Genomic DNA, 72,089 nt, shown 5'->3' with positions numbered 1-72,089 from the left:
GTGGGAGCCAGGGAGGTAAGCACAGATTGTTATTAATTCCCTCCCTCCAGACAACCCCTTTTAGATTGATCAGTATGTAAATAACTGCATTCAGTGCTCCGAGGGCATTCCTTAACTCCTTAGTGCACCAGTTTCCCTGCTGACCTCTGTAGGACATCAACTAATGAATATTCATCCGCCTCTCTGAAAACAAGGCTGTGCTGATGGAAAAATAATTAAATTATGGCTTTTAGAAGGTAAGAAATGAAAAAAAAAAGTGAAAATAGAAATTGTTGTGGTCCTTAAGGGCTAAACAGCAGCTCAGACAAGATGGCTGTTCTTCTAATCATGTACAGAAAATAGAATTTAAAAAAATCTAGAGCCAGAAACTGAAAACAGATTAGTTTCCATTCAAAACTTTAATGCGTTCGAGGTAGCAGAGTGGATTTATGATATTTAGGTTGATTAGAATAAACTGCAGTGACTTCTAATACTGTTTGCAGTGAAATAGAACGATCATTAGTTGAGTGTTTTTCTGCTTTACATACAATTTTATGAACGAATGTTAATGGGAGCAAAAAGAAAGTTACATTATGAAAATATATGTCTAGCTTATGTCTGTAACAATATTTAAAATACTGTAAAGCTTAAAGAGAACACAACAGCTCCCCTGATACAGCGAATACTTTTATTTTCAATTAAATATCAGTTCTGAAAAACGTTTCCTTAGAAAAGGAAGGACACTGGGGGACAGCAGACACCAGTGCTGAAACCGGGGAGGTAAGTGCATGTTTTATTTATGTTTTTATACAAAGATAAAAAATACAGATATCATATGAAACAGAAAATAACATTTTGCCCTCTAAGCGACTTTGTACATAAGTTTCATATAACCCCAGCCCCCCCAGTCCTAACCCTTCCCCTACCCCAGAAGGATGTAAGTGCATATTAATTTTTTCACCCACCCCCTCCCTGGCAGTTTTGAAAGATATGTCCACTCCCAGAATTCTCCTTTAGGGTATGTTCACACTGATCAAAACAGGCGGTCTTCTGCCTGTCTCAGTGTCCCATAGCCCATCTATGGGAGAGTGCGTGCCCCTCTGTAGCTGCCGCTCTCCGCTCAAAGAAGTGACATGTCACTTCTATGAGTGGAGAGCGGCCGCAGTGGAGGAGCGTGCGCCCTCTCATTAACTCACAGCGTGATTCAGCGGCGGACAGATCCACTGCGGAATTCTGCCGTATTTGCTTAGTGTGAACATACCCTTAAGTGGTGATGCACAGCAATGTCACTTACCTCTTTGGGCCAGATAGTAAGCAGCAAAGCATAGCACATTGCTGCTTACTGTACAGGAGCAAGGACTTCCTAGAGTTTGTGCTCCTCTATCTAGTTTCTGTGGTACCCTTCATTAGGATTACATAGAAACTATGTACTGAAGTGGAGGCATATGCTGTATACCCCACTGCTCGGTGCACACTGCTGGCTGTGCACCTGGCTCATGAAGTGTAAAAGTGTGATGATGCACAACTCCTTTTGCCCAGTAAGTATCACTACTTGTTGTAGAGGAACAAGGGCTCCTGTTTCTGACAGATATCCCTGTTTCTCTATGTAGACCCCATGGCTCGCTATACTACAACACAAAGGAAACTATATAATGAGCCCTGTACATTGTACGCCTTTTCCATGGACCTGGTGCTCTGTGTCTGGACCAGTGATTGTTAACTCATCAGCAGACATACAATATTTGCCTTGCCGCTCAGTATGTATTAATTTATCTGATGCAAAAAAAAAAACTGATCCTGATGTAAATTTATTTTATTTTTGGTATAATTCTGAACAAATTTGATTTATTCCCAATCACTTTGCTTATCCTGGTCAGCAGTAATTGCTTACATTTATATGAAGAATAAAAAATTAGGGGATGATGGCAGAAATTGCTTGGATTCAGATTTTTAAATGCTTTTTCCCTGTGCTTGTGTCAAAGTTCTTAATAATTAAAAGAAAAAAAAACAAAAAAAAAACATAATCTCAAACTGACATTACAGAAGATGCAAAATCTTTCTTGTGACTCAGCCCTAGGATCTCCGCTGGTGCTGGCAAGTACATAAAATGTTAGTACTATCAATCAATGGAGCCAGTATGTCTACTGATGTTATGGTGTTTGTTTGATAACTATTAATATTGAAATTGAAGGCGAGAACGTAAATGTATTATCTTTCTTATTATCTTAATATTAGAGTGAAATTGTATGCTATTTCTGTATCATTTTTTTTATTGACGAACATATTCAGCAATGTATCCACAACCAGAAAATGGTGGCACTACTGGTATCAGCAATCCTCTGGCTCACAGTCTATAAATAGCAGCAAAAAACGGTGGTGCTTGTTTCTGAATATGCAGACACATAACGAGTAGTGTATACGAAGAAGGAAAGTGAAACTGCACTCACCAATTAAAATTGTCTTTATCTTTATTCAAACATCGTGGTAAAATCCATATAATTCGGACAAGGTGCAGACAGTGCGGCAGCAGACGCCACGGAGGTGAGGTGACAGGCTGTTTCACTCCCTTACGGCGCTTCTACGGAACATCCCATATTCAGCAATGTAGTATTCAGCAATGTAGTAAATGTGTCATATTGGAAAAATACTGGAGAACTAAGAGGAGCATCCAGTCTTGGTATGCATGCTGGAGAGGAGACTGCATTTTAACAGGTATTCCCATCTTACACATTTTACCCTCTCTATGGGAGTTTCCATAAATGTGGTTAAAGCGACTCTGTATCCACAATCTGCCCCCCCCCCACCCCAAAACCACTTGTACCTTCAGATAGCTGCTTTTAATCCAAGATCTGTCCTGGGGTCCGTTCGGCAAGTGATGCAGGGTTTGTCCTAAGAAACAACTTTTAAACTTGCAGCCCTGTGTCAAACTGCTGGGGCCTAGAGTATCTGTGCCCTAACCTTGCACCTCCCCTTCGTTCCTCCTTCCCACCCTCTTCATTATTAGGAATGCCACTGGCAGGATTTTTCCTATTCCTCCTTAACGATCCAGCCCATGTGCAGTGTTCACACAGCTGATGAATAGAAGAATACCTGCCTGGAGCATTTCTAATGATGAACAGGGTGGGGAGGAGGGACAGAGAGGTTGTGCCAGCCTAATGCACAGAATCTTTAGGGCACGCCAGTTTGACACAGGGCTGCAAGTTTAAAAGTTGTTTTTTAGGACAATAACTGCATCACCTCCTGAATGGACCCCAGAACAGATCTTGGATTAAAAGCAGCTATCTGAAGGTACAAGCGATTTGGGGTGGCCAGATTGTGGGTAAAGAGTCACTTTAATATGCTGGTCTCACCTTTGCGGCCCACACCTTCACAATTCATCTTCAGAATTGCAGTTATTGCTGGAAAGCTGGAAAAATGGCCACAGCCAAGCATGACTATAAAAGGGGGGTCTCTCTTCATTCAGTTCTATGGAAATCACAAAAATAGCTAAGCCGAGGGAACCAGTCACTTTGAATATTATGTGACAATGATCTCCAACTAACATGTTATAGGCCAAAAGAAGCCAAGCTTTAGTTGTCGATGTTCAGCCAGACTGTGAATCTAGTGTCCTGAGTTACCAGCATCAAGATCCTTATGATTCTGTTATTTTGACTAGAAGACCCACAGTTGGATCAACTCTTGTGCATGTAATATAGACCATAAAATGTATACAGTCATATGAGTGAGGTCTAATACAGATTTACTTACTACTCTATAATGTACTATTACTCATCTGGTCTGGTTCATGCACTGTATCTAGCACAGGAGCCTTGCTCTGACTGGTAGCCAGTGTTCTACAGCAACAACTGTGATCTTGGTCTATTAAACAACAACAGAATAGAACACAAAAATAACAGTTTTACTTTCATTGTTAAAAGGTAATAAAAAAGTTACTCAGAGACTTGGCAATTGTTGGCAATTGTGCCATTGAAAACTATAACTCACTCCAGAAGAAAAACCCTTCACAGGGCTGTACAGTTGTATAATAAAGAAACCTAGGTCTAAACTGGTGCTTTATGTGAAATTAAAGGAGAAGTATGGGCACAGATTTTTTCCCCCAAAACTGCTGAGGAGGAGAATGGGTGAACAAAACAACATGCATTTACCTCCCTTGCTTTAGTGCTGGAGTCCGCTGTCCTCCGCTCTGGTTCCAGATCCCCAGTTTTTTCCTCGTCTAGGGAGGGACTGTTCCAAGCCCGCTTAGCCGGTTAGCGGCTGTAGTGGGGTCCCACCTCTGCCGCTGACTGGATAAGTGGGCCTGACATGTCATGTCCCAGATCCCACTAAGACCTAGAAGTGGCTGGAGACCAGGGGACTAGAGGGGAGAACAGTGGTGGAGCCAGGGAGTTGTTTTGTTCACCAATCCTTCCTAGCAGTTGTGAAAAAAAAAACACTAAACATTTTTTCAAATGTACAAGTAGTTCTGAAAATGTCCTGTTTGACAGATATATACTTACTGATCCCAGAATATATCAACCCATTTTACATACTTCCCCCGTGTTCCTGGATTGATTTGCTACCTATCTGCTGCCTTTGGTTACAGCCCCATGCATGCTCAGTTCAGCTGCAATCTTCAGGAACTACTGGCAGTTAGTGTCCACTGAGCCTGCAAGCAAAGGGTATTGTGGGAAAGTGTGTTCACTGTTGCAACGTCACAGTTCAGAGAGGAAACCGAGAGTTGTTAAATCCATAGGGGAGAAAAACAGTACAGAGATGTAAGTTACTTTACTAAAAACGACATTTGTTCAGCCTTGCACGTCCCAGGGAGGTTATTACATTCCTAACTGTCACTCATGACAGCCGACATTGCCGACATTGTGATCCTACCTCCTGTACCATGCGGATGGTAAAGAGGACAATCCGGGAATGTGGCTAGGTAAGTCCCTGACAATATGACAGCTGTCTGGTTGCCTAGAAGATAAAATCATTGTTCCAAGCCCTAGGGCAATACAATAAACCAATATTAAGGATATCATGTAAAATGTATTTAATAAGTAAAAATGATAATGACATTATAACTACACTTTTCATTTTATTGGTTACATTTAAGTAACTGTACCCTCTAGCAAAACCAAGCTTAAGAAAATGATCTTACTGACTTTGACAAACTATGGATGGATTATGCTCATGGCAATTTACTATGAAGCAGGGTTGTCAATGTGATTAAAAAATTTTCTGGATTACATTTTCAAAAATTATGGGCGGCCAACATTTTCTACATGGGCATACAAATGAAGATTTCATTAAGATTTAAGATGTTTAAAATATCAGTAATGTATGCTTATAACTAAGAATACAAATGTACAAAAGTATCATTTACTGTAAACTGTAAATTTTACAATCACAATAACCTGTACAACTCCCCTCAAAAAGGTTTTTTTAAGTTCACTATATTTGCAAACTGTAGTTGGTTGGCAAAACTGAGCATAACATACAGCACAGGCAAAAAACATATATTGTATGCACTGCTCTGTACACTAAAATGCACTACACCAACACTCCAACGCTACACTTGTAATCCAACATCAAGTTAGTAGATGAGGAAGTGGGAGTATACAGAACCAAAAGGTCAGGAGCTTTACTGATGGACAGACGCACCAAGGGGAAAAGGGGACAGAGAGGGGTGTAAATTGTCCACAGCCAGAGGAGGAAGGAGACCACCCAGGGCCTACCCCCAGCAGCACAGTGCAACAGCAGCATCAAGAAGGACAAATGGATCCAACAGGTGATGGGGAAAAACATGTTTTATGTTATGAATACTGTAAAGTACTTTAAAACAAAAGAAGGCTTCCTGTATAGCCTCAACAATATGCATCTCAGTGAAAAGTTCACATACTTTTTCAAGAGCACCCAACAAGGCTTGAACAAATAGGCTATGTCTGAAATAAAATTCTTTATTGGTGCAGCCCTTCAGTACAGAGTCAGGTTCTGGTTCATTGTGTGAGATACCTGTACTAGCTCTCACAAGGTATATACAGAGATCCAGCTGGTAGGAAGTCAGACATCTTTTGGAAACATACCTGGAAAGGGATATGATCCCACGTGGAATGAGAATTAAAAAGATCCCCACCACAGTTTTCTCAGAGATCTTTGTGTGTGAATGGAACGCCCTACTGACCAGGTGCTCCTTTGATCTCATGCGATTGATCATCAAATACGAAAAAGAAAAGCATGTGAGCACACAAGCAGAGCTAGAGCAGATGAAAGATGCCCTGGTCAAGTACAATGCACTTACTGATTATGACACTATGCTCAATCAGGTCAATAAACGCATTGAGGAGTTGGAGAACATTATTGCAAGATTAAAGAAAAGCAAATACCAACGTGACTCCTTTGACTACAAACATGAGCAAGTGTATGAGTGGGGTAGATGGGACCGTGAAAATCCCAAACCAAGGCCAATCTTGAAAAAGAAAAAACACAGCAGGTTCCACCGCTTCTACCCGCTGTCAAGCACATGTGAGTTTCACCTCCACAGATCTGGACACGACTGACGACCAGACGGACACGGACTGCGTGGAAGCTACACCGGCCCCATCCTACTACAAAAAAAACAAAAAACCGCAAAGCAACAAAAAACGCTGCAGGAGGGGGGGGGGGGGGCGTAAGCACAAGAGCCGCAGTACAGAGGCAAGCCAAGAACCAGGGGGAGCATCCCAAGCAGAGACTGTGAGTGTCCTTAATCTTTCTAACACCGATCTCTCTCCAGACCAAATACAGGTACTTACGTTGGGTCTGAACTTTGCACCGGTTCAAGACTTTGATTTATTTTCTACTGTACTTGATGTCAATAAGTTTGTACGGGACTTAACAGTAAAAAAACACTTTTTTGGTGAACAAAATGTGGTGAAAAATCCTAATAAATATGTGGGCGCAAATGTATATGCTGTAAATGAATTTTGTAATTTGAAATTTAATGAACAATTAGCACTTGCTGATCTATTAGATTTAAATAGCAATGACGCCAGAGAACATATGTTGGGACGCCATACAAATTACCAAATGTCCAATCCCGCTTATTACCCTGTTCAGGATAGAACTCCTCCTATGGAGCTTTTCCAGGACAGGGTCATACACGAACTTAAATTACTTTTTGAGACCTCATCTGCATCTCGTCACAACAATCTCACCACCAGACAAAAAATTGCCATACAGGAATTAAAAATGATGGACCAATTAGTCATTAAAAAGTCTGATAAAGGTGGTGTGATTGTTGTCATGGATGCAGTGATGTACAAACAGCAGATGCTGACACTTGTTAATGATGCCTCTACATATTTACCCTTAGATGCAAATCCCCTAAAAAAATTTGAGTTTGAGTTACAAGAACTACTGCTAGAAGGAGCTGCACTGGGGGTACTAAATGATAGGGAAGTTGAATTTTTATGCCCGAAAGATCCGATCACCCCTGTTTTGTACGGCCTTCCCAAAACCCACAAAGGTCTCAACCCACCACCTATGAGACCCATTGTGTCAGGTAGGGGATCGCTGGGTGAGCGGCTGTCATCCTGGTTGGATGATGTCTTGCAGCCGCTGGTCCAGCGTACCCCTGGCTATCTCAAAGACACAGAGGCTGTATTATAGGCCTTTGCAGATTTTGAGTGGGATAGTGACCTCCATTGGCTTGGCATGGATGTGGTGTCATTGTACACCAGCATCCCACATGACCTTGCAATGGAGGCACTAGACCACCATCTTAAGAGACATAGTCCCTATGATGAAAATTTACAAATATTCATTAAATCGGTGGCATGGTATCTGATGACACATAATTATTTCCAGTGTTATGATGTGTATTATTTGCAGCTGGCTGGAGTTTCCATGGGGGCCAGGCATTCACCCTCCATGGCAAATTTAGCCATGGCTTATTGGGAAGAAAAATACATATACACACATGACAATCCGTTTGCAGAGTTCATAGTGTGGTATGGCAGGTACATAGATGACTTGCTGCTGGTCTGGAGTGGTCCTGTACCTGCCATACCACAATTCGTGGAGTATGCCAACTCTAATCCCTGGTCGCTTCAATTCACTCATGTACACCATGATCAACAAATTGTATTCATTGATCTCATATTGGAAGCAATTCCGAATGAAACTGTACTTACCAGAACTCATAGTAAGCCCATATCGGGGAACATTACTTTACATGCTCACAGCAGTCATCCGCCTCATACGATCAAATCAATCCCAGTGGGTGAAATGATACGTATGAGACGCAATTGCAGTACATATGAGGCATATGGCAAGGAATGTAACATCAGTCAGGATAGGCTTCGTCAACGGGGCTATCCTGGATGGATGCTACGCAGGGCCAGGGTGAGAGTAGATAAAAAGGACAGGCATGATATGATATCGGGAAAGAATAACGAATACAAAGAAAATAGGACAAGAAACATACCAACATTAGTAACAAGATACAGTCCGCAATTCAGGAGTGTAAAAAATGTCATTCAGAGAAATTTATACATCTTACAGGGAGATCCGGTGCTAGATGAAATTCTAAAAAATGGGTGCAACATAGTCTCTAGACGTGCAAGGACACTGGGTGATATTTTGTCTCCCTCAGTGCCAAGGACAAACATTCCCCCACAAACATGGCTTTCATGTAAAGGGTTCTACAGGTGCGGGAGATGCAGTGTATGCCGCCATGCCACACAAACCAAATATTACAGTGACAGTGAAAATAAGCAAAGGTTTGCTATTAAACAATTTTTGAACTGTGATAGTGATTTTGTGGTTTACGCTATACACTGCACAGATTGCAGTCTCATGTATATAGGATACACAACTAGGCGTCTCCGCACACGTATATTGGAGCATCTGTATGACGTGAACCATAGCACCACTAGGAACCTATCAGGGGCATCCAGACATTTCGTGGAAAAACATGGAGGCAAAACGGATTCCATGCGGTTCCATGCTATAGAAAAGGTCATACCATTACAGAGAGGAGGTGATAGGAGAAGTAAGTTACAACAGAGGGAGCCTTCCAGATCTTCCAGCTTGGAACTTGCTCCCTGAAGGGGTTAAATCTGAGACGCGAGCTGCTATTACATTATTAGATCCACGAATGGATGGCCTCATGTCACTTTTTTGCCAAAAGTGTTGTACAAGGATTGTGATTTGCAGCTTAACCATATGTATATAGTGTGAATAATAGACAAATGCTGATTTGGGGTCAGCTCACCTGCTACTTCCACTCACGGTGCACGGCAAAGCCCGGAGCCAGGGCAACACATGTGAAGGAAAAATTCCAGCACCAGTGTAGCGGATAAAAACGTCCTTCTTTATTTAGGCAAACTTCACATACAGGAAACAAACATGCGGTAGGTTGACTCGTTTCGGCGTATCTCACGCCTTGTTCACAACACAATATACCATATACTGTTTTCCCACAAGTTTATATGGGCGGTATCTAACATCACATGACACATAATTAAAAATCACGAACACATGAATTTAAAAACAAGCACAAAAGTTGTACAAAAAACAAACCAAGTGAATTGGGAAAACCTATGGTAAAACCATTCTTAAACATATATCAATGACATAAACAGAAATAATATATATTAGATTTTAATATGTCATAATAAGATCGTGTCTAGAGTTTAAACCACCAGGAAATCTACTCCCTAACCTAAAAATCCAAAATGACTCTCTGTTCAATAATTTTCTTTTAACCTCTTAAGGACATAGGACGTACCGGTACGTCCTATGTCCTCATTAGCACTTCAAAGCGGGGCCGCGCGGCGGCCCCGCTTTGAAGTGCCGCGATCCCGGGTGCCGCGTGTAGCCCGGGACCGCCGCTATTAGCGGGCACGGTCCGATCGCCGTGCCCGCTAATTAGCTAATCGGAGGCAGCTGTCAAAGTTGACAGCTGCCTCCGATTACCGGAGGCAACGTTTCCCTGGTGTCTAGTGGGGGAGATCGCTCCTCCGGGACCTTGTCCCGGAGGAGCGATCTCCGTTACTGATGCCGGCCGGGGACGCGTCCAAGATGGCGCCGTCCTCGGCTCGGCACTCGTTTGTTTCCGGCTGCAGCAGCCGAAAGCAAACGAGTGCCGATCTCATGGATCTCTGCAGCATATCTATGCTGCAGAGATCTCTATGAGAGATCAAAGTGTATATACTAGAAGTCCCCCAGGGGGGCTTCTAGTATATGTGTAAAAAAAAAAAAAAAACGTGTTGTTAATAGTAAAAAGCCCCCTCCCCTAATAAAAGTCTGAATCACCCCCCTTTTCCCAGGTTTTAAATAAAAGTAAACAAATAAATAAATAAATAAACATGTTTGGTATCGCCGCGTGCGTAATCGCCCGAACTATTAATTAATCACATTCCTGATCTCGTACGGTAAACGGCGTCAGCGCAAAAAAATCCCAAAGTGCAAAATTGCGCATTTTTGGTCGCATCAAATCCAGAAAAAATGTAATAAAAAGCGATCAAAAAGTCGTATATGCGCAATCAAGGTACCGATAGAAAGATCACATCATGGCGCAAAAAATGACACCTCGCTCAGCCCCATAGACCAAAGGATAAAAGCGCTATAAGCCTGGGAATGGAGCGATTTTAAGGAATGTATATTGGTTAACAACGGTTTGAATTTTTTACAGGCCATCAGATACAATATAAGTTATACATGTTATATATCGTTTTAATCGTAACGACTTGAGGAACATGCATAACAAGTCAGTTTTACCCCAGGGCGAATGGCGTAAAAACACATTTCCCCCAAATAAAAGAAATGCGTTTTTTTTTTTCAATTTCACCACACTTTGAATTTTTTTCTGGTTTCGCAGTGTACTTTATGCAAAAATTCAGCCTGTAATTGCAAAGTACAATTAGTGACGCAAGAAATAAGGGGTCATGTGGGTTTCTAGGTGGAAAAATGCAAGTGCTATGACCTTTTAAACACAAGGAGGAAAAACCGAAAACGTAAAAACGAAAATAGGCCATGTCCTTAAAGGGTTAAGGGAACCCCCTCTTTTGGATGGGTGAATTTTTTCTATACCCATAATTCTAAGATATTGTACATTACCCCCATGTGCCTCTCTGAAATGTTTAGTTAGGGATGACACATTTACCACCTCATTCCTACAATCTGAAATGTGTTTACGTATTCTAGCCTTGAGGCTGGTAGATGTGCATCCTACGTACTGCAGGTTGCACTGTGTGCACAAAGCCACATATACCACATATGTAGTGTTACAATTAATGTAGCTATGGATTTTAAAAACGTTCCCATTTGTACAAGACTTGACTTTTTTAAAATCCATAGCTACATTAATTGTAACACTACATATGTAGAAGTGTAGTCAAACGACTACAGGACCGAAGACCAAATCCACACCAGAAACGATGAGCGCAGGAGTATATACAGTTTGCACACGGTGGTGCAGCCAAAGGTTATCCAAAAGTAGATGGCGTAGTAAATCAAAGTTCATTTATTGCAACGCGTTTCGGCCCTATATTATCTAGCATGGGCCTTTATCAAGCATTGCTTGATAAAGGCCCATGCTAGATAATATAGGGCCGAAACGCGTTGCAATAAATGAACTTTGATTTACTACGCCATCTACTTTTGGATAACCTTTGGCTGCACCACCGTGTGCAAACTGTATATACTCCTGCGCTCATCGTTTCTGGTGTGGATTTGGTCTTCGGTCCTGTAGTCGTTTGACTACACTTCTGCATTTTCTTCTCCCACCGTCGGTGGTGATGTCCCCCAGTACAGCTGCGGAGTACAACCTTTTATGCTGCATTTAGAGTTGTGCCTAATATTCGCACAACCTACCCAGGTGAGTGGATCCCTGCTAGATCTTTCTTCCATCCACCTGGTCATCCTTTTCCTACACAAGGAAGCGCCCCCTGTCTCCCCTCTTCTCAACACTACATATGTGGTATATGTGGCTTTGTGCACACAGTGCAACCTGCAGTACGTAGGATGCACATCTACCAGCCTCAAGGCTAGAATACGTAAACACATTTCAGATTGTAGGAATGAGGTGGTAAATGTGTCATCCCTAACTAAACATTTCAGAGAGGCACATGGGGGTAATGTACAATATCTTAGAATTATGGGTATAGAAAAAATTCACCCATCCAAAAGAGGGGGTTCCCTTAAAAGAAAATTATTGAACAGAGAGTCATTTTGGATTTTTAGTTTAGGGAGTAGATTTCCTGGTGGTTTAAACTCTAGACACGATCTTATTATGACATATTAAAATCTAATATATATTATTTCTGTTTATGTCATTGATATATGTTTAAGAATGGTTTTACCATAGGTTTTCCCAATTCACTTGGTTTGTTTTTTGTACAACTTTTGTGCTTGTTTTTAAATTCATGTGTTCGTGATTTTTAATTATGTGTCATGTGATGTTAGATACCGCCCATATAAACTTGTGGGAAAACAGTATATGGTATATTGTGTTGTGAACAAGGCGTGAGATACGCCGAAACGCGTCAACCTACCGCATGTTTGTTTCCTGTATGTGAAGTTTGCCTAAATAAAGAAGGACGTTTTTATCCGCTACACTGGTGCTGGAATTTTTCCTTCATAGTGTGAATAATGACATATGAATACTGTTATATCCCAGTAGTATTGTTTTTAAACTGTTTGTGTTGATTCTAATTCACTTCACCCATATAACATGTGCAGTTAATCAAGTGCTGACATCAGCAAGGGGTGGGGCATAGGGTTTAAAAACCAGCTCCATAGAGGGATACAATTGTCATGATTAAGGATGCGATAGCATCAGAAACGCGTTGACATCTGTGTGTGAATACTAACTGATGTATCTGTGGTCTTATGGGTCCGAATAAAAATCACCTGCAACACGCTGGTCCTGTGTATCGTATTGAAGTCAGACATCTTACATGGCCAACCAGAACCCTACTCTATGCTAACAATAATAATGGAATAAGTCTAAGTAATTTATTGAGCTCCATTGGAAGAATAAACAGTAACCTATACAAATGCTGAAGCACTGACAGGTACTTTCCTAGGCTGTAAATTGGCTCCTGATCCTTGGACGACCCCGGAGGCTTGTGAAGTAAATTTGGGGCACTTTACTTTTTTAAGGTAGGGCTTGTAATGCAATGTATGCTTCTACAAATTTTAAGCAATATGGTAAAAGAAAGTACACCATTAGGGTATGCAGAATCCCCGCGGATAACTTCCAGAGGTTTCCGCCACTCACCCAACCCGATCATCCGGACTCCAGCATGAAGTTCCTCCTGTCCCAAAGGCTCTCTTCTTTGCTCTTCTTTCCACCATCCGTCCAAAGAATTGACATGCGGATTCCATAGTGTGCACCTACCCTTAGGCTTTCCGTATACAGCCATTACTATCTTCACATAATGCACAAAATATCTTCTTATTGGCGGCACAAGAGAAATTTCTTTTCCCTGAAGAAAAGTTAATTTTCATACTTTTTCCAGGGAGCATTGGCCTAAAGATCTCTGCGAGAAGGATCTAAGTCCTACTTATCTTGTTCTGTGACATGTGCGACAGACTTAAAAAAGAAGTATTAATAACTTTTAAAGATTCCAGTGAACCTATTGACTTGTGACAATTTTTAATTTATTTTCAAGCTTGTATTCTTTCATGTCCATATTCTCATTACAGAGCACATAAAATTATATTGACAGGCAGGGCAGGTTCAAGAGAAATTTACTGACAGGATGAACATCAAAAAAGTGCCCCCAACCTTCACTTACAGTAAAATTCACACATTTTGTGACTGTGTTTTTGCTGCTCTGCTATGTACAAAGACACAACAATAACACGTTTTGCGAAAGGAGCAGCAAAAATGTTGAAAAATGCCATGTGAATATAGCTTTATGCTTCTAATGCTAACCTGTTTGCTTCAATTTTCTTTTCTCTGCTACACCAGTATACCACCAGGTTAAATCAACACTTTTGTTGCACTTTTTATGCAGCTTTTGTATATTTTTTGACCGCATGGCACAGTACTGGTATGCATGAATGCCGTGGAAGTATCATGCACAGATCTTATGAATTAGTGTAGGGATTGTATGTGATATTTTCTGGGCATTGTTTACTTGCTTCCAAAACCACATTGTGCAGTGTACAGTCATCGTGCCTTGGACATGCAGCCCTCTTGCTGTTTTGTGTACCAGATGTTGAACACAGTAGATGGCAACCACATCACTTTGTATTGGAGTGCTATATATTGGGCTTTCCAAGCACCATCACCACATTCCACTTTGGCTCCAGGTTCAGCAGGTGCTATCCAGCCGTTTTGAAAATTCATTAGCCTGTAGGGGGGAATTTGATAACAAGTACAAATTTACCTCTTGTTGTGCCCTCAGTGAGCTGCGGGACCAGCCTTGGGACCCCAGCTATTCTCCAGGATCTATGGGGTGTACAAGCCTTGACCCAGCAGATGGACCGGCCGGGTCGTGACCATAGTTTTTTTTTGTAACTATGAGGGGCCTTCCATGAGGCTTTGAAAAATGTAGCAATTAAAGTAGGCAGTATACAATTGAAATTTTTACTTACTAGATATATCGGAAACAGGTCACTGATCTCAGGGAGACCAGGCAAAGATAACACTGTTGGCTTCCTGCTAAAGCGCTAAATACTGTGAAATTCTGTGTGCATCGCTCCCTGGGATATATGAATATGCAAAAAAGAGCCTGTGAAGACTCATTTAAGAGTCTCAAAACACAGGACTAGTCAGATATCTCTCCTGGAAGGACCCAGCCAAGGGGTGGCTCCTGTAGGGAGCCCACCAAAATCACTGTATTAAGTGGCTCTATAAGTCAATTGAATGACAAGGGAAAAAACAAGGCCTGGTATCCATCCACAGACAGCTGTTTCGGGGTGTTACTCCTCATCAGTGTGGAGCAGGATTCTGGCTAGGTGGGAGCAATGCCTAGTAGAGCTATAAGAGAAACAAATCACTGATCTCAGGGAGACCAGCCAAAGATAACACAAAGCACCCAATACAGTAAAATCTTAGGTACTTACTAGATAAGATTTCAATAATCCGATTCCACATCTTGTCTCAAGAGGTCTTGGACCCTTATAGACACAAAACAGAACAGTTGAACTTTTCTTTGACATTTTGGTTCTGAATAACAAAGACAACCTCTCAAAAGATCTTTCCGTAACCACTTGGACACAGTCATTTAAACATTTCACCCCCTGTATCATTATCCCAATGACAAGATCCTGATGGGAACTAAATCAGAAATAATAGACACGTCTGTGGATTTCTATAACAAAAGAGTATAATAAAGTCAGATGACTTTTTAGTGAATCCTAAATCTACCTTTTGCATAGCCTTTGGGTATTTGCAGGTGCTGTCTAGTACATAAAGCATTGTTATCAAAACTGCAAACTGGTATTGTGAATGAGTAGAGGCAGCATGTCCAGTGAAGCATGGCAATCACATTAAGCAAAATGAGAACATCTATTGGGTTGTGTAGAAAACATCGAAACATACAATCACCCTAAGCTACTGCAAATCATGCTCAAAAGGCATTGATGAACAGCTTTGTGCCAGCGGAAACACTTTGCCTTGATAAATGAGAGCTGGAGGACCATGCAATGACTAATATGGTGCACAAAGTAAATGCACAGTGCAACTAAGTTGTGTCCATCTTTTTGAGCTTCAGGCGTTTGGAAACTATTTCCTAGCAGTAAACAATATCAGAATGCATACCAAGGAAAACCTCAGCAGCAAATGAAACTTTCCAGGGAGAAAGGATACTAGTAATTATGCTTACAGCTTATCAGCCTTCTCCATATGTTGCCTCAGGGACTGAACAGGATTGAAAAAGCTAACATAAACTTCTAATGTATTCAATAAAAAGCTCCGAGCTACCAAGATGGCAAAATATTGGCAGATTTAATATTCCTGGGAGCCACGCTATATTATTATTTAAGCATATACGTTTTGCCTTAATGGCTACATTCAATTATTTCATGTAATTAAGATAAATGGCATGCAGTACTGTCTTGTGGTAGAAGATGTAATTTATGTTATTACCGTACTGTCATTATTAGAATGGATAACACTGGTTTGTATGTGTCAATTGACATTGCATAATAAAGTGGCTAAAGTTTTTTCCCTAAGGTCAGTTTAGGATGTCTATAATATAGTATATGTTTATAATCTCCGTATTTCTATACTACAAATCTTGTGCCCCCCCCCCCACCCAGGAATTTGGTTCTACAAAATCGTTCATAAATCTCAGTAGAACTCATAGATTGGTTTTATATGTACCATTTTGATGAGTATTTGAATATTTGGTCCTCATTTTGCAGCTCATGTTGGTCAGTATTTGGTCCTCATTTTGGTCAGTTTTTTTTAGACATAAACTGGAATAAAACTAATCCAGATTTTTGTATTTTATTGTGTTTTGGACCCACTCCTGGTGTTGGCTAAAATACTGACCAAAATGAGATATAAATATACTGACCAAAATGCTGCGTATGAATTTGGTCATATAATCATTCAAGTTTTGTTCAGTAAGGGGGTCCAGGTGTAGCAGGCATAATATGGACATTAAAATCCAACTACAGCGGTGCCTTGGATTACGAGCATAATTGGTTCCGGGAATGAGCTTGTAATCCAAATCCACTCTTAAACCAAAGCAAAACTTCCCATAAGAAATCACTGAAATGCAGACAATTGGTTCCACACCCCAAAAATAATGATTTTTTTAAAAAATCTGAATAACATGTAAAACTAATAAAACAAAGATTTAGAAATAGCTGAATGTCATATTATAAGTTACTGTACAGTAAAGCAATCAGCATGTGGAATATAATGTATAGTAAGTGCATAAGCCTGATAACACAGCAGCAATTTGTAGATACAGGATGGAACTGCAGATCCTCATAATGGCGAGGATGGGAAACACAAGGGCAGACAGAGACTGTAGGGAATATGAAGGAATGAGCAGGGCATATGTGGGCACACATGCATCTCTCTCTCTGTCTGGGGGGAAAGGGGGCTGGGTTACAGCTATGAAGACATTACCTCCACAGTCCTATCCCCTGATGCAAGCCCCAGCCTGAAGTGGATCTGCTATGATTTGGAAGGTGAGAGAGACTTCCTGTGTCAGAGTACAGGGCTGTAGACCCCACTATGCAGACCATACCCCTCCCCCACTCCCCCTCCCACCCAGTACAGGGAGCTCTTAAACCAAAGCAATGCTCTTAAACCAAGTCACAATTTTGAAAAACTGTGAGCTCTTCTTGCAAAACGCTCTTAATCCAAGTTACTCTTAAACCAAGGTACCACTGTACATTATAAAATTAACATTAACATTAAGACTAAGTTCACACAACGTGTGTTTTCGTAAAAGTACGGCTGTTGTTGCAATCAGTAACAACAGCCGTACTTTCTACGAAAACATACGTTGCCTTGCCTTTTATGGGATCCCAGCTGGAGCATATACACATCGTACACGCTCCGGCCGGGATCCCTCGCGGCACCGCAAAGAACTGACATGTCAGTTTTCTGCGGCCGCAAAAAACCCTGTCAGTGGTGAGTTCTGATGCGGGCGCGCGCTGATGTGCAGTACTGCAGTACCGGCCGGGATGATCTTTTCAGAGTTCGGCTGCTCTGTGACCCGGCCGGGTCACGGAACGGCCAGTCTCTTACGCCATGTGAACATAGCCTAAATTGGAAAAAAACATCTTGCGTTATGTCTATTTTAACATCTTGGTGAAAGAAGTAATTTAAGCTTTACAGAAGGGTTAAAAAATCTGTCATAACTTCTTTATTTTTTATGTGGCAGTAGGAGACATGTATTTTGTGAGACGAGTTGTAAGAACCATTTTTGGGAACATTTACTTACATTATTTTTTATACTCTTTTCCACACTTTTTCAAAAATGAATGGTAAAAAGGGAATCTGTCAGGATCTGTTTTCCATTGACTTACATTATAAAAAAACATTGAAACAGATTTTTTTTTATTAAAAACCTTTTAGTGCGCACAAGAACATAGCTGACCTTTTTTTTCTGAAAGTTAAAATTAAACATTTATAAACAGATCCATTGAACGGACAGCAAAAACGCTGTGTAAACCTAGCTTTAAATTAACATTTTATTTTTATTCTATGTATAGTTTTTTTTATATTTAAAGTGTCACTTTGTTATAACTTTCAAAATCTAAATCAACAGTAAATGTGAAATAAACCAAGTTTGCAATTCAAAAAATAATTCTAAAAATAAAAAAATAAAAAAACACCATTTGATAAGGACAACAAAACTATTATAATAAATGGTTTGTCTGTCTAAGTTCAATCTACGCCGAGATGCAACAGGTCCACACTAATTACCTGTTTTAACATCAAAGGGGAGATTTATCAAACATGATGTAAAGTGAAACTGGCTCAGTTGCCCCTAGCAACCAATCAGATTTCACCTTTAATTTTCCAAAATGTCTGTAAGGAATGAAAAGTGGAATCTGATTGGTTGCTAGGGGCAACTGAGACAGTTTCACTTTACACCATGTTTGATAAATCTCCCCCCAAATATCCAGACTGGCTAGACTGGTAGAATTTTGTTGACTAATGTTTCATGGCATGTTAGAAATAATAATACAAGAAAGTGGTTTAAAAGTTCTATGAAGAGGTCAATGCATTGCACAAACAACTAAAAGAATAATAAAAGCTAGTGAAGGCAGATAGAGATACAGTTGGAAACATAGTTCACGTGTAAAAAATTACAGGAACACTGACTATGACTATGGCAGATAGACGGAGCTACAACTAGCTTCCACCAGATTCCTCACAACACAGGTGGTCCCAAACCCCTTTGAGTGAATGCAGCTCCAGCAAGCTCTGAGGTTTCCATCTGCACAGTGCATACTAAAGGTCTTCAAGTCTGAATTTCAGTGTGTACATCTCTACTGACTAAAAAGCATGAGAGAAGTTGGCTTCAGTATGCTCAAAACTACATACCAAAAACACTGAAGTTTTGGGATTCTTTTCTGTGGAGCAATAAAATAAAACTGGAATTTTTTGAGCCTACAGATCAGATGTATGCATCAAGCTCGATGTCTCAATGTCTGACTGTCACCCTGATCCATTCCTGTCTTGACTACTGTAACTCCCTACTAATTGATCTTCCTTTCTCTAAGCTCTCCCCTCTCCAGTCTATCCTGAACGCAGCAGCCAGGCTCATCTTCCTCTCCAGCCGTTATACTGATGTCTCCCCCCTGTGCCAGTCACTGCACTGGCTACCGACTAAATATAGAACACAGTTGAAACTCCTCACCCTCACCCATAAAGCTCTCCACAACTCTGCCCCTCCATACATCTCCTCCCTCATCTCCACCTACCATCCTTCCCGTGCTCTGTGTTCTGCTAATGACCTTACACTAACCTCTTCTAATCAGAACCTCTCATTTCCGCCTCCAAGACTTCTCTCGTTCTCTGGAACTCTCTACCCAAAGAGCTCAGACTAATTTCCAACACCCCCCATTTCAAGCGTGCCCTGAAGACTCATTTCTTCGGGTGCGCTTATAACCTATACTAATCCCGTCTCCCTCTGCTATCTATTCCGCATCCTCTCTATAATCTCTTTGGTGGCATCTACTTTGTACTTGCTACCTGAACCCAGAAAATGGCGTGTGACTGGCTCGCCTAATCACCTATAGGCACTTTGTGATCCTATGCACAAATTCATAGTAAAGTGAGAAAATACCTCTTTGCCTTTCCCAACAAATTTTTTTAAGTGCTGTATTACAGATTTAAAACACTGATCTATTATGTTGACCTATACAGGGGCCCAAATGAAGATATTAAAATGTCACTGTCGTTTAATTTTTTTTGCAGAAATCAATAGTACAAGCGATTTTAAGAAACTTTGTTATTGGGTTTATTAGCCGAAAAATGCATTTTTATCACGACAAAGCAGTTTGAAGCTCTCCCCCCTGTCTTCATCATTGTGTATGGAGAGGGGAGGGGTGGAGGGAGATGAGACACCAAAACAGGGCAACAAAGAGTTAACTTACAGCTACATCACCAGCTATCTCCTCTGACAGTTAGCACTGACCTCTCTGACCTCATGGAGCTCCCGGCTGTGTAATCCTTGGTTCTCTGCTCTCTGCTGCCGAGTCATCTTCTTCCTCCCTCCTTCCCCTTCCCTCTTTATACAACAGGCAGGGTTTTGTCTGATGCAACATGTCACAATTTCCTTATATTTTGCAGTGAATAGAAAAGAGGAGGGAGGGGGGGGGGATCCTGGAAAAAGGCTTTTTGAATGAAGATAATGGCATATTTGCCTAATAAACCCAATTACACAGTTTCTTAAAATCACCTGCAATATTGATTTCTGCAAAAAATACCCCCAAAAAACGACAGTGACTCTTTAAGGTAAATTAGCTTGTGGCGATTCTGTACTGGAGTCCATGAGAAGCGTTTTCACTTTAAATATCCAGTTTCATACGGTGTCATGCATAAATCCCCCAACTACATTAACATTTTACTAAAAGTTCTTCAGAAAATTATCTATTGAAATTACAATATGTGGTTGTCTAAAAATATTTTGCTGATTTAACAGTAAAATTTAGTAAAGGTCACAATATGGAAATGGCCGCCTTTGCTGATGGCCTCAAGACAGAATAAAAAAAGATAACTAATTATCCATGCTTCTATTTGCATTCTTCACTTGTATCCTACAGCAAGAAAGTTGTGACCTCCAACTCCAAAATTTGGTCAGCATACTTTGCAAACTATGAAATCTGACAAATATAGATACAGATATAATGACAAATATAGACCTGGATAAGTACTAAATAAAAGCTCTAAGAATCACAAGAATCATCAATCTTGGCTTTTTTTAAACTGCTTTTTGTTTACGCCATTCACCGTGCGGGAAAAATTTTGTTTTATTTTAATAGATCGGACAATTATGCCCACTACGGTATATAATATTTTTATTTATTTGGGTGATTTGGGAAAGTTGGGTGATAAAAATTTTTATTGGGGGAGGTGCTATGTCATGTTTTCTAAACACCTGTAGTTCCATTGCGGGGGTCCCGATCAGACAGTGACAGGATTGCGGCACTGCAGTGGTTAATGGCGGCATTAACAGTGAGGACCCAGGTGCTAATAGCCGACAGTTAACATCGCCCATTATTGCTATGCACTAGATGCTGTTAAACGTCGTGTGAACATAGCCGAAAAAACACTTAGATGAGTATTTTTCCTAGTTTGTTCTTATTATCAGTGAGGATCTTAACACCCAGACAAACTGATCAAAACCTCCCACTGGATGGATTAATAAAGTCTACTACTCTGTAATGGCCTCATAGAGACACTCTGCCTTGACCTCTGTCTGGCAATGTGAGGATACAAAGTAAAGATGAGCGCAATTATGGCTGTACCAATCTTTTCCAGGACTCCCTAGAGTTGCATCAAACTTTGTCAGCCACTGCATTGAAATGTTGAGCAATTCCACCTGAGCATGCTCAAATCCCCCTTATCTCTAATGTAAACATGCTAACCAGGTAGGTTGGAGACCTAATGTACAAGCTAATGTACATAGCATTGACCACATGGATAATTTACATAATTTGTGGGTAGAAGACAAATCCCCAACTCCTACTAAACGGACACATATTTTCAAAATATAAACAAACTAAAAGTTGTGAAAAGACAAGCAGCGGCCTCGGCGGGGGAACAGTCACATGGAAAAAACATCCTGTAAATTGTCAGATGTGTCAGAAACTCAAAAGGAACAGTAATTGTACTAAGTGCAGGATACTGATACAGAATCCATTGTCATTCTACTGACTTATCAACTGAAATGTTTACCAAAGCAAACTAGCAATCTCCATTTATACATGACCTGAAAACGGGCTACAGCAGGGCACATTTGTATACATAAAAGTGTTTTTGTTCCTTTTTAAGATCTAAAAATGCACATTACCATTTTAAATTAGACCAGTAAGGAACCTGACTGTAAGGGCCCTTTTACACAGAAAGATTATCTGACAGATTATCTGCCAAAGATTTGAAGCCAAAACCAGGAACAGACTATAAACAGACACCAGGTCATACAGGAAAGCCTGAGATTTCTCCTCCTTTCAAATCCAGTCCTGGCTTTGGCTTCAAATTTTTGGCAGATAATCTGTCAGATAATCTTTCTGTGTAAAAGGGCCCATACAAAAGTAAAGGGTCAACAGGGAACCTATTTATTATTTGTATATTGGGGTAGAAAGAGAAGTACTTTCTGTGAAGAACAGGAAACCCGAGTGATGATATAATTTAGACAGTTAGTGAAACAATTATTTATTTAACTCACATTCCGAGTGGTTCAGAATTTTACACCTGTGATTAGTATTTTGTATCGTTGCCTTAAAATTTTATTACTTGGGTCAAATATTTTGGGTAGCCTTTGTTTTCCTTAAGTCCTTCCCGCATATGAATGTGTCAGTACACATTTCCAATTCCTGCATATGAATGGGCCTGCACATCCGTAGATGAAACAGGCACATAAGCTGTGGTTGTGGCATCTGTGGTAGGTTCCTGCTGTTAACCATAGCGGGGCACCCTTTACAACCAGGGCCTTATTTACTACTAGGCACCCGTGTTCCAGTGCCTACGGCAGCGCCTTGCAGGGGGGCAGCACCAGACTGTGCACAGATCAGTGATGATAGCATCCGCTTCAGGATTATCAGACACATTATCGGAAAGAGAAGAATACCTAGGATGGAATCCGTAGTTACAGTAAAATGGTGACATTTTAGAAGATGCATTGTCATAATTATTTAACGCAAATTCAGCTAATGGAAGATAAGAGACCCAATCGTCTTGATGATCAGCAATATAACAACGCAAGTATTGCTCAACAGATTGGTTAACTCGTTCAGTTTGTCCATTGCTCGCTGGATGAAAGGCTGATGAGAAGGACAAAGTAGTGCCTAACCTCCTACAGAAGGCTCTCCAAAATCTAGAAACAAATTGTACCCCTCTATCAGAAACAATGTTGTCTGGAACACCATGTAACCGTACAACATGTCTAATGAATAGTCCTGATAATTCCTTAGCAGAAGGTAAACCATGTAAAGGAATAAGATGACACATTTTGCTGAACCGATCAATAATTACCCAAATCACAGTTTTTCCTTGAGAAGCAGGTAGATCTGTCATGAAATCCATTGATACGTGAGTCCATGGCCTAAGTGGAATAGGCAATGGACAAAGCTCCCCAGCAGGTCTCATTCTGGGAACTTTGGCCTGTGCACAGGTCTCACAAGATGCAACATATGCTTTAATATCCCTGTCCATAGAAGGCCACCAATATCCACGAGACACTAATGCTCTTGTTCCAGCTACTCCAGGATGTCCTGACAAAACAGAATCATGCAGCTCATTTAATAAGCAAAATCTGAATTGACTAGGAACAAATAACTTATTCCTAGGAGTGTCTTTAGGGGCAAGGGTTTGATTGGTTTTGATTTCAGATGCCAAATCTGGAGTAATAGCTGATATAACAATTCCCTTTTGCAAGATGGGTTCAGGATTGGATGTTGGAGTCTGGCTGGAATATAAGCTACGTGATAAGGCATCTGCCTTGATGTTCTTAGACCCAGGTCGGTAAGTAATCACAAAATCAAACCTAGTAAAAAACAATGCCCAGCGAGCCTGACGGGGGTTAAGACGTTTAGCAGATTCCAAAAAGGTTAGATTCTTGTGATCCGTCAAAACAGTAACTTGATGCTGTGCACCTTCGAGGAAGTGGTGCCATTCCTCGAAGGCCCACTTGATCGCAAGCAATTCTCTATTTTCTATGTCATAGTTTCTCTCAGTAGAAGAAAATTTGCGAGAAAAGTAAGCACAAGGTCTGAGATTGGTAAGAGCAGAAGTACCCTAAGACAAGACTGCCCCCACCCCAACCTCAGAAGCATCAACCTCCACCACAAAAGGCCTTGTCTGGTCAGGCTGAGTTAACACTGGGGCCTTAGTAAAACATTCCTTTAAGGCCTCAAATGCTGCTGTGGCCTCAGGTTGCCAGTGTAGCAGGTCTGCCCCTTTTTTGGTCATGTCATTAAGAGGTTTTGCTATTTCTGAAAAGTTTTTAATGAACTTTCTCTAATAATTAGCAAACCCAAGAAAGCGTTGCAGTGCTTTTATTGATGAGGGACGGACCCAATCTACAATGGCCTGGACCTTAGCAGGATCCATTTTAAAAGCATTAGGGGTCAAGATGTACCCCAAGAAAGGCATCTCCTGAACCCCAAACACACACTTCTCTAGTTTTGCAAACAAAGAATTCTCTCGAAGTTTTTGTAACACCATTCGTACATGCTGAACATGTGAAGACCAGTCAGAGGAGTAAATCAGGATATCATCCAGATAAACAACAAGAAATTTGCCTATAAATTCTCGAAAAATGTAATTCACCAAGTTTTGAAACACTGCTGGGGCATTATTTAATCCGAAGGGCATAACAAGATATTCAGAATGCCCCTCAGGAGTGTTAAAAAGCGGTTTTTTACTCATCCCCTTCCTTAATTCTGATGAGGTTGTAAGCCCCCCTAAGATCAAGCTTGGTGAACCAAACAGCTCCTATGATCTGATTGAATAAATCGGGAATTAATGGAAGGGGGTATTGGTTCTTAATGGTTATCTTATTTAGTTCCTGATAATCAATACAAGGTCTGAGACCACCATCTTTCTTCCCCATGAAGAAAAAACCTGCCCCCATAGGAGAGACAGAGGGACGAATATGGCCTTTTTGGAGACTTTCTTGAATGTATACTTTCATGGCCATTCTCTCAGGTCCGGATAAGTTATATATCCTACCTCTAGGATACTTAACATTAGGAACCAGATCAATAGCACAATCATACATTCTATGTGGGGGAAGTTTTTCAGACTCTTTCTCAGAAAACACATCCTCATAATCCTGAATAAAACTTGGAATTTTACTCAATTCCAAACTGGCAAGACTAACACTCATACAATCTTTTAAACATGAAGAGCTCCAGACACCCAATTAAACACAGGATTATGGGCCTGGAGCCAGGGTAACCCCAGAATGATGTCTGCTGGTAGTTTCTCCATAACAAATAAGGTACAATGCTCAGAATGTATAGAACCAACCACCATCTTAACTGCAGGAGTGAAATACTGAATCAACCCCTTTTTTAATGGGGTAGTATCAACTGCTGTAACCCTCACAGGTTCAGGGAGAGACTGCAGAGGGATTTTCAGAGGAGTAGCAAAACCAAAATCAATGAAGTTAGAAGCAGACCCTGAGTCCACAAATGCAAGGCCTGATCTCTCTTGACCTTCATAACAAACAGTAACTGGTAACAATACTTTTTTGGAGACAATTGGAATTACCTGATCGCCAAGTGGTCTCCCCGGTAACCATCTAGGCGCTGAAGTTTCCCTGCTGTGGTCTTTTTAGTGCAGTCCTTTAGCAGATGATCAGCTCCACCACAATAAAGACAGAGTCCCTTAGACATCTGGAATCTTTTTCGCTCTTGGGCCGACATACTTCCGATCTGCATGGGTTCGCCTTTAGACCCTGGACCCTCGACTGCAGACTCGAGCGAAGAGCGGTCCCCAGTTGTGCGTGACACTGATGGTGTGGTCCGTTCCTTAGGTCGTTCATGAAGCCGTCTGTCAAGTCTTATAGCAAGGGACATAGCCTCGTCCAGTGATGTAGGAGGGAAATAACCAACAAGCATGTTTTTAACAGAGTCAGACAGACCTAAAAAAAATTGGTAACGTAAAGCTGGGTCGTTCCATCCAGAAGCAATACACCACTGGCGGAATTCAGCACAATAAACTTCCACAGTTCTATTTCCCTGCTTAACAGATGCCAACTTACTCTCAGCTACTGCTGTGCGATCAGGATCATCATACAAAAGACCTAAGGCATCAAAAAACTGGTCCACAAATGCTAATTCAGGTGCATTGGGGGGTAGGGAAAATGCCCACTTTTGGGGATCCCCTTTAAGAAGGGAAATGACAATGCCTACCCTTTGAGTCTCAGACCCCGATGAGTGAAGTCTAAGCTTAAAATACAGTTTACAACTATCTTTGAAAGCAGCAAACTCCTTCAAGTCACCAGAAAAACGGTCAGGGAGACTAACCTGTGGTTCCAAAGGGACCACTTGAGCAGCAACTATTGGCTGCGACTGGGACATTTCCTGATGCTGAACCCGTTCAGCCAAATCTTGAACCATCTGAGTCAAATCCTGCATCTGTTCTACCAAAGCTGTCATAGCCTCCATATTGAGGCACAAAGAAGAAAAAAAAATTATATATATATATATATATATATATATATATATATATATATATATATACTCTCTTAGGCCCTTGATACTGTCACGTCCGAGACCCCAGACCCCTGTCCCTACCTGCTTGGACTACCTGCCCTAAACAGCAGTCCCCAACTGGGCGGCGTTCCCTACACTGGCTAAGTGTAGGAGGGGAGATGAAACAGTTACAAGCCTGGAGGAAGCAAGGGCACAACAAAAACAGGAAAACATGAGAACTACAAGTCCCAGCAGACCTAACCGTTAAGGGTAGACAGAGGAGAAAGATAAACCAAATATCAACAAGCCAGGTCAAACCAGGAAGTCATGTCATACACAGAATCACAATCCAGAAGTACCACAAGTCCAAGCCAGAAGTCAATCAGAGAAAGCAGTCCAGGGAAACAAAGAACAAACCAAACAAGCCGAGTCAGAACCAGGAGGTCACGTCAAATCCAAATCAGAATCCAAAAGACAAAGTCCACAATATTGATAAAGAGGTCAAACACAGATAGGAGCACACAATAAACGCACGAGCCAGCCAAAAGACTTGATCACAGGGGAGGCAAGGAAGCCTCCACCTGTTTAAATCAGAGCAGGGAGAGAGTAAGGAGGCAGCATCAGCTCTGATTGGACCGGCGTCTCTGTACTCTGATAGGCTGAACAGCATGCCTGTCAGACAGTCCAGACGCCTCCCCACTTTCCAGCTGGTGTGCTGAGAGAGCAGTGGAGGCATCAGCAGGTATGTTCATAACAGCTGCGGTGCAGTCTACTAGCTGTATGTAAACCTCTGACCCACTGGATCACATTGAATTATAGATGAAATGTTTGATTTGTTTATATTTATTAGTATAAATTAGGGATGGTCCGAACCCGCCGAGGTTCGGGTTCGGCTGAACCCGAACACTCGGCATCGGATTACAGCTGTCTGCCCGCTCCGTGCAGCGGGCGGATAAAGCAGGAGGACCGCCTGGAAAACTGGGATACAGCCTATTGCTATGGTAATCATTGTGGATGGTTCGAGTTCGTACGAACTCCTTACGGACCATCCCTAGTATAAATGCTTATGTCATGTACAAAATAGAGACCCGAAAGAACTTGATAAAGTTATAGATTATTCATATGGAATCTGAAGTGTTATAACACCTCATCTGGATATCAGCATATGGCACATATGCTGAGAACATAAACCTCCATTGTCAGCATATTCACAAAGGATGAGGGATAGTGAGGGGACCTTAGAAGTGAATCCTGAAGGTTAGTGCCAATCTTAACCCCTTAAAGAGGTATTCCACTCAAACATAACTTTGGATATGTTGCTGGCTGCCCATGCTGAGCCTAACAATTTATTCCATGCTTGTTATTATTTATTTAGTCTCATTCCCCCAGTTCTCAGCTGCTGCTTTCTGCTGAAGACACAAAAATCTGCAGAAGTCCATGGTACAGAGCTGTTTCACATTGCAGACCAAAATAAAGCTGTTTGCCAGCAGAACTTTCTCCCTTATAGGGGTTATCCAGGGCTACAAAAACATGGCCACTTTCTTCCAGAGACAGCACCACTCTTGTCTCCAGTTTGGGTGCAGGTTTTGTAACTCAGTTCCATTAAAGTGAATAGAGCTTAATTGCAAACCACAGCTGAACTGGAGACAAGGGATTTTCCGGCATTAGGCAATTTTTGATACATCACTGCTGGTAGATAAAAAAACAATACAGTATGCTTACCTCTCTGTGCTTCCTCGGTGTCCTGTTGTGATGTCCCTCAGTGACTGCAATGCCTCCACTTCCGAGACGAACCTGTATTTGGAGTGACAGCCTGCTCAGCCAATCACTGACTGAGATGGGACAGTGCCGCAGTCAGTGATTGGCCATACCAATAACCAATTATTGGCCAGGATTGTGGGTTTTGGTTACAGCGCATTCCACAAAACATGGAACAAAAAGGGATAAGAATGTCCTCTTTACCCCATCATGGTATTGATAAAAAACTTCACATAAACACATAATTTTACCCAACAAATATTTTTTTCTGGGTTCACAAAACACTATATGGTAAAATGAAGGGGCTAAAAAGTAGAATCTGGTCCCAAAGGGGAAACTATAAAGTGACTGCTGCACTTTGCAATAGTGTTGGGCAGCATCGCCCCTATGGATGTAAGGTGGGAGGTAGGCACCGCTTTGTAGCAATAGTGCTGCCTGATCAGCACTAACACTGGTGGCAGCAGAGAGGCCTGTGTTGCATCTCATTGCTGGCACTCAACAGGAATGGTTAAATGAGCAAAAAAAAACAACATACATTAAAGGGGTACTCCTGTTTCTAACTCCATGCTTCAGGTAAGGCAGACACTACAGAGCAGGGAAAAAGATTAGATACTCTATGCTCATGTCCTGTGCTCATCCCAAATACGGACACCTCCAGGAGCCCCCAGCACCCCCTCCTTTTTGCCCACAGTAGAGGTTAAACTTAGGCTTAGGCTATGTTCCAACTTTAGGAACATAGCAGGGGAAGGTGGATGCCTACCCCTGCTATGTTCCCAAGGTGTGAACATAGCCTTATAGCTTCCAGGCCCACTTTTTGATTCCTTTTTTAATATCATTACCCTAATGTCATATATGGAGATTTCTTGTAAGTACATACTCTATGGTATATTTGCTGTTTATGTATGTAAATGTTTTATAAGAGGCCCCAAGCTGTAATTAGGGAATTATTCTGGAGCCAGTATTACTCCAACTTCTACACTGACAACGTATATACAACACAAAAGGAGAGGATTATTTTATTTGCTTTTAATTACATGAATGGCTTGATACATTGATTATTTGTGACAACCCCTGGGAGACCTTGTAAGCAGAAGATACACGCTCATTAAAGGTAAGAGCAGACAGGGCTTTTCTATTTTAAGAATGAATTCTATTTTAGGAATTCTAGAAAATTACATTTTATTGACTGTTTTTTTTTTTTTGCTACAAATTCCCCTGGAATTCACAGATCTGCATTTGTAACAGATGCGATTATATGAACAAATGTGAATTATAGAGGGTGCTAGGTTTGGGCTAATCTAAAATAAAACATTAACTTAAAAAGTTCTTTATTTTTTTCTGATCTGTTGTGTTGTATAACTACTGTTAAACTTTGACAGATACCAAAATCGCATCTATAAAGGAATTTAGGTTATTAAACTGTCCCTGTCAAAGCTTTTAAAATCTCATTTAGTAGATGTGAAATAAACAAATTTTTGCAGTTTACATTCATTTTTTTACTTACCATGCTTTAAAACAAAGCTATACTTTCTTAAAACCCAGATCCAGTCTCCTAAAGGCAGCTTTTTAGTCTTGTGCTGGTTAAAAAAAGGAGACCAAACGCAGGGAGTCCCGGCCATCTACGCTCACAGGGAAGGCAGTCTTGTGATTGATGGACGCAGTGAGCTGTGACTCTTTGTATTGGCTGGGACTTCTTGCACTACTACGCTACTGGCGCTACTACATGCGCCAACAGCAAGCGGGAAAGAGCTAGGGGCCATGGGGAGCTGCAGGAACTGCATGGGGAGATCGCTAGATCGTCCGGACAGCCCATAGGGGATAGCGGCGCAGCAACGGCAGCAGATCGCTGCTATCTATATCATTGATTTTTCAATACGTTGAAAGACAACGGTGAGCTGACATTGTTCGTGTCGGATGATAGTTGTCTTCTATTACACAATTATCAGCCGTAATGGCCGATATCGGCCGAATATGGCCGATAATTGCTTTGTGTAATAGGGCCTTAAATAGCTGCCTTCTGGAGAGTGGACCTGGAGTTCGAGTAAGTATATGTCAGGGATGGTTGTACCAGGTAGGGGACAGGACACAACAATGAGCCCTAAAGCTGAAACCACCCCCTGTCCCTACCTACTTGCCTCAAGACAGACCTAAACTACACCAAGTGAGAACACAAAATGGAGACAGCCAAACACAACACAATAAGCCAAGGTCTTCAGTCTGAGTTGGTAACAGCAGGCAGCAAAAGTAAAAAATGTGAGGCAGAGGAATCGTCAGGGACAGGCAACAAGATCAGTGCAGGCGACAAACAAGACAGGTAAGAAGGACAGGCGAAGTTCAAAAACAGGAGATACAGAGCACATTAAGATAGGCTTAGCTTAGCAAAAACTAATAGCCAGTGACTTGCTGCTGGCTATGCTCAGTATTTATGAGGACCACGAGCCCGGTCCAGATCCCCATTGGACCGGCGCTCAGATCCACAAAGATCTGGCAAAGGCATCTGTCAGTCAAGGAAACACCACACTGCTCAGCTGCAGGAATAAGGCTAGGAGAGAGCAGAGTTACCCTATCATTGCCAGAGGCTGAGAGGCAAAGCGGGTGGGGCTGACAGACAGAAACAGAGCCCTGTTCACACCAGATTCAGTGCCTTCTGCGCTGCACGCCCCGAACTAAGGAGCGCAAAGGCACATTCTTGACAGTATAGCTTTGTTTAAAGCACGATAACAAAAGAAAATATTTAAAGTGTAAAAATGTTAGTTTTTCTTTAAGAAGCCTTTGTGTATTTAAAGGGAAACTCCGGATAAGAAAAACTTGTTTTCTATTAAAAGTACATTAAAAGTTAAATATATGTGTCTATACAATGTATTACCGTATCTGTATGGTTCTAACATACTGGTAGCTGATAGAAATCCAGGAAGTGAAGAAAAATGGCCCCTGTGCAAATCCACATTGTCTCCTGCTCCCTCTGCTCTCCCTCCTTAGGAGACAAATCTTCCATGCCTCTGTCTCACATTGTGTGTGTTTGGATCAGGCTGATGATGCAGACAGGAGGCAGGGCGGGATCTCACAGGAGGCTTGGCTGGCTCCCCCAATCCCCTGAGTGATTCACCATCTCTCACTAGCCAGAAGCAGGTGTTGCACTGAATTCTCTAATTGTGTAAAAGTGTGCAGTGAAATTAGGGCTTTGTTCACACATGGTGGAGTGTCATTGCAGTACTGCAGCGTATTTACAAAAATGATGCAGTAACACAAGTAAATGATGTTAAACGGCAGAGAGGATCAGAGCCTTATTGTGGGGCTCAACTTCAAAGACAACAGATGCTTTATCATAATATGTGCATTCAAATGAAAATAAAAATAATTTCAAAAAGTTCTTTACTTTATTCCAATATAAGCGTTACAGGTAGAGAATACAGCGTGCTGTGTGGTGTTACAGGTAGAGAATACAGTGTGCTGTGTGGTGTTACAGGTAGAGAATACAGTGTGCTGTGTGGTGTTACAGGTAGAGAATACAGCGTGCTGTGTGGTGTTACAGGTAGAGAATACTGCGTGCTGTGTGATGTTACAGGTAGAAAATACAGTGTGCTGTGTGGTGTTACAAGTAGAGAATACAGAGTGCTGTGTGGTATTACAGGTAGAAAATACAGTGTGCTGTGTGGTGTTACAGGTAGAGAATACAGTGTGCTGTGTAGTGTTACAGGTAGAGAATACAGCGTGCTGTGTGGTGTTACAGGTAGAGAAAACAGTGTGCTGTGTGGTGTTATAGGTAGAGAATACAGTGTGCTGTGTGGTGTTACAGGTAGAGAATACAGCGTGCTGTGTGGTGTTACAGGTAGAGAAAACAGCGTGCTGTGTGGTGTTACAGGTAGAGAATACAGCGTGCTGTGTGGTGTTACAGGTAGAGAATACAGCGTGCTGTGTGGTGTTACAAGTAGAGAATACAGAGTGCTGTGTGGTATTACAGGTAGAAAATACAGTGTGCTGTGTGGTGTTACAGGTAGAGAATACAGTGTGCTGTGTAGTGTTACAGGTAGAGAATACAGCGTGCTGTGTGGTGTTACAGGTAGAGAAAACAGTGTGCTGTGTGGTGTTATAGGTAGAGAATACAGTGTGCTGTGTGGTGTTACAGGTAGAGAATACAGCGTGCTGTGTGGTGTTACAGGTAGAGAAAACAGCGTGCTGTGTGGTGTTACAGGTAGAGAATACAGCGTGCTGTGTGGTGTTACAGGTAGAGAATACAGCGTGCTGTGTGGTGTTACAGGTAGAGAAAACAGTGTGCTGTGTGGTGTTACAGGTAGAAGATACAGTGTGCTGTGTGGTGTTACAGGTAGAGAATACAGTGTGGCGTTACAGGTAGAGAATACAGTGTGCTGTGTGGTGTTACAGGTAGAGAAAACAGCGTGCTGTGTTGTGTTACAGGTAGAGAATAGAGTGTGCTGTGTGGTATTACAGGTAGAGAATACAGTGTGCTGTCTAGTGTTACAGGTAGTAACTTTGTGCTGTGTGGTGTTACAGGTAGAGAATACAGTGTGCTGTGTGGTGTTAAAGGTAGAGAATACAGCGTGCTGTGTGGTGTTACAGGTAGAGAATACAGTGTGGCGTTACAGGTAGAGAATACAGCGTGCTGTGTGGTGTTACAGGTAGAGAATACAGCGTGCTGTGTGGTGTTACAGGTAGAAGATACAGTGTGCTGTGTGGTGTTACAGGTAGAGAATACAGTGTGCTGTGTGGTGTTACAGGTAGAGAATACAGCGTGCTGTGTGGTGTTACAGGTAGAGAATACAGTGTGCTGTGTGGTGTTACAGGCAGAGAATACAGCGTGCTGTGTGGTGTTACAGGTAGAGAATACAGTGTGCTGTGTGGTGTTACAGGTAGGGAATACAGCGTGCTGTGTGGTGTTACAGGTAGAGAATACAGCGTGCTGTGTGGTGTTACAGGTAGAGAATACAGCGTGCTGTGTGGTGTTACAGGTAGAGAATACAGAGTGCTGTGTGGTGTTACAGGTAGAGAATACAGTGTGCTGTGTGGTGTTACAGGTAGGGAATACAGCGTGCTGTGTGGTGTTACAGGTAGAGAATACAGCGTGCTGTGTGGTGTTACAGGTAGGGAATACAGCGTGCTGTGTGGTGTTACAGGTAGAGAATACAGGGTGCTGTGTGGGTGGGACCACAATGAAATCACAAATTACTGCAAATAATTCAGTAACACAATGAAACTGCAATGTGTGAACACAACCTAGATGTTCTGCAACAGCTTTGGGCAGGGTGGAGGACTGTGATAAACAGCTGAGGGAAACCTGGAACCTGTAGTACTGTGTACAACTGATAAACCAGGAAGTGCAGAAACACAAAACAGAACAAACCCCCCAAAACAAATGGATTTTTGGTAGTTTCAAAAATGGAATAGATAGGTAAGTATTGTTATATGCTTCTGTAGAAGTTTCATTTTTTTTAACCTCTACCTGGAGTTCCACTTTAAGGGTGAAATTCATAAATCATTAACCTAAAAATAAATCCATCCTTTCATTCCCATTTGGTACAGGCAATGTCTATAAACAATATATTGCAGCTGCTCACTGGTGCAGGATGTGTTCTTTCGTAAACAAACTCTTTGTTTCTCTCTTTTTCTTTCTTTTTTTCTGACTTTTCCTGAAAATAAATTTGGAGTAAAGGGTTGTAATGATTTCAGTACGGTACAGAACGCTCAGTAGCAGTTTTATTACATGAGGCCGAAATAAAATAGCTCACACATTCTTTTATATTAATTTCTTTTAGAGGAACCACAAATTATTTTTGTGAATCACCGTATATAAAGTCAGAAAGTTTGTAACATTCCACTGGGAAATCGCAGTCCACTTTCACGGTAACTGGATCTGAGAAAATCTAGGTCTGTGCTCTATTACTTTGGATACGGTCTGGTGCATGCAAGTGCAGGGAAGAAATGATCTTGAGGATGCTGACAAATACATTGTGTGATGCCTGAAACAAAGACTACAGTGGCAGTTCAGAACAGCAGAACTATAACATGATTCTTATAATAATGCTGCACGCTACTGCGCACTGCAATGAAATAATCCTTAATCTTTCATTGTCTCAGTTAGGATATGCATTCTACCTTCACACCTCAAGCATGGAAGACACATCTGTCATATTGTCTGTTCCACTGACGCAGTTGCAAACTATAATAAAAAAAAGTAAAAAAGTTGCAAACTATATTATATTAGGATGTGCATGGTTTCAAGTAAGGATGTATGAGATTTTGGCCACTTGACCATCGCTCGGATAGGCTTCTTTAGAATGTTATTAGGGAAAAGTTTCCCAAATTCTCTCCCCAGAGCACTAGATCGAGCTTAACTGGCCCAGTCTGGCCTCACCTACAAAAAGATATTGACAAAAAATAGAACAGGTCCAAATGTAGTGTCCCACCACAAGGGGGTTTCCTAAATATTATACCACCCCGTTAAAGTAACTCTCTCAGGTGTCACACCAAGTGCTGGTATCTGCTGCTTTCCTTTCCAGGTGTCTCACTCCCTCTGTGCACAACTGCAGTATATGTATAAAATTTTAGCTACATTGTGATGTTTATTCAATCACAGGTGCCTCCTCCCTTAACTTCTATACTCTCTATTCCTGGTTAATGGGTCACAGTTATCAGGAGGCCTGGTGGCCCACTCCTGTAATATATTGGGTCTGTCATCATTTGCAGCACCTGGTGGCCGAGTGGGTCCCCAGGGTGGGGCAACTGTCCCTCTAACTGCAATCACGTCTGACGAGCACTTGCAGTTAAATATTAAAGGTTATGACTACATTTGATGGGTTTGTGGTCAGTTGGGGGGGGTAAGCTGGTGAGGGGGGGCAATCAAAAGTTTGCTTTTTGTAGGTTTACTTTACAACAAAATGTAAACTGTGTAAAATGTAATTAGATATTCACAGCAATAAACTACAATGTGACTGCACAGGTATTTTGGGGGTGGGCGGTGTCAGGTTTTATGAACAGTCCAGGGCCTATGGTGCACTTAATTCACCACCAAGTACAAAATTACATATGAATGCACTGTCTATATATAATCCATGCTCTTTGTAAGCACTGGGTTCTGCGGCTTATAGATGAAGGACCTGAGCGAGAGACTCCTCTTTTAATTTAGAATTCCTTAGTAGGGTGCCTGGAAAAGACATTTTGCAGACAATCCTTTCAGCTCTGCAACAGGAAAAACACTAAAAGAACTGAAAATATTAAAATGTATGAATTATATAAAACCCATGCTTGACATCAAAACAGTAGAGATGATATTCCTTGGTGCATAGAAAGAAATAGAAACTTTTTCTTTTAAGTGACTGATTTTTTTTTATTTTAGTTTTTCCGAACAATTTTTCTGCCTAATAGCTGCCAGGTTTTTATTGTATAATATTTTTTTCAAAAGTGCAATAACAAAAATACATACAGCTGAACGCTTCTAAATATAAACACTGAAAGTCTAACCCCATTTTTATTTTTTTTGCGAAAGAAGGTACTTTAAACTGTAATTGTCTTTTTTATTGTGTCAGTATAAAGGAAACATAAAATATCTGTAATGTTATAAATCCCACTCCTGCTTTGATACGGCTTTTCAAAGGCTTCATCTGAATGAAACTCGCCAGTTTTTCTTGAGAGCTTTTTAGTCTTTTACAGCTAGTTGATTGGTGCTGTTCCTCGCTGTATTCTTTGATTGCTGATTGCATCAAATCAGATGTCTGATTGTAAAGTGCTCAGATGCTTCTAGGAACTTATGTTTTAATGATACTTTGTAGAAGTTATTTCTTTACAGCAAAAGCATGCAAGTACATATAATGGGTTAGAAAGAAATACATCATTTATTATGTTAAGTGCAAAATATGAACAATATTTGGTTTAACAAAATAGCTCCTGCAACAAAGCCTGCTATGGTTCTGGCAGGTGACGCCAGAAGTAGGACATTTGAATCCTTTAGGTTATTTCACTTTAATTAAAGTTAAAGGGGTTGGCCATTTTATAGAAATTGTTCAGTGTACAGTATTAGTAAATTTACTCATTGCTGACAGCAGCTCCCTATGTACCTCATAGATCTCAAATCACACTCCCTTCTTCCAAGCTGTGCTGCCCTGCTCTTTGGTGAGTCTGTCCATAAGATAGCCGACATGGAGTAACATGCTCTGCCCCCCCAGTGTCCACCACTGAGCCGCCTGTATGGGCCTATGGAGGACACTAGGGGCGTGGCATGGTCACATGCTTGTCCATGGCAGCCATCTTATGGAGAGACTCACCACAGAACAGGGCGGCACAGCCTAGAGGTGGGAAGTCAGGTTTTAGATCTATGAGGTACACAGTAAGTACAGTTATTGATACTGTATACTGAACTATTTTACTATACTTCGTTAATATCTACAAATGTTCATCAGTTTAGTTTTTAAATCTGATTGAGACAATAATTACATAATTATTACATTACAATTACTTACTTACATTACTGTACCATCAGGCCTTACTAAGCAACTGCAAAACCAAGGATTACACGGGATTTGTAGATCCCAGGATTAGAGATCCTTCCTATTGTAGATTCGCTCATCTCTAACCAGGATGTATCTTCTAGAAATCTTCCTAAAATGTTCTGTCTGACGAGGTCCAATCAACAATAACAGTATAAGATGGTATAAGGACACACTACTTTGTTAAGAGAAAAGGTTGTAATGGTAACACACAGATCAGAAGTACAGATAGATATAAAAAGTCTTGTAATATTTTACATACTTATCAGACAAAAAAGCTTCCTTTTCAGATGTCTTCCCTTTCTTGCAGGGCAGAAACCTGCTGAAAAATGCCATAAGCAAGATTAATAATAGTCAGATGTATTGCTGCTTCATGTACAAGTTACCTGAAAGGACAGGGACTTTAGATACATACATTAATAAATTCTTTTAAGGTTATGATCACACACACAGTATTTTGGTTAGTATTCTGGTCAGCTAAATACAGGAGTGGGACTGACAAATAAAAACTATGATGGAAAAATGAGCATACCAGCTGAAACTCAGGCTCAATGGGTATGGCTGAATTTATGGGCCAAATATTGGCTGTAAAATGGGTGTAGGAAGGGGTAGAGGGCTGAAAGGGGAAGGAAAAATGGAGAGAAATTCAGGATAATTGTCCTGCAATAAATGGGATAGAAAGGTTTTTAAAATAATAAAAAAAAAAAAAAAAGAAATAAATAAAATGAACATTTGGAAAGAGGACGCAGAGGTCCAAGAGGAGAAGGAGGTGGCAGTGGAAGAGGCAGAGGAGGAGGAAGCTAACACTGTAATTTAGAGATTTGTGTGTTGTCTCTTTAATCAGATACCGGGACCACGGTGGGCTCCATGACTGATTCATTTTTATGAATGATAGCTTGTCCATATTGGCTGTGGATAGGCAGATCTGCTTGTCTGTGATAACACCCCCATGTAGTGGTAAACACCCATTCATAGAGCACACTTACTGCAGGGCAGACCAGAACCTCTAAGGCATAGAGGGCAAGCTCAGGCCAGGTGCCCAGTATAGAAACCCAGAAATTAAACAGGGAGGACCCATCAGTCTGCCCCAGGAGATATGTGGTTGCATACCCTTCTACTAAGGGTATGCGAATTCTGGTAGTGTGAAGTTCTATGGGATTACATATCCGCAGCGGAATTTTCATTCTGCTGCGGAAATGTAACCTGGCTTCTTTAACACCCTGCCGCCCGCAGCCCACAGCATACAATACCTGCTCTGCGCTCCGGCTGTGTGTGAAGCTCCTGTCTCCCATTGGTCCCCATCAGCCAATCAGTGCTGCTATGCAGTGATTGGCTTATGGGGACTGAGGGGAGCCTCACACACAGCCGCGGCGCCAAGCGGGTAATGTATGCTTCAGGCTGGACTGGGGGTGGTGGGGGGTTAAAGGTACCTGGTTACATATCCTCAGCAGAATGAAAATTCCGCTGCGGATATGTAACCCCATAGAACTTCACACTACCAGGATTCGCAGCAGATTTCACTGCAAACTCGCAGCGTGAAATCTGCGAATCCGTTACGTGTAAGGCTGGGTTCACACTAGGTATATTTCAGTCAGTATTGTGGTCCTCATATTGCAACCAAAACCAGGAGTGGATTGAAAACACAGAAAGGCTCTGTTCACACAATGTTGAAATTGAGTGGATGGCCGCCATTTAATGGCAAATATTTGCTGTTATTTTAAAACAACGGCTGTTATATTGAAAAATTCAGACATAAATTCAGACTTGGACCCGAACTGCTCATCACTAATTTACACCTTTTCTGTGTGTGTGTTTTTTTTCCATCTTACTCCTGGTTTTCTATATTTTGACTTATATTTTGTTGATTTGTTGGACAACTTTCTGCCCCTCTTCAATAAATCTGGATGAGGCTTGCAAAATTCAATGTACAAACTGCTTACGCGGATGTATAGAGGAGATTTTTTTTAAATCTATTCAATGCTTTATTAATGAACTTTAAATTGGTACAGAATAGACATGTCATTTCTTTTGTGCAGTTCACCAGTAGTCCTACCCCTAGTACACAAAAAAACCCTAATCAGCATAAATATTATATATTTATATATTATATAATTCCTGATAGTCTTGGGCCCTACCCGACGTGCTGAGAGTGTGCTGTATTTGTCAGTCCCCTGGGAGCATGTTACCTTTTGGTAATTTGGCCATGGAGTGGATTATGTCCAATCTCTGGTCTCCTACTGTAATGAAGAGTCAAAGAAAAATTGTGACTCAGTGTTTGTGCCACACTCTGGCATGCCTCACCACTTCTTTCTCCTCCCTCTTCATCATGAATAATTTCTGCTGCCCGGCCTCCAGTTCACTCATGCTGTCAGCCAGTGTCTCTGACATAAACTGCCTACTTAGGACTGATCTGCAATCCCATAAAGTTGTGTTGGAGCTTTGGTCTAGGGGTAAATCACCTGTCCAGAGACCAATAATATATATATTTTTTGGGGGGTTCGATTCACTGATGGAAATGGAATGTAGTTTTTTCTTTTTTTCTTTTCTTTCATCATTGTATGAAATGGAATTTTAAAACTAATTTGATTGGGAATTCTTTACACTTTAAAAAATGATAAGAAAAAAATAAAAAGATAAATAACGGCATTTCATTTCCATCGGGGGAATCGAACCCAGGAAAAAGCTCTTGTTGGTCTCTGAACAGGGGATTTACCCCTAGACCACAGCTCCAGTGTTGAGGTGTGCCAGAGTGCGTCACAAATGCCAAGCCACCACTTTTCTTTCACTCTTCATTATTGTAGGAGCCCGCGGTGTGTAATCCACTCCTCGGACAAATTAATATTGTATTGCACTGAAGATTGCTTAAGTAAAAGTTATTCTGGTTAAGTGCTGGACTTTGTGCTCATTCCTCTTTGCCACACCTACACCTGCACCTACACACACCCGTTGCTACTTTTAGGGTCCATTTACACAGAATGATTACCTGACAGATTATCTGCCAAAGATTTGAAGCCAAAGCCAGGAATGGATTTGAAAGAGGAAAAATCTCAGGCTTTCCTTTATGACCTGATCTCTGTTTATAGGCTGTTTCTGGCTTTGGCTTCAAATCTTTGGCAGATAATCTGTCAGATAATCTTTCTGTGTAAATGAACCCTTACAAAGCTTACTGTTAGTATACAGTAGGGTGGGCATCACTACTCCTGGCCATCGTGACAAGTGCCTAGTTGATACCACCACATCTAGCCCACTACTAACAATACCTAGCCACCCCAGGTTATGGCAATAATAATATTCATTATAAAATAAAAAGTAGCATTTATGTGTATGCAACAGCAGGCGGACTTTTTAGGAAAGTTAAACTCCTGTCCATAGAAATTAAACGTACTCTTTTATTGCCTATAGCACAAGCAGCAGTGATGACTTGCCTAAGGCATATTGCTAATGCATCACTGAAACAGAGTTTGGTTTCTTCAAAGTCACTTGCAATCTGTGATTTTTTTATTGACATCCACAAAAATGTCTGAATGATTGAATAAGTGCCAATAAAGCCGAATGTGCTAAGGTGCTGAAATGTCATGTAGGAATAAGCCTCACCTGTAAAATGAGGAATGGTTTCAAGAAACTCTGTAAGTATGGGAGAAAAATGTAGAGATGCAACATAAACCCTGGTAAAATAAGCTAGAAAAAGGTTTACATTGCAGAACCGAATGAAAGAAATTCTCATAAGGTCTTACAGAACTGCAGAGCAGAATCTGCATGGAGTTTGTAAGCTTTCTCTATGGGTTCATCTAATGTTATTTTTATACATATAGTTTGGAGTCAATAGAGAAAACTTGAGGGTAAGGCTATGTTCACAGTGAATTTATGATTAAATTCAATGTACACATTTGTATTTTCTTACCCCCCCCCCCACAAAAACAAATGTCAGATGCTAAAAGGGATTAAGCAGCATGGGAGCTAGAACTGTTGCCTTGCAGCATCGGGGTCCTGTCTATACAGACTTTTGTTTATAGCTGAATAATTATGTCTAATGCCGGACATCAGAATCTGTTTAACCCCAAACAATGTATGAAGTGGTTGTTTTCTTTTTTTTGTTTTTTTTTTACCTTTTATTTTTATTATAGAAGAAAAAAAAACAAATAACACTAAGAAATAACCATAACATAATGGCAACAATCATATATAAGTTTTCCCCCCACCCCGACACACCCCAAGAGAGAGAGAGAGAGAGAGAGAGAGAGAGAGAGAGAGAGAGAGAGAGAGAGAGAGAAGGAGAGAATTTTTTTTTTTTTATATACCAACAGAATATAATATATTATCCTAGTTCTTATTCTACTTTAGCAGAAATCCATGGTCCCCAGATTTTATAGAATCTATTTGTTTTTTTCCGGGATATCTGTCGCGCCCAATATTCCTCATATAATTGTACTCTATTCACCAACTGAATCCACTCCTCCACTGCTGGAGCCCCTGCACCAAACCACTTCCTGGCGATAACTATCTTAGCCAGAGAAATTAACTTGTTCAACAGTGACCCCACTCCCCCATCATTATCGTATCCTCCCAGCAAAAATCTAGGAATCTCCTCTCCTACTATCAAACCTACATCTCTTACCATTCGTATCTTCACGTCTGCCCAAAATGCACACACCAATGGACATTCCCACAAAAGGTGAAAGAAATCGGCGTCCAACCCAGAACATTTTGGGAAGAAGATCGACACCCTCTCCTATACAGATCCATTGGTGACAAATAGAGTCTGTAGAGGATTTTTAATTGTATCAACCTGTGGGCAGGATTAACCGACACGTGCTGCACGTGCTCTAATACCTCCGTCCACAGGTCTTCTGACACAATTCCGATTCTGAGCTCCCATTTCTCTCTAGATTTTATCAACATGCCCATACCCCTCACCTTTAGCAGTCTGGCATATATTTCCGTCAAACATTTTGTACCCAACATAGGAGATCTCAAATAGTCAAAAAAAAAACGTGCGAGTGTACCTGAAATAAATCTCTATTAGAAGAGGCATAAAAAGCGTGTCTTAATTGTAAATATCAAAATTTGTGTATTTCAGTGATATGATATTCCCTTTTACAGTCAAAAAATGAAATGAACTCCCCATTAGAAAAAATCTGTGCAATATACTTAATTCCCCGACGTATAAAGAATTCGGGATCCTGCATTTTCCCGAATTCCCCAAACCTAGAGTTCCCCCAAATAGGTGAAAATTGAAAACATCCTTTAATCTTATGCAATTTTTTAAGTGCAGTCCAAGCCTTAAGATATAGATCTGTGTAAGTCAACCCTTTTAAATCTCCAAAACCCCCTTCTAAACCCATAAATATATCCTCATAGTGATAGTTAGTGGATTGTAACATAAACTGCAAAATGGGCGACTTTCTCCATCTCTTCAATGACTGAGCTACCATTGCCAGAAAATACAAACGGAAATCGGGCAGGGCCATGCCACCCTCCCCCAATCCCTGAGTCCAGTTATGATATTTAATTCTGGGTCTCTGTTTCCCCCAAATAAAGGAATTAAGGAGAACAGAGAGTTTCTGAAACCACGATTCCTTTATCCACACTGGTGCCGCATACATAACATATAATACCTGTGGTAGTATCACCATCTTAATTATGCCCATCCGATCGGCCATGGAGAGTGGAAGCCCCCCCCAGAATTCCATTTTCTTTCTAATCCTCGAGAAGAGCGGATGCAAGTTTAGAGAGATATATCCCTCAACTCTAGAGGATAACTTAATCCCCAAGTATTCAATAGATTCCTCCGGCCCCACTATATGAATCGGCAACCCTAAAAAGTTGGTCCCCTCACCGATTGGCACTAGTGATGATTTACTCCAGTTAATACGTAATCCTGAAAAACTCCCATAATCAGAGACTATATCAATAACGGATTGGAGAGTACTCCTTCCCCCCCTCAAAAAGAGGAGAATATCGTCCGCATAGAGGAGTATTTTTTCGGACCTACCTCTAAGCCCAAAACCTTCCACCTCTTTAGCGTCCTTAATTCTCCTAGCCAGAGGCTCGATAAAAAACACAAAAAGAAGGGGAGACAGGGGGCACCCCTGTCTCGTCCCTCTCGCCAGCCCGAGCCTGTCGGTGATAGAGTCATTAAATGACACATGGGCGACCGGGAGGGTATACAAAAATCTCACCCACGAAATAAACTGGGCTCCCAACCCAAAGGCCGCCAGTACTTCCCATAGATAAGCCCATTCCACCCTGTCAAAGGCCTTCATCGCGTCCAATGACAGGATGGAACGGGGAACATCCGACTCGAGCTGGATATTCGTCAGTGTTCTGGATATATTCTCAAAAATTACCCTGCCGGGCACAAAGCCAGTCTGCTCTTCACCAATAAACTCTGCGGCTATCCCCCCAAGCCTTCGTGCCATTACTTTAGCTAAAACTTTACAATCACAATTAAGCAAGGAGATAGGTCTATATGACTCAATACAAAAAGGATCTTTCTGTTTCTTACCAATGAGAATAATGCTAGCCTTCCTCATTGAAGGGGGAAGAACCCCTCCCACACAGGATTCATGGAAAGTCTCCAATAACCACGGGAGCAAAATATCAGAAAATTCCTTATACACCGCGAACGGCAAACCATCCGTTCCCGGGACAGAGTTTCCCCTAAAACTGTCCAAGGCACATTTAAGGTCTTCTAGTGTAACAGGGGAGTTGAGCTCATTATGTTGTTTTATATCAAGCTTAGGAAGTGCCAATCGGTGAAGAAACTCAAGGACCGCTCCCTCATCTCCCCCCCTCTCCGAAGAGTATAAGTCAGAGTAGAATTCATATATAACCTGCCCGATCTCCCTCAGTGATCTAACTAGCACCCCCTCCCGATTATATAAGGCCGTTATTGGGACTCTCGGCTCTGAAGAGTCTATAAGTCTAGCCAAAAATTTCCCGGGTTTACCGGATTCTATAAAAGATCTACGACCTTTAAAGAAAGCCTTATGTTGTGCCTTGTTAATCAGAAATGCAGAGTATGTTTTCTGTGCAGCTTTAAGTGCTCCTCCATTATCAACAGATGGAAGGCAAACAAATCTACCCTCTGCCAACATCACCTCCCGTTTCAACTTATCCTCTTGGGTCCTAAACAGTTTCTTTTTCAGGCATATCTCTCGGAGCAAAATACCCTGGAGATAGACCTTTAAAGTATCCCATATTATTATAAGGGGGGCTGTCCCTTTATTAATTTCCCAAAACATCTTAAGTTCCTCCCTGATCCTATCTTTATTTTCGATCATTGTAAGCCAGTATGGATTAAATCTAAATCTCCATCCTTCCTTGACACTACACCACGGTCCTCTTATGTTCACTATTAGTGGGGAGTGGTCTGAGACAGATCTTTGTTCATAAGAAACCCGACGGACCCAGCCCAACATCTTAACATCACATAGTGCCAAATCAATACGGGATGCAGTCATATGAGAAGTGCTAAAACACGAAGCGAGACCCAAATATCCTTCCATCCAACGTCCTCAACAAATCTAGCCAGAGGAGTGATACGATTCCCTGTCCCCTGAGAGCCCCCCTTCCTGTCAACATTCCTATCCATAACACAGTTTAAGTCCCCACAGATAAGTAGAGGGGGATCACCTCTCTCCACTGTGTATTGAAATAGCTTATTTAGTGTCTGTGAGGAGAATGGGGGAGGGACATAAAGACATGCAAGGATCATTTCAAATTCATATATCTTACAATGAAGAAACACAAACCTACCCCTAGAATCAACTTTTTTCATAATCAAACTGAAAGGAATTTTATTGTGGATGTGTATTGACACACCAGCTGAATAGGAAGAAAATACAGCATGATAAGTAACTTTGGGCCATTTGCGGTAAATTCTACTCAAAGAGTCTTGCGTACAGTGGGTCTCTGCTAAGCAGACGATAGCAGGGAGGTGTCTATTAATTAGGTCAAAGATGGCACACCTTTTAGCCCTCTCACCCGTTCCCCTCACATTCCAGAAAAAGATTGTTAATTCTTCAGTCATCTAAAGAGGAAAAAAAACAGAACCCTCTCTCTCTCTCTCTCCCCCCCATCCCCCCCCAACAACCTGGCTGCCCACCTTGCCAATGTAGCAAACCTCTAACTAAGCTGTATAGGGATCCCCCTCCCCCCCCCCCCTAGTCCTCCAAAAAAATAAATAATTACATACATATAGCAAACAGAGACAGCACAAAATATACATTTCTTCTTAAAGCTGTTCAGAACCCCTCTCTATCTAACCAGTCTGCCGCAACCTGAGAGTTGACAAAAAAGTGCACTACATCCTTATAAACAACTCTAAGTTTAGCTGGAAAGATCAAAGAGAACGACATTTCAGCTTGTTGAAGTCTCTTCCTGACCTCCCTAAAGTTCATCCTCCTCATCTGAGTCGCTCTAGAGAAGTCAGGAAAAAACGAAACCTTTTCCCCATTATACATCACAGGGGACTTCTGCCTGGCTAATTTAAGGATAACATCTCTATGTCCGGAACATATAGTCTTAATTATCATGGTTCTAGGCAAACTGCCAGGAGGTAGCTGTTTTGATGGTACCCGATGAGCTCTTTCTAGTCCAAACATAGGGGAAAATGACTCCTTCCCAAAAATTTCCAATAGCCAGTCCTGGCAAAACTTGACCGGATCCCCCTCTTCTACTTTTTCTGGTAATCCCAGGATCCTGACATTCGATCTCCTCGACCGATCCTCCAAATCAGTTAGTTTAGTTTGCGTGGTAGAGAGCTGTTGTGCATGTTCCTTAATTGTTAACTGCATAGCAGCGATCTCTTTCTCCGAAGTTGGGATGGTATTTTCAAAAGAAACAATTTTATCCCTTATTTTGTTCAGATCTCCTCTTATTAGGCCGATGTCTGAGGATAAGGCCCCCACTGTCAAAGACAAATCTGTCACTGATTTGTTACACGACCGGATTTCCAAGAAAATATTGTCCAGAGTTGCCATGAGATCTGATGCATTCAGACCAGTCGCTGCTTCTCCCCCCTCCTCCTGCAAAGCAGAATACCGAGAGCCCGCAGCTCCTGCCTTAGGCAGGGGTGACGTAGAGGGGCGACCACTTGAAGGAAGAGACCCCGACATTGGAGATTTCAAATATTTATCCATGCTCACTGATTTCTCCTTTGGAGAGGAGACCGCCACTGCTTTTTCTGTTACTTTGCATGGCATCTTACACAGTTCAGCTTTACTGTAGACAACTACGAGAGAGACAGGAGCCCAGTCAATAATACACATACTTCTATACAAAAGCATCCTTAGTCCCTTGTAGGGTACTTACAGCACCTCTTAGTAAGTAGCAAGGGTCTGTGCTCCAAGGAGAGTTTTAAGTTCCAATCTCTCAGATTCCTCTCAATCAGCGGTCGCCTGCCTTCATGCCCGCTCGCGGCAACACCTCCGTCTCCGGCTCACTGCAAGCCTGCTAGCGCCACAGAAGAGCGGGGGGCCTTTTAACCCGACTCACGTGACCGGGAACCAGGCGTCCTCTGGCGCGCCCGCCTCCTTTACACCGCCGCATCTCAGGAAAACATGACCAGGCCCGGCAGTCACAGCCAACGTGAAGGGGCAGTCCCGGCGCATCTGTCCCATCTTGGTCATCCCGGTCCGTCATCCCGTCAGTGCAGAGGGGCCATGGCGAAAAACAACCGGGCAAACACTTCGGCCAGCCCCGCTAGGGGTCCTGTCTGTCGGCCATAACTTCGTGCTGCCTCCGATGCTGCCCGGAGGAGGGGGAGAGAGGGGAGAGCGATCACAGGTGCGTCCTACGTCATGACGCTACCAGCCCCCATGAAGTGGTTGTTAAAAGGGTTTTTTCGGGACAAAATTGCCTGAACAGTGAGTTGCCGACCCCCTGCACCTGCACCAGTCAGTGACTGATGAGCTATCCTGTGAATAGCTCATCGGTTCATTCTACCTGGAAAACCTCTGATATATTAAATATAATCAGAAATTGGGAATCCACATCCCATAAAAAATCTTAGGCTTTATTGAAGGTACATTAAAAGCTTCACACAATTAAAATTGCGCCGAGACTATACGGAACACTACATAAATAGGGCAAGAAAAATAGCAGAAAGTAAAGACAGAACATATCACTTACAAGAAAGAGACAAACAACATATAAAACATAATCATAATCATAAAAACAAGATAATGTCTACTCCTCTTACTTTCTCAACACCTTTTAGTTCCCAATTTTCACAAATACAACAGATTATAAATAGATACATACCTATGCTGTTCCAAGATAGCCAGTGTGAACAGATACTTGCGGCAGGAGTACGATGTGTAGCGAAAAGAGGAGTGACTATAGGAAATATGTTGTCCCCAAGCACACTAAGGAATAATGAATCTGTCTGTACCCAAACAAATTGGCTAAAAACTGTTGTTTTTTTTATAAATGTGCAGCATCGAGATGCCCTATGTGTCCGTATGCCAAGAAACAGGATGAGTTTGCATCTTTAAACACGGGTCGCATTTTCAAGATGAAAAACTTTACTAACTGTGAAACCACGCATGTGGTATACCTAGCAGAATGTACCATGTGTAATGTTCAGTACATAGGATCTACTATTAGAAAGGCTAAAACTCGTTTTAGCGAACATCTTACTGACATACGCACTCAACAAACACAGGCATCAGAAAAAAAGCCATATCAGGTCAAGACATTTTCTAGAGATCCACAATGGAGAAACAGAGAGTCTGTAGGTTAGTGTCATTGAAAAAGTTAATAAACCCCAGAGGGGGGGGGGGGGGGAGATTGGATACATTTACTTAGAAAAAGAGAAGCATTTTGGATTTTAAATTTAGGAACTAGATTTCCAATGGGCATGAACCTTAAAACCGATTTATTCTATATACACTGATATTCAGGGTGTTCATGTATTTGTATTCTCTTTACTTACCTGTAATGTGAGTCATGTGGTCTCCTGGCCAACACCTACCCACGGAGGTGGGAATCCTTCATTGTATTATTTGACCCAGCCATGATTAACCCCTTAACGACCGCGGGCGTAAGTGTACGCCCCCAAAACCCGTGCCTTAACGCAAACGGGCGTACATTTACGCCCGCGGTTTCCCCGATCGCTGCGTGAACACACGCAGCGATCGGGGAAGATGGCCTGCTATAATGTATAGCAGGCCATCCCTGCTTGTCGGCACGGGGGGTGATTAACCCCTCCCGTGCTGACGATCGCCGCTATTGGCTGATCAATTCAGATCAGCATATGGCGGCGATCTGCAGCTTTCCGGGTCACCCGAAAAATGAAATTTTTCACCTTCACGTCACATTGTTCCACATTTGTGCCCGTCACCAGTGGGGTCCATATGCTCACTGCACCCCTTGTTAGATTCCTTGAGGGGTCTAGTTTCCAGAATGGGGTCACTTGTGGGGGGTTTCCAGTGTTTTGGCAGCACGAGGGCTCTGTAAATGCGACGTGGCCCTTGAAATCCATTCCAGTGAAATCCAGCTTCCAAAAGCCAATTGGCGCTCCTTCCCTTTGGAGGCTCATCCTGCGCCCGCTTGGCACTTTATGTCCACATGTGGGGTATTTCCGTACTCGGGAGAAACTGTGCTACATGTTTTGTGTTTTTTTTTTTCCTTTTATCCCTTTGTGAAAATGAACAATTGAAGTCTAGAACAACGTTTTAGTGTAAAAAATACTTTTATCTTTTTTCACGCCATATTGTTGGGAAAATCTGTGAAGCACCTGTGGGGTCCAGATGCTCACCGCACCCCTAGTTACATTCCTTGAGGGGTGTAGTTTTCTGAATGGTGTCCCTTTAGTGGTGTTTTTTAGGTTTTGGCACCCCAGAGCCTCTGCCAAGCTGAAGTTATACAGTCAGAAATGACCAAATATAACGGAGCCATTGAAATGCACTAGGCGCTCCCTTATATCTGAGGCTTGTGGTTGCGTCAAATAGCGCAATAGGGTCACATATGGGGTATTTCTATAAACTGCAGAAACGGGGCAATAAATATTGGGGTGCATTTCTCTGGTAATAAGTTTATAATTATGAAAAATATTGGATTACAATAAAATCTCTGCACAGAAAATTAAAATTTTCAAATTTCTTACACACTTAGCTTTTATTTCTGTGACTCCCCTAAAGGGTTAAAAAACTTTCTGGATCTGCTTTTGCAGAGTTTGGGGGGTGCAGTTTCTGAAATGGGGTGCTTTGTGGGGTTTCTAACATACAGGCCCCTCAAATACACTTGTATAAACCTGAACAGGTCCCTAAAAATATCTGATTTTGAAATTTTACTGAAAATTTGGAAATTTGCTGCTAATGTTTTACGCTTACTATTGTCTAAAAAAAATGAAATATAGTTTAATAAATGCTGCCAACATAAAGTAGACATGTTGCTAATGCTATTTAATTTATAATTTATGTGGCATAACCATTTTCTGTATAAGCAGAAAAGGTTTAAAGTTGGAAAAATGCATTTTTTTACAATTTTTCACGTTATTTTGTTTTTTTTTCATAAAGATTCGTTATAAGTATCGACTCCAATTTACAAGAAATGTGAAGTTCAATATGTCACGAGAAAACAATCTCAGAATCAGCCGGATAGGTAAAAGCATCCCGAAGTTATTAATGAATAAAGTGACACAGGTCATATTCATAAAATTTGCTCCAGTCCTTAAGGCCATTTTAGGCCCGGTCCTTAAGGGGTTAAGGAGGGGAGCCTCCGCAACGCGTCGCCGCAATTTTAATTGTGTGAAGCTTTTAATGTACCTTCAATAAAGCCTAAGATTTTTTATGGAGCTGTGGATTCCCAATTTCTGATTTCACTTGGATACGGAGCACGGCCCGCTCTATTGTTCCACGGGCTCCCAACAGGAAAACTACATAGAGACAAGCACAGCTGAATAAGGGTGAGCTGAAAACTTGCTGATATTTGATATTAAATATAATGTTATCAAACGCAAAAGGTAAATGGCATAAATGTCCAATATATAATGAAAATTAAGTAAAAATCTTTCTATTTACACCCTCGCAGTTTTTATGACATGGTATTTGTTTGTGCACTGTTGGGTTTATTTGTATACTCTGCAAAAACATTTTCATAGAAGATTTCAATATCATTATCTGTTTGGTAAGCAGCCAATACAATACTGAAAAGTGATTAAGGTCAGAATGTACTTTATAACAATATCCCAGCCACAAGATACTTCTCGGGTCATTTGCCATTAGAATGCCCTGTTACCAGACACCACAAATGTTCTGGGCTACAGTATATTGTGTTCCACAAACTTTTGGCAGACAGAGCAAAGGACCTTGTAATTGTCTATTAAGAGTGGTAGGATTATAATACCAATATAGAAACGTATTTTCGAGTCAAATAAAAAAACAGACACTTGGTAGTTTAAATATATGATATATAGGAAATAAAGAATTACAGTTAGACTATGTGCTTGTACAGTCATGGCCAAAAGTTTTGAGAATGACACAAATATTATATTTTCACATGATCTGCTGCCCTCTGGTTTTTATGTGTGTTTGTCAGATGTTTTTATCACATACAGAAATATAATTGCAATCATATTATGAGTAACAAAAGCTTATATTGACAATTAGAATGAGTTAATGCAGCAAGTCAATATTTGCAGTGTTGACCCTTCTTCTTTAGGACCTCTGCAATTCTCCCTGGCATGCTCTCAATCAACTTCTGGACCAAATCCCAACTGATAGCAGTCCATTTTTGCACAATCAATGCTTGCATTTTGTCAGAATTTGTTGGTTTTTGTTTGTCCACCCGTCTCTTGATGATTGACCACAAGTTCTCAATGGGATTAAGATCTGGGGAGTTTCCAGGCCATGGACCCAAAATCTCTATGTTTTGTTCCCTGAGCCATTTAGTTATCACCTTTGCTTTATGGCAAGGTGCTCCATCATACTGGAAAAGGCATTGTTGATTGCCAAACTGCTCTTGGATGGTTGGGAGAAGTTGCTCTTGGTACCATTCTTTATTCATGGCTGTGTTTTCAGGCAAGACTGTGAGAGAGCCGATTCCCTTGGCTGAGAAGCAACCCCACACATGAATGGTTTCAGGATGCTTTACAGTTGGCATGAGACAAGACTAGTGGTAGCGCTCACCTCGTCTTCTCCGAATAAGCTGTTTTCCAAATGGAAAGGGGATTCATCAGAGAAAATGACTTTACCCCAGTCCTCAGCAGTCCACTCCCTGTACCTTTTGCAGAATATCAGTCTGTCCCTGATGTTTTTTCTGGAGAGAAGTGGCTTCTTTGCTGCCCTTCTTGATACCAGGCCTTGCTCCAAGAGTCTCTGCCTCACAGTGCACACCTGCCTGCTGCCATTCCTGAGCAAGCTCTGCACTGCTGGTAGCGCGATCCCGCAGCTGAAACACTTTTAAGAGACGGTCCTGGCACTTGCTGGTCTTTCTTGGGTGCCCTGGAGCATTTTTGGCAACAATGGAACCTCTCTCCTTGAAGATCTTGATGATGCGATTGTTGACTGAGGTGCAATCTTTCTAGCTGCGATACTCTTTCCTGTTAAGCCATTTTTGTGCAGTGCAATGATGACTGCACATGTTTCTTTAGAGATAACCATGGTTAACAGAAGAGAAACAATGATGCCAAGCAGCAGCTTCCTTTTAAAGTGTCCAGTGGTGTCATTCTTACTTAATCATGACAGATTGATCTCCAGCCCTGTCCCCATCAACACCCACACCTGTGTTAATGGAGCAATCACTGAAACGATGTTAGCTGGTCCTTTTAAGGCAGGGCTCCAATGATGTTGAAATGTGTTTTGGGGGATACAGTTCATTTGCTAGGCAAATATTGACTTTGCAAGTAATTGCTGTTAAGCTGATCACTCTTTATAACATTCTGGAGTTCATGCAAATTGCCATTTTAAAAACTGAAGCAGTAGTCTTTGTAAAAATTTATATTTGTATCATTCTCAAAACTTTTGACCATGACTGTAGTAGTAGTACCAGATCTGTCACAACCATGGTGAAACTGGTTTTCAGTTCCATGAAGCTTCCCCTAAAGTGATACTGTCACCCCCCTTACTCTTGCTTCATTTAATTGGTGTCCACAAGAGTGTCCACTAGGGGGGGCTTCACAGCAGTAGGACCCCATCTCTCAGCTGAGAAGAAGGTCGAACTGTTGATGAAATAAAGTAATTTTACAACAGAAAGAAGACATAGACCAGTGTTAAACCGGTATATATTGAACGTGCAAAATCTAGGCTTGTGGATGGTGCAAAGAACCACATATAGAGTAAGGGGTGGGGGGTGACAATATCACTTTAAAGTTTTCTTATAGAAAACTATGTTGAGTGCATTTTAATAACAAAAATACTGTGCACCACTGCAGTCATAAGGCTGGAATCACACATGACAGTTTTTTTTTCTTGTTTGGAAAGTGCCTCTGCAGTCTTTGTGCCAAAACCAGGAGTGGATTCAAATGGGATGGAAAATATAAAGGGAGGACTTGTTCTTCTCTTTTCTGTTGAATCCACTTCTGGTTTTGGCACAAAAGCTGCAGTGTCATTTTTCCACAAAAAAACTGTCATGTGTGATTCAACAATTGTAGATTTGTGCTCAGTCTATTTGTTTTTCCGGGAAAAAACATGTCTAGGAATGTCAAATTCGGAGCATTGCATGTTTTCAAGTTAAAAACACTGCTGCCGGATGTTAGCTGAGAGTCAATGGAAAAATATGAAATGTACTACCCACCTGGCATTCTTTGCTATGCCATTTTTTCAGTGCAGTTTGCCAGTATTTAGTAGGTTTGCAGTTGAAATCTCAGCAGGGCCTGCTGTCTGTGTTTTCTGCAGAATCATTACCATTTTCCCTTATAGACTTCTATAGGGGGTCAAAATACTAAAAAGGTTCAGGGGACATTTATCAAGACTGGCGTATTTGTACGCCTTAAAGTGACACTGTCACTCTCTTTTTGCATTATGACTTCTCTACACAGGTGTAAAGGGTACATTTTGCAGTTTTTCATACCTTATTTTATATTATACATCATGGTGCTTGTTCCAGTAAAAAATGATCTTTTATCACCTGCAGATTGTGCTACCTGGGTTGGGCTTTCTGGCTGCAGCGCCTCTTCGCCCTGCCCACATCGGCACAGTTCGCCCCGATACTCAGTGACGCCATTGCCGTAAGGCCCCGCCAACCTCAGGCGGCCATTTGTATGGGCCGACCTAGAGGGGGTAGGGCCTAGGTTTTTAGACCAACCTGGGCCTTTAAACCGTTAGGCCTAGGCTGCTATGATGTCACAGAGGGGAGGGGTCTACGGTGGAGCTGTGGGCGGGGCTAAGTGGTGAATCTTGTCGAGAAGCCCCGCCCAGGTGGCACAATCCACAGATGATAAAAGATCACTTTTAACTGGAACAAGCACCATGATGTATGATATAAAATAAGGCATACAATTGCAAAATGTACCCTTTAAACCTGTGTAGAGAAGACATAATGTAAAAAGGGGGTGACAGTGACTTTAAATAAAGCTTTGTCCCCTTTTGCCTGGCTGCATTACCTTAGAGCCATATGTGCCTGTCAAGGTGAACACTGAAACGCATGTCAGGGCGTGTGGCAACTCAGGGTCTGACATGGAACAACTTTTCTTATATATGCATTGTACAGCACTTTTTTTTGCTCTAACTATTTTTGTTGATCTAACTATGCACTTTGCTCTTTATTGTTATATCATAGAATAAGTGTAGTGTGCATATTATTGCCCTTTATGATATGAACAAAAGCAAATCCTAGCAGCACCAGACACAATAGTGGGTGGGTGCTAATCTTAACAGACCGGACCTGGGTCCGTGTAAAAACCCAAAAAGCAATGTAGGAGACAGCACATCCAAGGGAACTTCACTTTTTAATCACACCAATGCAACGTTTCAGCTGTAAGTGTAGCCTTTCTCACTGCTTGAGAAAGGCTACACTTATAGCCGAAACGTTGCATTGGTGTGATTAAAAAGTGAAGTTCCCTTGGATGTGCTGTCTCCTACATTGCTTTTTTGGATTCCTATATGATTTGAGATACATCTTATATTCTTTTAACTATAATGAATTACAATATTTTATTGGTCAAATCAGTACTATGTACTATGTTCCCAAAGTATTTTTGCTCAGTATTTTAGTCAGTATTTTGCAACCAAAACCAGGAGTGGATTGAAAACACAGAAAGGCTATGTTCACATATTGTATAATTGAGGGGATGGCCATCATTTAATGGCAAATAATTGCCATTATTTTCAAACAAACATTGTTTTGAAACTATGGCGTTATTTGCCATTAATTGGTGGCCATCCCCTCAATTTCAACAATATGTGAACATAGCCTTTCTGTGTTTTCAATCCACTCCTGGTTTTGGTTGCAAAACAAGGACCAAAATACTGACCAAAAATACTGTGTGGGAACATAGCCTTAGGGTATGTTCACACTAAGTAAAACAGGCGGAATTCCTTGGCGGAGCTCTGACATGTCACTCCTTTGAGCGGAGAGTGGCGGCAGCAGAGGGGCGCACACTCTCCCATGGACAGGCTATGGGACACTAAAATAGGCGGGATTCCTAATACTGTAACTTGAGAAACTACTACTCCAGATAAGGTGACCCCACTGTACATTATAAGGATATTGCAAGTTGAAAAGAAGTTCATAATAATCTACACCAGTCCATTTATTTTTTTTTTTGTTTTGTTATTTTTTTTGTTGGTTATATTTCTTGTAACATACTGAATAATATTTTTGGTGTATTTAAATAGCTGCCTGTCCCCTTAGGTGAAGTACAGGGGCTCTACACATCCTGCTATAAACTGTGTTTTATTCATGAAGCGCTTTTCCCTGCTGTCATCGTGTCGGAAACATGTTGTGTTTGTTGCAGTCTTAAACATGGCTGCACTTCAGGAAGGTCATGAAAATCACTAGACGATATGATCTGGCGTCTGTCTTGTTGCTTTGTGCTCAGTCAGAACTATACTACATGTTATCCCAGGAACATTAAACTGCTATAACTTGCTCAATAAAGAGAATCATTACGGCATTGCATAAACATTTTCTGAAATGTCCTTGAATCCGGCTACAATATTAGTATGCATGTCCAAATTAAAATGAGTTCTTATGCTAATTTGATTATCGCATAGTTAATTTTAATTCCCTCTGATCATTTTTTTTTCTTGCATATTTAGCTTAGTGGCTAAAATGTATTTACCTCATGGAGGTCAGATGATAAATGTCACCATGAATGTGAAAACTATGCACCGGTTTATCTCCCTGACCTAACAGCATGGTGGGACAAAGTTAGATGCACAAAGAAAGAGATGAAAATGCAAAGTTATCTGAATAATCATTGGTGTCCACATTTGTAAAACCTCATGTAGACGGTTATAATATGGCCTTACTGTATAGTACTGTGCCTTCATAAATAATAAGTATATACTTCAATATACAGCACTAGACAGAGCATGAAACAGTTGATCTTAGAGTCCCTTTGGCTATGTGGTATGGAGTCACGTGGAACTCTGTGTACAGCCAAACAGACTGCTCTGCCATGTGGAAGAGGCATACATGCAGTGAAATTTATTGTCAACAACTAATATATTTAGCCATAATGTACAATGAATAAATCCATATATATATATATATATATATATATATATATACTTTTTTTACATCTTCATTATATTTTTCTTTTAAATATAAAGGAAAGAGCCATTTACACATGACATCTATATAAATGACATGCAACGTTACAAATTTTTATTTTTATAGCGCACACAGATTCCACAGCGCTTCACCTATCTGTTAGAGATGAGCGAACCGGGTTCGGGTTCGAAGCTCTAAGGTTGTCTGGAAAACATGGATACAGCCAATGACTATATCCATGATTTCCACATAGCCTTAGGGCTTTATCCAAGTTCAGCAGCCACCGCTAATCAAATGCTGAAAGTTCGGGTTTGGATCGACTCAAGCATGCTCAAGGTTCGCTCATCTCTACTATCTGTATATTTTTGGGTGTGGGAGGAAACCCATGCAAACACAGAGAGAACATCCAAACTCTTTGCAGATGTTACCTTGTTAGGATTTGAACCCAGGACTCCTGCGCTGCAAGGCTACAGTGCTAACCACTGAGCCACTGTGCTTAATTTCAACATCTCAGAAGAAAAGAAGGGGAGATTCTCCCATTCCTATAATTTCCCCTTATTATACAGGGATCACACAAGAGACCCAGAGAACGCTTCAGTATGGACTAACTAACCATAGCATTAGCACTGCCACCAATGTACCTTCCATCACCACCCATTTCTTGTGTCTCTAGTGCTTCCACACCACAGCCGCTCCACCCAGCCCACTTTTTATATTTTCAAAGATCAGTTTTATCCCTTTCTTACTGAGTGGGTACCCACTTCTTAGTTTAATCCAATAATATCCAATTTATTTTATACTTCTTCTTTTATTACATCAGAGTTCTCTACTGAACCTGAAGCATTTCCACACTTTCTTCAGACTGACCTAGCCCTGCCCATGACAGTCACACACCCATAGAGAGGGTATACTATCACCCATGGCTGAACCACCTCCGTCCTACTCCCATCCGGTGATGAGTTCCGCGTATATCATTCCACCTTGTTCTGGTTCTTCCCCTGGTTACTGCAGCTGCCATAAATAATGTCATTCTGCCAGTCACAAAGGTTCCAGTCCCATTCATACCAGACTAACAATTTAGTTCTTACTTTCTTCTCTATTTCTTCCTGAACTAATTACCTGGCCTCACCTTACCAAGATTTTAAGATCACCAGTCAGTACCATTAATGCAAGTATAATAGAGAAGGAACGGGAAGAGGACACAGACAGTGATCCCTAGCTTAGCCCCACCCAGCTGACTCTGAATACTTGCCTCAAACCGCCCTAGGCAGCTGTGGACAACTACAATGACAGCCCCTTATAGATATGGATATAGATATAACAAAGAACAAAGGCAATACAGACAAACAGCAAGAAAAAGTCGTACAGGCCGGGGTCAAACCAATTGCATAATGCAGCACAGAATCAGGCACCAAGAGAGATGTCAGGGGAACAAGAGGTCAGGAAAGCCAGATGACAATGCAGATAAAGGATATAGGAGATGCTTGCATGCTAGTAAACTAAACACCTATAAATCCATCCGATATGCAAATGAACAAAAATATCAAATGAATTGGTACAAGAAAACTTTATTGGAAAATATCGCAACAATAATAGGGACAAGAAAAAATATAAAAACAAACAAAGACCTGGGAGGTAGGAGACCAAGCATGAGGAAAAGGTATATGTTTACAAAATAAAGTGCAGGTGCATATCTTGGATACTCATAAATTTGCCATATACAGCCTGCTCAAACATAACCAAAAACATAGGCTGCATAGCTCAATGAAGCACAGTATAGGCAAGTGCACATAAACAACATTACCCAGGGATATAGTTCCCAAAGCCTCAGTAGCCACCGAGTCTAGTCTAGTCTAGTAGCCACCGAGTACTGGGAGGGTAAAGGGACGTTATATAGAAGGTCAGGGCTCAGTCTAGAGCGTGATTGGACCGGCCCCCTGATCCTTACAATAATCACCTGTACAGAGCTATACTAACTGCACAGCTGAAGTTTTCAAACCTTCCTGCTGGGTGAGGTGGACCTGTGGCACTGATATTGCTGAGGACGCCATAAGGCAAACCCTTCACTGCGGCGCTTCACTCAGCTGGAAGCGCCGCATGGAAGACCCAGAGAGCACTCCTGCAGCTCTCTGTGAAGCTGGGGCTGCACTTCAGCTGAAGGCACACTGGAGCTGGAGTGCTGGAAGGTAAGGATATAACATCACCTTACTACAATTCACTTGACCTACCACAACGTGTAGGCTGTGACATCCAAGCCCTCCCCAAGACACTCTGGTTTAAACAGTAAACAGTAAGGGGGAGATTTATCAAACTGGTGTAAAATAGATACCAATAAGAAAACACTGAACCTCTAGGTTATCACAAAGCAATGAATAAACTTTATTATTAAAAGCATATATATTCATGACAATTTATAATTAGTGGTACTGCAAAGTTAGGTATATAGAAAAAAATTTATCATAAATTAGGGAAGTCTTTGTCACCTATCACACTAGTAATATCACCTTTTCTTCCACTGTTGTTCACAGTCCTTCCCTTTGGGATTTTCATATGCATTGTGAGCTTTTCTACTTACCATTTATAGCATTTAGATCTCACTAATTTATGATAGATTTTTTCTATATACCTAACTTTGCAGCACCACTAATGGTCCATCTGTAGCAGCCCCCCCTTTCTTGTTTGCTGTTTTTAACTTTTTCTGCAGCCGTGGTTCATTGTTTTACTCATTATGAATTGTCATGAATATATATGGTATTAATAATAAAGTCTATTCATTGCTTTGTGATAACCAAGAGGTTAAGTATTTTCTTATTGGTATTTAGTTAGCAACTAGAACCCATTGTTCATTACCACAATTCCCCATTACAGTATTATATGTACACATTTTGTATAGGGGAGTTCTGCATACTTTTTGTTTTCAAAGAGTCTGTGAGGAATGAAAGGTGAAATCTGATTGGTTGCTAGGGGCATCTAAGACAATTCTACTTTACACCAGTTTGATAAATCTCCCCCTAAGATTCCAGACGAACCCGACAAACAGGGACACAGCTTCTTGCACAAAATCTTCATCCAGGTTGTAAACAAACATACTTTACCATTTGCTGGTGCACATTGTAGCTGACATTGCATCTAAAATGAACCAAACCAAAATGTTTGTGCTGTGCGCAACTTTTTATTTCTAGCTGCTTGGTGGTCTCCATGATTACACAACGGGTCATGTATGAGTGTACAGTGAAACCAAACCTAATACCATATGATATGGAAGCTACTTTTAATTCTCTATGCTCCAGACAAAGCCATCTTGTCAGAAGACTTTTCAGATCTGCTTTCTACTTATTTATTCCTCCCAGTGTTTTGGTTTTTGCCTTACTGGGGCATTTGGGGCTTAGTGGTGTCTTCAGCAAAATATAGCACACTGTGTGTATGGAATTTTTCTTGGCATTTCAATAAGGAAAATAGGACAATGGGGGACATTTACTAAAAAGTCTAATGCATGGGTCTCCAAACTGCGGCCCTCCAGCTGTTGCAAAACTACATTTCCCATCATGCCTGGACAGCCAAATCCAAAGCTTTAGCTGTCCAGGCATGATGGGAGTTGTAGTTTCACAACAGCTGGAGGGCCGCAGTTTGGAGATCCATGGTCTAATGTGTGGGACTATTCTAATGTAGTGTTTATTTTGTTCCAATATATTGTGTGTATTTTATGGAAAAGTCGCAGCAAATGTGTCTAATCAAAAGGTCTCAAAAACAAACAAATTCACCCTTTACTGACTAGACGTAAGCCTGTACCAGTTTTTGCGACCGTTTTCAAAAGGTGCAAATAAAAAATTGGGCACAAATCCCGGATTATGAGAATTTTTGGGTGAATACTCAAAACAAATAAAAAAAAGTTCCTAAAAAATATTCACCTGTCAAATACTGCTTCATAAAAAGAACTTCATATGCATTGTGAGCTTTTCTACTTACCATTTATAGCATTTAGATCTCACTAATTTATGATAGATTTTTTCTATATACCTAACTTTGCAGCACCACTAATGGTCCATCTGTAGCAGCCCCCCCTTTCTTGTTTGCTGTTTTTAACTTTTTCTGCAGCCGTGGTTCATTGTTTTACTCATTATGAATTGTCATGAATATATATGGTATTAATAATAAAGTCTATTCATTGCTTTGTGATAACCAAGAGGTTAAGTATTTTCTTATTGGTATTTAGTTAGCAACTAGAACCCATTGTTCATTACCACAATTCCCCATTACAGTATTATATGTACACATTTTGTATAGGGGAGTTCTGCATACTTTTTGTTTTCAAAGAGTCTGTGAGGAATGAAAGGTGAAATCTGATTGGTTGCTAGGGGCATCTAAGACAATTCTACTTTACACCAGTTTGATAAATCTCCCCCTAAGATTCCAGACGAACCCGACAAACAGGGACACAGCTTCTTGCACAAAATCTTCATCCAGGTTGTAAACAAACATACTTTACCATTTGCTGGTGCACATTGTAGCTGACATTGCATCTAAAATGAACCAAACCAAAATGTTTGTGCTGTGCGCAACTTTTTATTTCTAGCTGCTTGGTGGTCTCCATGATTACACAACGGGTCATGTATGAGTGTACAGTGAAACCAAACCTAATACCATATGATATGGAAGCTACTTTTAATTCTCTATGCTCCAGACAAAGCCATCTTGTCAGAAGACTTTTCAGATCTGCTTTCTACTTATTTATTCCTCCCAGTGTTTTGGTTTTTGCCTTACTGGGGCATTTGGGGCTTAGTGGTGTCTTCAGCAAAATATAGCACACTGTGTGTATGGAATTTTTCTTGGCATTTCAATAAGGAAAATAGGACAATGGGGGACATTTACTAAAAAGTCTAATGCATGGGTCTCCAAACTGCGGCCCTCCAGCTGTTGCAAAACTACATTTCCCATCATGCCTGGACAGCCAAATCCAAAGCTTTAGCTGTCCAGGCATGATGGGAGTTGTAGTTTCACAACAGCTGGAGGGCCGCAGTTTGGAGATCCATGGTCTAATGTGTGGGACTATTCTAATGTAGTGTTTATTTTGTTCCAATATATTGTGTGTATTTTATGGAAAAGTCGCAGCAAATGTGTCTAATCAAAAGGTCTCAAAAACAAACAAATTCACCCTTTACTGACTAGACGTAAGCCTGTACCAGTTTTTGCGACCGTTTTCAAAAGGTGCAAATAAAAAATTGGGCACAAATCCCGGATTATGAGAATTTTTGGGTGAATACTCAAAACAAATAAAAAAAAGTTCCTAAAAAATATTCACCTGTCAAATACTGCTTCATAAAAAGAACTTAGACCAAAAATTGGTGAAAAATCCAATTTTTTACCTTAACATAGATGCAAAGCCCTTGATAAATTTCCCTCAATGTACAAGATGACAATGATAAAATAAAAATGCAATCAAAAACACATGTAAAAGTAATATGTACAGTATATGGCTAATCTCACACATTCTGTGCGCACTAAAGACCCATTAGGTTAAATAAGTTCAATTTCAAGTTCAAGTTCAATGAATAGGCCCATGCAATTACAAATGCACTTCCGTAATGCTGTCCATAACTATGGGACAATACTAATGGAACATGTGAATGTAGCCTGTGTGTAGAGGATATGCTTCATGCAATACTTTTTTGGATTATTACAAATATTTCTACTGGTCACACTGCAGCAGAAGTGATGGTTATAGATCATTCCGTGTATCATGTATGACAATGATTTATTTGCTACATTGTTGCTGTAATGTCACCCACAACATAAATACTTGATAAAAAAAATGAAGTATCTCTTTATCACATGGAGACAATTTAGGGCACATGTTTTACTTTTATTTATTTTTATTACTTTGATGATAATAAAGGTTATGATTCACAGAGGTAGAGGCCTCCTTAGCGCCATTTGGGTACTTGCAGATACTTTTTTCCTTTTCCTCTTTTGAAGTATGTTTAGCCCCCTCCCCCCTTTATTCAATTTTCATTTCTTGTCAACCATTAGAAGTAGTGACATTGCTATTGTACTCTTCATATGAAATATGCTCAGTGAGGGACCCTTGAATCAACCCTCTGGGAATGTAAAAGCGGAAAAGAACTCAAGACACTGCTGCATGACCACGAGGGACATAATTATATGGAGGAATTTTGATTGATTTCCCAGCGTCTGATCATTCATAACCTTCATCCTTCTATTGGGAGAACTAAAACACTATTACATATCTGTGGGAAGCAATTTATCCAAATATTGACCAACTAGATGTACAAACCTCTCCTGGAGCGGATATATTGTCGCTTATTAATCTTAAACATTTGCTTTCCCTCCGAACTTGACTGTTTATTGACCTCAATAAATATAATTTGTGTAATATGAAAAGGAAAAAAGCATTACTGGATCTAGTTGTTTCCTATGGATACGAGTATTGATACAAATATGTTAATCAAGTCTTTTATATTACACACAATTGTCACTGCCAACATGAGGGAGGCGATGCAAGATTGTGGTGCTTTTTATACACAGTAGTGCCGATAGACACACGCATATAAAAGGCCTCTTTAATTTGCCCACATTTCTCTTGCCCACAGTATACTAGTATACTAAGCCCCCCCGAGGAAGCGAACGCCTGCAAAACACGCATAGGGGTAAGGGCACCACACCACTAATATGGGTAAGCATAACAATTGGATTTGCTGGGCATACAGGTACATCCTGGGTTATGAAGCGTGCTCCGGAGCGGAGCACACTTCATAGCAGCAGGGGGCCGGATGCATACAGGAACCTCTGATATACAGAATTGACGGAAGTTCCACAGGCTCCCATTATAATTAGGTAGATTTCTCGTATTAGCAGTTATGGGAGAGATGAAAGGGCAGAGCGCGCACTACTGAGCAGATCTGCCCCTACGTTCCAGTGATTGGTGGGGTTCTCAGCACCCGGACCCTGACCAATACAAACTTCAGACCTGTTATTATGAAATGTCAGAAGTTTTTTTTTTTTAATGATGTCTACACCTTAACTTAAATAGTCGTTAATCTTTCAACAAACTTTTTAGAATAAGGGCATTACTGAGCAGTGTAAGTTGTCAATTAAGCCCTCGGTCAAGATATGATACTTACTACATGCTGCAGCCATGTCTTTGAGTATGCAGCTAATTTCTCCATCCTCTCTATAGACTTGTATGGGCAGCATGGAAACATATAATTCAGTGAGCTGAATAATCTAGAATTTAGGAGGAAAAAAGGTGAATGAAGGAAAGAAGTAAAGAAAGTAAAGAAAAGGGCATTTTTGCCTAATAAGATATATTGCAAAGTATTCTACATTCACTTGTGCTATTGGTTTATGAAATAGTTTGTTGAGATTAGAACAAACATTTATAAACATTTTTCAACAGCGAGCCCTTCATTGTTATGAATTTGTTGTAATTCAATGCTGTACTTTTATCTGTGTAGTAACTAGACACCATATAATATAAGATATAGAGGTTGCACTAACATTTATTTTGATCTAGAATATCTCTTCCGATCATCTCGAGTCATTTTTTTCCTGACATGTCTTAAAAGGACACAAAATGGTTGAGTGCCTAAGACACCTTCCGGGGCCTTGTACACCGCTGAGAAAAGAAACAATTCTTCAAGCAAAATCATCATATCACTTTTTTGTAAGTTCACATTTCATGACAAGTGAACAGGCTAATACTAGAAGGTGAAGACTTCTGTCTGGCATTTATAGATAATGATTCCAGAAAAATGATTTGCCTTAGGACATGCCCCAGGAAACATGGATCATTAAAAGCAATGGCTGAGAACAATAAAAAAAAAAAAGAAACGAGGGAAGGAAGCAATGATGGAGATTTGACATTTCAAACACATAGAATAAAAGGAGCATAATAGGGACTAAGTCCAGCACAGATACATAAAGATGACAAGCTATAACTTAAGAAGAAGCATTCAGTCTTTTGTAATGTAAGCCTCAATGCATCTCTTGTCGCAGCTTAATTCTATTCAATGTCCCTCTCTGTGTCTATTTTTAGTAGCAAAATGGGTTGTAAATGGATATATAATAACAGGATCCGTTTGATAATAGTAACTATTTCAGGACAGATATGACCTTCTCAGTATTGGCCCAGGAATTTTTCTTTTATTATAGCTCTAGCTGCAATGTGTAATCAATTCCGGAATATTCAGGCCTTTTTATTCTGGCAGAGCTAAAATGCATTTCTTTTTTTCTGATGCCCTTTTTAGATATCACAGCAATTGTGTCTTTACAATTTAGAATTTATAAAAAAAAATTTCTTTCATGCAGAAGCAGTGATTGTGGTTGAATATAGCATTTGCTTTTCCAAACTGGATATTTCAATGGAAAGTGTTTGCTTAACTGGTTTGACACATGAGATGGTAAGCGTGAGGGAACAACAAAGACGACATTTTTACGAGGAAAATAAATACTGTCAAAGTTAAAATCAATATTGTTATCACTGACCACACTGTCCTGGCATTGTCATCACACCGCCACTGTGATGCCTGTATGAAGTCAATGCAAAGAGCAGCATATGGGGCATACTGAGTACTTTCGGCTATGTCCATCAATGCTGGGGAAAAAATTCTGGCTTTGCTGGAGGTTAGGAAGGGATTAAAGATTTGTTTATTCTTAAAATAAATAAAGAAATCTTGCAGAGAATACGAACTTCCTTTTGATATTTTTCATTTTTATTTGGCAGATGGCTGGAGGGAGGAGGCTAAGCCTATACTGTAGGTAATGCTGGATCTTGTTTGTTTCCTATTACAGACAGAGCAGTCGGGGGAGGCTCCTTCTGAAACCAATCGGGTTATATCAAATACAGGTTTGTAAGGAGGACAAAAAGGGGACAGGGTGATTGGTGGGGCGTGTGTCAGCTTTGACTGTTACATTAGTCCAAAGAGGATGAAAGGAAATAAAAAAAAATTACAAATAAAAAAATAAATATGGTAATAATAAAAACTAAGCCATTATAAGGCCATTTTTTGCAAAGAAAAAAGGATTTTATATAAAAAAAAATAATAATTTGAAAATCTGTGTAAACATGGTTGTGTTCGGACTGACCTATAGAACAACAGTGTCATGTCGCGTATAGTGCATTACATAGACACAGGAACCCCCCAAACGTTAAAATATTGCATTCTTTTTTCCAATTTCACCAATTTTTATTTTCATAAATGATATTTTGAGATTCCATCATACAATGTTATGGTAGAATAAAAGGTGCCATTACAATGTACACCCTTACAAGCCCTTACATGGCCCTGTAGATAGAAAAATTTAAGTTCTCAAACGCTTAGAAGGGGAGGAGGAAAAAACAAAAATAAAAAAAAATCAAAATCGGCGTGGTCATTTGGGTCATTTTGGGATGGGCTTTGAAAAAAACCCCCACCATTATGCTGTTTGTTTGCTTTTTTAACAAAGGGCTATGTGGATAATCTTTTTTTTTTTTTTTTTTTTTAATTATGGCTCTTGTAGGGTAAGGAAGAAAAAAATGCTAACTGGATAAAGTTAAAGAAAAAGCTACCTGTCTGCTAATATTTTGTCTTTGTTATCAACTGTAAAGTTTAAGTTTAGACAGCTTTTTACCAGCATATTTCAGTTCTTTTGCCTTTCCTCCGTACAATTACAGTACATTCTATAGAAAGAACAGAATATTGGAAGCTATAAGTGTCTGCACTATACAGGAGGTCAACAGGAACTTTAGAACGTTTATTAAAAAACAAGGGGAGGCAGAAGTAAAGTTCAAGGACTTAAAAGAATGTGAAAGAGAAAGCTTAGAAACTCAAGATAAGAGAACATCAGCAGAAGTGGTAATTGTTAGCAGAAAGTTCTTGCTTGGACGAACATGCATGATTTTTTCAATTTTGAAAAAAGGATTGTCTGATGCTAGGTCCCTCTCACATAGGCTTATCTCCCCATAAACGAAGGGTCCTATTATATGGGCTGATGAAGCCCTGATCAATATTGTAAACGAGCACCGAGAGTTTACTGGACCTATTACACGTCCTGTTAACCATTTAGCCAGGGCTGCACAGACATCGTTAGTGATGTCCGTGCAGCCCTTGTCCACACAGTTAATACTTTACCTGTCCATGCTCCTGTGTGCCCTGTATACGTCCCAGCACCATGCGCTGTCTGAGATGACAGGCCGCTCAGCCAACCACTGGCCGGCACATACAGAGCGCAAGAGTACACCACAACCGTGGACAGGTAACGTTTTAACTGTCTGGACAATCAACAGCCGTTGGCTGATCATTGTCTCTGTTACAAGAAGCAATAATTGGCTGAATCGAGCCAAATAGGCCGATTATTGCTCGGTGTAATAGGGCCCTAAGCAACAGGGGTGTTATTATCCATCATTGGGTTAGAGTCAGGGGATACACATACACATCATTGTCCAACTCTGTCAAAGTCTACAGGTTTAGATAACATGTTTTTAAGCCATAGTTGGCTGTTCAGTGTAAATAGTTGGGTGGCCATTGGGCAGTACATGGTGCTGGTTTTTACCTGTCTTAGCATTTCAATGCCAAAGGGAAGTTAAAGCGTTACTGTCATTTATAAGGCGTTTGATTTGTCTGGTGCTGATACCCCCACCAATCTCTAGATACAGCTGGGAGAAGCCCAGGGCAGTGTTACCGGCCGTGAAGCAGGAAATTGAAGGAACTGAACTTTTGGCCTATGGGTTATTCAGGACCATGAGTTAAAAAAGAACTTGCACAGGTTGTTTAGGCAACTGCAGCTTGAAGTATATCATCCTGAAACCTACTTTAGATATTATAAGTTCACCTTTCCTCTTGGTTGACCTGTCTATTAAAAGTATGGTGCAGTGACCTGCTGCATATACAATTATAGTGATGTTTGTCAGAGACATTGAACATCTGTTAAATCTAATAAATCCTGACAATTGTACTGCATATCAATGTATGGGTATACCTGGACTGAGATCCAGTAATGAAATGATGATAAATCCTCTGACAAAGATGTGTCCTTGATTAATATGGCTACCACTGATTATGTCTTTGACATATCATCCAAGATGGATGACCCTCTAATATACATAACTCAGCTCAGTATCAGCTCAGTTCTTTTCTGAAACTGAATCCAGAATTAAATTGATAGTAGAAATATTGCTTAACAAGGAGATTACTGAAAAATAATTTCTCAATGTACATTATCGCTTTTAACATAAAGCTTGGTGGTTATTGAGAATGACAGCTCTTTTCTTGCCCCATTACAGTCCGGTTTCCACACTCTATGTCCTACAGAATGGGTCAAATGGCCTCCTAATTTCAAATCATCTATTCTCTCAGAGTGAAAGGTAACACCAGCAGAAAACAATTGCAGCTTAGCTTCCCCTTCCCCATGGAATGATCTAAGCAAAGGTCACAGAGGTTACAGAGCATGCCTTCAAATGTGCCCAATACAAGAAGAGGGTCTGAAGATGTTCATTGTGCCTATGTCCTTGAGTTTTGCCATAAAGCATGTCACTAAATACTGTTAAAACCATGCCTGTTCAGACTTCACCACAGTCCTCTGCCTTTGAGGTCTGGCAGAGACTGCACTTTTGGTCATGATTCAGTGCCTGAATTGTATGCGTCCTTTGCACCAGTCTGAACTGTGTCTTCTGCTTGTACTTGTGAAGTGGTGATTGACAGTTCTCCACCACACCTGTCTTGGTTCTTCTGCCAGCTCTAGTCCGCTCTAGTCCTGGGATGCTGATAGTTTAGACTAAGTTGTGATTCAGTTGCCTTCACCACTCACCTCCCCCTCCATGCTAGTCTTTGTTCTGTGTGGTCTGGATGTCAGAGGGCCAGTCTAATCCCTCTCTGGACCGGGACCCTAAAATCATATAAGAAGTTTACTTGTGCTCTGGGACATTGCCTGCAATAGTCTCTTGTAGCTTGCGCTGGCATTTATATTGGACTGGATTACTTCTGAATTCTGATCTCTTTTCCTGTCCTTCTTACCTCTGTTTTTTTTGTATGCTGTTCTTTTACCGTTCTTTTATCTCCGGTTTAACCTGTATCTGCCTGACCATTCATAGTTGTGTTTGCCAGTCTGGTCTCGTTCTGTGTTTCACTTACCCAGTGTAGGGACCGACGCCCAGTTCTCAATTGTGGCCTAGCGCAAGACCGGTAAGTACGGCTCAGGCTGTCTTTTTGTCTACACCTGTTCTCGAATCAGGTCCCAGGGTCCCATACACTAGGCAAGATGTCTGCCCCCGTAATAATATACTAAAAATAAAAATGTGCAGAAAATAGAAGCAGATTATAAAAATGGCATGTTTTAGTATTTGGCTCTAACCAATAGAAACTAATTTTGGTGATACATTCTTATTAATGATTTAGCCAACTTGAAAGGTGCACTGAGCTCTATAGTGTAAAAAAAACCCTTTTGAAGACCTGGTAGACATAATGCGAAATAGGAACAATTGAGATATAAATCACAGCTTTACTTTATACTGTCTCTTCTCATGGAACCATAAGCTATAGTGAATGCTTTATCCAAATACTATATATAATGCCAGGAGAGTTTCCTGTGCCATACACAGCAATGATGTGCAACTACCGTGCAGTTAGTGAAAACTAAGCAAGCTTATTGCTGGAATGTACCATCTGTTTGGCTTTGCTTGTGTGATCCTTTAGAGATAATGTAACAATCTAGAACCCATTTGAAGAATTATATACGTGTGCCTTTACTTAATCTTCCCTTATCAGAAATTCTGCTACATTGATAAAGCTCCCAAGTGTCTCCCGGGACGTTTATGGCAAGCAGTCAGTGTAGAAGTTTAATCACCAAAACGTTAATCACTGACTGCATGAACAAACAAGTGGGTCAGGAGAAGGGATGAAACAATTATCTTTTCCTGGCTGACTCTTAATAGTCATCTATGGAAGCAAATGTACTATAGCACCATGGAATTCAAAAAAACAACTAAAACTTTAAAACACACAGGCCGGATCCACAGCGGATTTCTGGCTGTGAAATCGGCTGCAGATCCCTGGGCTGTAGTTTCTATGAGAAGTACGCGAGTATGTAACTGACAGCCCTGTTAACCCGGCTTGCTTCAGGGGTTCCCGGCTGGACGCCCTGGTCAGCCAATCAGTGCTCTGCCCCGCCGCGACATCCAGACGGCGAGAGCTCCTGAAGCAAGACGGAGCGTAGAGCAAGTACAGCATGCTCCGGCCGGCGGGGGGGGGGGGGGGGGGGGGGGGGGGTTCACGGACGGTCTCCTTACATACAGCGGGATGTCAATCCCGCTGCCAGTATGTCTTCTCCTAGAAATTACAGGCTAAGGATCCACAGCGGATTTTGCTGCAAATTTGCAGCAAGAAATCCACTGTGGTTCCAGTCTGTGTTTGCACCCAAATAGTACACAAGTGTCGGTGTAAATACAAATGTGTAATAGATTATTTCCATGGCTTTATGCAGTGGTGTCCTATTTGAAGCTTTTATGACAATCTTTTCAAGCTCGATAAGTAGAGATGAACAAACTGAACTTCCCAAACTGAGATTCGTTTGCAAAAAATTTGATTTGGGAACAAATTGAATTTTTCAAAAGTGTATACTAAAGTTTGTAAAAATGGCGTCCCAAGATGTCGGAGTACAGTAAAGAGAAAGGGTGGGTGCAAGGGATTAACCATAATCACTTGCAGCTGGACAATTGGCTACAAGCCACCCCCCCCCCCCCCTGCAACAAGAGTGAGATAAGTAGAGGCAGGGAGAAAAAAAGGAGAGTTGGTGAAAAAAGAGAGAGCCAGGGAGAGGCAAAGTTATAGACGCTTTATTAGGTAGAAGAGATGCATAGGAAAGCAGTAGTGGATTCTGTGTAGCTTGGTAATTGCTGCAGTCACTTTGTGTGTTTGTACATGGTGTTCACCACTCTCCACAGATCTCCTGGGTGATCTTAACTCTTTGATCCTTTGATCTGTCAGGTTACATCCTCAATCCTTGAATCAAACCACGTATTATATACGTGATTGTACGCCAGTGATCCATCACTCCTGCTTTCATTGCATTCTTTCATAGACCAGTCAGGGTACATTCTCAGTCCTTGAATCAAATGCAAGTGATCCACCGCTGATGGTTTAATGTAACCCTTTGAATCACAGGTTAGGTTACATCTTCATTCCTTTAAACCGTGTCTGGTAGCATACCCGAAACTGTATGTCAATGATTTATCGCTATCGGTTTCATGTAACCCTGTCAATCACTGGTCAGGTTACATCTTCATTCCTTTAGTAAAATTGTGTTTGGCAGCATAATACCCGAAACTTTATGTCAATGATTTATTGTTATCAGTTTCATCTAACCCTGTCAATCACTGGTCAGGTTACATCTTCATTCCTTTAGTAAAATCGTGTTTGGCAGCATAATAACTGTCCTTATCCTTTGTCCGGCTGACTAGGTACAATTTTACCTATTCCGTTTTAAATGTCAGTGTTCCACCAATGTCCAACTGCTTCCACTATCAACTTACTGTTTTAGGCCCTATTGGGTTGATTTTTTTGTCCTAGGCCCTGTAGGGTCACTTAGCCACACTGTGGCTAAATAAATCTTACGCCTGTCTGTATTTGGCCCTGTTAGGGCACTGAGACTGCTGTTACCACTACTTACAGCCTCCCCCAGTAATACTTTTTTTCAGGGTGGTTTTCCAGGGCACTTTTTTTTAAATGCATGGAACATTTAAAGCACTGCTTTAAGAGTTGCGTTATTGTCGCTTCTCCCATTGAAAAAAATGGGTGTTTTGTATGTGGTTTTCGCAGCAAAAGAACACCTATACTCCTGCAATTGTATAGTTGTTCTAGAGCTGTCCGTTTAAGGTTTGGAAAAGCCCACATTTTACACCAAAAATTTGTGAACCTGCTGACCTGAACTTTTAAATCGTTCGCTCATCTCTACTGATAACTAGTAATCTATCCTGAGCTTCAAGACAGCTTCAAAATATTTGCAACTTTGTATTATATTACCCCTACATACTTTTGCCTGCACCAACATAGTACTTCTTATCTCTCATAGGTATGATTCATGGCATCACTATGGAAGGCTACTAACCATGGTGTATTGATAAAAAGCAATAAGGAGGTTTTATAATTGATGTTTTATATATTTATTTTTTTATTTGCTTCCATGAAAGTCATGAGAAAAGTTGTATGTAGGATAAGGTTAACTTTTGTTTTGTCTGACTTTATGAAGCCAGACACTCTCCAGGATATTATGGTTCCTGATCGAATCACAGACACAGACAGCTGATGTACGTATCAGTAACATAAGTTGGGGAAGCGCCCCCTTTATTGTTTTGTGTTAACTTTTATAGACAAAATATGGGGCGGTGTTACTCATGCGCAGTGTATTCAAGTATTGCAAACATAACATATGCATCAGAGTTCCTGGAAATTATCATTGCCAGAGAGAGCTCACATTCTTTTCTTCCTTCCAGACCATCTTTCTGTCACGCTCTGATCATCTTCCAATTTAGAGAGCTGTATATATAGGTGTAGTCCCACAGGTATGGTGCAAGCAGATAAAATCACATCACCCAGCCTTATTGATGTACCAGAGGTCATTTGACTTGTGGTACCAATGAAATTTACAACTTATCCTCCAAAAAAAAAGCTCTAAGGAGCTGTTCGCACCACATTTTGCTATCCTCTAAATGGATCCTTTAATAGATAAATGAGTTTTTATTGGAGCACTCATCATGGTTAAAAGTGGACAAGTTTCCATCAGGGTCTGTTTTTAACAGATATTTATGGTGCATCTTGTGAATTTGCCAAAAACATTTAAGAGGTACTCTGAAAACGGAATTGTTTTGCTAATACACTGCTTTTTTAAAGTTTTATTACTTATACTTGTCTCTTACATCCTAAAAAAGTAAAAGCATGTTCACCAAATGCTGTTATTATAAAGTAGACATGTTATAGATATGAATTAATAAATAGTTTCTGTAGTATTACCGTATTTTCCAGCAACTTTTAAACCCCAATAAATCTTACAAGTCTGGGGTCATCTAATACGCTGGGTATGGTCCCCACATACAGTGGGGGAGCTCAAAAATGACCGCATCTCCACCATATGAGGCAACCACTATAAAAACAAAAAGTTAACTCACCTGTGACCTGTTCCGGCAGCCGCGCGTCTTCTTTCCCATTCCCGGTGCAGGCAGTGTGACTTACAATGCCTGCTCCGTAGATCCCCGAAGCTCTCCAGGGCAGCCGAGCATCTCATCGGAGAAGCTCGGAGATGCTCGGCTGTTGCTGGGAGTTCCTGAAGCGTCTGTCATTCTCCCAAAGCTCTCCTGGTAGCTGAGCGACTCTGAGCCCAGTCACCTTATATGCCGGAAAATACGGTACTATTTTTCTTATTGGCAGAACCTTTCAAATGGAGAGAAATGCTATTTTTTTTAATTTTTTTCTCATTTTGGAGTTTTTCACAAAAAAATTCTAAAGGTATGAACTACTAACATAAAGTAGAATATGTCACAAAAAAACAATCTTGGAATCAGGAGGATTTGTAAAAGCATTCCAAAGTTATCGATGCTTAAAATGACACGTCATATTTGAAAAATTTGGCTGTGTCATACACGCCAAAACTGGCGGTGTCCCTAAGGTGTTAAAATACCCCTTTAATGTGTAAAATTTGCTAGTCACTTAGGGTTTATACTCCTGAACAGTCACTCAGACAACTTAGTCCATTGAAAGAAACAGGCAACTCCCAGAGATTGTGTTCACACTCTGAGTTTCATTGCAGTACTGTACTGCAGTGTTTTCACAGAAATTATGCAGTGCTGCAATTAAATTATGCATACCACAGTGAACCTGATATGTGTGAAAACAGCCT

Source organism: Dendropsophus ebraccatus, chromosome 2 (genome assembly GCF_027789765.1).
Source record: "Dendropsophus ebraccatus isolate aDenEbr1 chromosome 2, aDenEbr1.pat, whole genome shotgun sequence".
Taxonomy (NCBI): Eukaryota; Metazoa; Chordata; class Amphibia; order Anura; family Hylidae; genus Dendropsophus; species Dendropsophus ebraccatus.
The sequence above is the reverse complement of the archived record's forward strand: the minus strand, read 5'-3'. Positions refer to the sequence as shown.